We start from the raw sequence: 72,089 nt of genomic DNA on the forward strand, positions 1-72,089 counted from the left end.
TAGCAATTACAAGTTCATGCAGATTACTTGGTATATACATTTGAAGTTACCGAGTAGTTCAAAGATTAATTATCCTGTAACTGGCAGTATTTAAATCATTTTTTTCTCAAATGCGAATATGTCGAGGTCGACTTCAAGGCTGGCTAGGATGGGTATGCGATGAGTATGATCTGAAAAGAAGAAATGAAATTTGACAGGCATGGATTATTTAAAGCATGCCTATGTGAGCCCAGCAGCCACTGCACTTTGATGCAAATCGTAGGGGAAAGAGCAGGGGAGGGTGTGTAGAGAAAGGTGCTGAACAAAGTAAGGATTTCCTGCTGGCGACTTGAAATTTAAACAAATAATCATTTAAATGGCGGCCCGGCATTACGTTCCGAGTTGTGTGCATTAATGTCAACATCTGGTACCAACATTTTGACAATTCTATTAAAATGCCCCAGCATTCCCTATCTAACACCTGTTAGCTCTAATTTTCTTTCCTGAGAAGCACACCAGTAGACAGGGTAGATTCCAAATCATTTATCACTTTTAAAGTGCTTCCATATGCGTGTTGGACCCAGCCTGGCCCTAGGCAAACGCTTTCTGAATGCATTAAAATTCAGAACTATTTTTTTGTAAGTGTAGACACCAATGTTTCATTGAATTCGTGTCTGGTAATTATTAGCTTAAATTATGGCTCACACATGACTTGACAAAGTGGACCATGAATTAAAACGCGGGCGCGCGCACACACACGCACTCATACACCGAACTCTTCAATAGATACACCCAAGTCCTGCATTGCACCGTTATTGAGATGTCAGTCAGTAATCATTAGGCAAACACTCTTCATGGAGGGAGCTGCTAAGAGGCCCAGGCATCCCAAGAGACCATCTAAAAATGTCAAAAATGTTACAGTATAAATGAATGACACCAACAAGAACACATGTTAGAGTTGCAAGCAATTAGTTAATATATTACAAGTTTCAACCTCTGAGCAAAACAGGCAACAAAATTTCCTCTTGACAAAAGGCTGCAGATAAGATCAAGTTGATTCTCAGACAGTACAATTGCTGAATTGGAGCAATCTGCAGCAGGCCAGGAGGGAGGATCCTGGGAGGTTCAGGGAGTCGTAGGGTGGGCACCCAAGGCTTGGCTCTCCTTGTTTGAAAATGATGGGTGTGACTGCCTGGCTCTTGCCATGGAAAAGTGAAGTCTAAATGCAAGAAGTTGTCTTTGTGCCCCATGGATCGGGATGATGAAGCCGGCTGCTGTTCTTTGCTGGGCCTTCTGAATAAAATTTAGAAGGTAAAATGAAATCTTGTTGCTGTATTTCACAGGAAAGGAGGTGCCTTGCAAAAGGGGATATCTTACAGGTAAATGCTTGCTCATTGCTTTTGAGAGGGAATTTTTAAATGAAATATTGGATATTGTGTAGTTTCTCTTTCAATCCCCCTACTCTCTCTTAAGTCTCTCTCTTGTAAGCAGGATCCCTCTCTCCACATGCAAACACATGCATATGGAAAAGATGTTCGAAGCAACACCACCAAAAACTCATATAGAAAATAGGTATTGGACAAAAATCCACATTATATGCTTGGGATAAGGATTTGAATGACTTTCTTGGAAATGCAAGAAAACTTTGAGAATACAAGAAAGAAGGAATGCAAATCCGAGCTCACTGATTCTGAATGTAAAAAAAAATTGTAGACAGTTAAAAATGTCCACCCCTATACACATGCACACCTACACTTTCACACTTCCTCTGTTTACTAAATAACATTTCAGCACAGTTTTCATCTTATAAGGAAAGTGTTTGAAACTTGGAATAAGTGCACTTAATTAAAGGAAGGCTGTGAAAATGTGCACTAATCTGATATGACTAATAGCAAAGTGCATGAAATTGCTAATTAGAATTTCATTAAAGGTGCTGCTTTATCAGACTGTGAAAATCACAACCTTTAAAATTCTTTCAGGAGAGCTTAATTCCTTTTCAAACAGAAATATTCTTTAAAGACATTTGATTTGTTCTGAAGGAATTCGTGGCTTCCACTGAAACTGAAAATGTTGCTGATATTCCAGGAGGTGACATCAGAGTAAGAATATAGATCAGGGACTTTGTTTCCTTTGCCTGATGAGGCCCCTCCTCCCCCACCTCTACAGATTATTGTTCAAAAACCTAGTCATGAAAAATGGAGTTGAGTCCTTGGTTTGTTCCACATATAATATGTTTTCTGCTGAAACCAAATGTTCATTCTTTCCTAAAAGAGAAAAGAAAAAAAAAATTACTCTAAAAAATTAAAGTCACTAAAAATAAAAGTTAAATACTTTAATTTTCACATGGATTAAAAAATAAAGCAGTGCATACAACAAAGTATTTTTTTTCCTTAAAGGAAAAGACCATCCATTTAGATAGTTAAAAAAAAAAAAAATCAGCAAGTAGCCTTTAACCTTTCTTTAAGAAATAAACATCTTAAAATAGGAATAACATTTCAATCACAAAATTTCACTTTTTAAATTTGGGAGATTACAGCATTAACAATAGTAAATACACTTTTATCTCTTCCCAGATGTGCTCTCCTGAATTACGCAATTTTCTTATTTCATATCTTGATGATTCCCTGCCCAAAATCTGAACATCAGCTTGTTTTTTACCAGATTTTTTTAAATTCTACCTTTTCATCCCTTTAGCTTTATTCCTTCACTCTTATAATTCAGCCACTTCTCTTTATTTTCACATTTAAAAAAGTTGTGCAGTCACTCTCTCTGATGCCACCCATGGTATTTTGCTGTTAGTTTTCCTGTTGTTCAAAGGTTCATACAATTGATATCTGTGTTCTTTTTAAAGCTCAAGCTTGATTGAAGAGTTACACTTTGTTACTAAGAAAACATTAATGTGAATGGAAACTACAACTCACTCAACGCATCAGTTTACTTGCACCGAACTTGTTAAAAAGCGAGCCCTGCTCAACAGCTCAGTCCACAGTCCACACTGCTGGAAGTTTGTAGAATCGGGTGCCCTAAATACACTTTAAAATCTAGATTCAAAGACTAATCAGTCATATTTACATGAAGACCGTCTCTGAAAGGGGAGAAAATGAGAACAGAAGTAACTTTATTTGAGAAACAGTGTGATTTCTTTGGACATTTAAACAAAACTCAAGTGGGCTAATTACAGGGTTGCTCTCTCTGATTTTCACTCTGGCACAAGGAATTTTCGTGGCATTTAGATAATTTATCAAGGGGACTAGGGAACAGATAAAAGATTGCGTTTTCCTTTCCAACATTTGGGGGGTACATTTGGACAATAAGAGGAATGATTTTTTAAAAATCGGTCTAGACTTAAATGAATGAAAATTATGCTCGTTAACTGTAATGTCTGGACTCGGACCAGGGGTGTCCGGTGTCCTGCCTACCCCCGGGCCACCGTGGTCAAACAAAGCTGCTAATTCGAATGTTTTAAGTTTCAAATTGAGAAATATTGTTCTAATATGGCAACAATGGGGCTGTTGTCCTTTCAAGCGCTCTGCCATTACAGACTCCTTACGGCTCATTTTATGCAAAACAAATGGCAGGTAATCGTGATTTAATTCTTTTCAAGTAAATTACAGTGAGTGCGTGGCACAAAGCCGCGGCGGACCCTCCCTTCTCCGTCAATAGCTGAATTAATGGTGGCAGGAGTAAAAACAGCAATTGTGCACAACAGCCCTCCCCGGCTCCCACCCCTGCAACGCGGGACCTGCCAATCTGGGCCGCGCCCCCACCAGGCTGGAACGCTCGGGTCGCCGCCGTTCGGATGGAACGTTCTGGTGTCACCGCGCGGCGGCCGCAGAGCCCAGGGCTCGCTCCGAACCAGCGTCCCGGCAGGGGTCAGCGTCCGCGCGCTGCGGGCCGGGGCGCGCGGGGACCCGGGGCTTGTGGCCCTGGAAATGCGAGTTACAGAGCAAAGGGTTCCCCGGGCAGGTCAAGGATCGGGGCACTTTGAAGATCCGCTAACCACGCCACGTTCCCTCGGCGAGAGACCCTGGATGCCTCCGGAGGCAGCGGCCCGGCGAGAGGTGGGGCGGACCCCCGCCAGCGCCGGCGCGGGGGCGCGGGGGCTGAGCGCTGCTGCGCGTCCCTGGGCGTAGGAACCCGAGGGCCGAGACCCGAGCCACTCCGCGCTCACAGCGCCAGTTTTTGCCGAGAAGCNGGAAGAGATAAAAGTGTATTTACTATTGTTAATGCTGTAATCTCCCAAATTTAAAAAGTGAAATTTTGTGATTGAAATGTTATTCCTATTTTAAGATGTTTATTTCTTAAAGAAAGGTTAAAGGCTACTTGCTGATTTTTTTTTTTTTTAACTATCTAAATGGATGGTCTTTTCCTTTAAGGAAAAAAAATACTTTGTTGTATGCACTGCTTTATTTTTTAATCCATGTGAAAATTAAAGTATTTAACTTTTATTTTTAGTGACTTTAATTTTTTAGAGTAATTTTTTTTTTCTTTTCTCTTTTAGGAAAGAATGAACATTTGGTTTCAGCAGAAAACATATTATATGTGGAACAAACCAAGGACTCAACTCCATTTTTCATGACTAGGTTTTTGAACAATAATCTGTAGAGGTGGGGCGGACCCCCGCCAGCGCCGGCGCGGGGGCGCGGGGGCTGAGCGCTGCTGCGCGTCCCTGGGCGTAGGAACCCGAGGGCCGAGACCCGAGCCACTCCGCGCTCACAGCGCCAGTTTTTGCCGAGAAGCCCGCTTGGGGCGAGAGATGGGGTTGGGGAGCAAGGGATCAGCTAGGAAAGCAGGGGTCGCCTGTGGCTGAGAGGCCAGGTTTAGTGCTCAGACCCCAGGCTCACCGGGGGAAGCCTGAACCTCTGGAAGGGACTTTGAGATGAGGCTCTGTTCCTGTACACAGTAGGTGTGCAGTGACCATTGCATTGAACTGACGGCCAAAGTACTGCGTGACATTGTAAATCACTTTCCATTGTACTTGGAACAAAAATCAAACTCCTTCCTGAGGCCCAAGGTTCCGGCTATGGCCTGGCCATCTGCTCCAATAGGTTCTGGATGCGGAATGCCTGCCCCCGACCCAATGCTGCTTGCACTGTCCTGAAAGAGGGACTTTGAGCAAATGACTTAACCTCTTTGACCTCAGTTTCCACAGCTGTAAATGGGGTCAATAATGGAACCCTACACTCAAGGACCTTGATGAGCTTTCACACAGTACTTAAAATGGTGCTTGGCTCATAGAAAAGTGCCTGATAAATGTTAGGAGGATTCACTGCACCTGGGCCATGTCCGCATTTTCCATCTTCCTGGACCTCTCTGAACGCATTCCTGTCTCTGCCCCTGCAGGCAGGGATCTTGCCTTTCTCTGTCATGGCTTCTGCTTCAGGCCTTCACTCCACTGTCACCCCAAGACGTCTTCACTGTCATGGACCATCCTGCTCATCTTTAACTTAAAGCTCTGTGTTCTTCCTAGTATTGATCCTGATCTGAACAGTTTTCACCTTTTTGCTTGGCCATTATTTCCTGTCTTCTCCTCAAAGTGTAAGTTCTACAGGAATGGAACCTTTCTTCTCTGCAGGCTCTCAGCACTTTGCTCAGTACCTGGAATGTAGTAGGTGCTCAATGAAGCCCAGGAAATGGATGAATGGAGTCACTTCCTCTTTGACCTCAACACCAGAGTGATTGAACTTGTTATCTCTTATGTGCCCAAGTCTGTTGTTCAAGGATATAAGCAAAATCATCCACGTGGAAATTTTTATTTTCAAAACGAGAAAATAACAATTTGCTAAAGAAGTCTAGGTTCTCCAGCAGAACTACAGACTGTTCTCAATGATGCCAACTTTCTTCCCTACCTGGGTCTGACATGGGCTGGAACCAGTTTCTGAGAACTCCTCCCATCCTCCCTGAGCCAGGGGACGAGGCCTGACAGGTGGCTAAGGCCCTTCTAGATCTCTTCCCTAGTTTTGCCCCACCTTCACCCTCAGTTGAGGCCTTGCTGGTCTGGGCCAGTTTGGTCCTAGGACCCTATAGATGTCCCTGTCCTGAGCAAGCCCTGCCTGCTTTCCTCCTGTAGGTCCGGGAGTGCCCTTCCTCCTCCAGTGACGACATCTTGTGGCAGGGTCTTTGCCTTTGGCCTCCTGGCCAGAGCTCCTCTGCCCTTTCCATTGCTCTTCTTTGATGTTAGTTACAGATTCACACTTGCTCTTTCTCCTTCAGAGCAGCTGCTTTATACTGGTTCCTGCTGGGCTACCAGACCCCCTCTCCCCACAGCCTTCGAGGGCTGAGAAGCTGGGTGGGGCTGCCTCAGCAGCTCAATTCAAGGTGAGGAGATGAGTCAACAGGCTAGGGTCATTCCGTCTCAGTGTGCTGACTGGAGCCAGGGACAGAGTATTTCTGGAAGGCTTGGCTGGGCTCCTCATCTCCTGCTATTTATTTACTCAGTGAGATCACTATAAACAATGCTGGGGCATGGTGACCATCCTCAGTGGCCACTCCTCTCTGGCTATCCAGAGATCAAGAAATATAAATACTCCATCCATTTATGTATCTCAGAACAGTTGCTTAGCACCATCAGGTGCAGTGACGGTGCTGGGGACATGGATACAATAATAGCTGACACTTGTTTGTCCCTTTGCAGGTGCCAGGAACTGTTGAAAGTGCTTTGTGTGTGCGATGTTATTTAACATAACACACATCCGTCAAAATGGTTCTTTTATTGTCAAGAGGAAACTGAGGCTCAGAACAGAAATAGAACATGCCCGGGGGCTGGGGTTATAGCTCGGTGGTAGAGCACTTGCCTCGTACATGTGAGGCACTGGGTTCCATCCTTAGCAGCACATAAAAATAAATAAAGTAAATATGTACATATAAAAAGAACTTGCCAAGGCTACTCAGTCAGGAAGTGGTGGGATCTGGGCTTGGAACCAGAGCTTTGTCCTCGTAACCACCATGCTGCACGGTCCCCATCAGTTTTCATAAGGAATAAGCCGCAGACTTGGCATTCCAGAGGCACAGAACAGGGCAAGCAAACCTGAAGGGGAGGCCGGTGGGTGGAGTTCCCTGCATCAGGGGTCCTCAGAGCCTGAGTGGCTCCTGCCACATGCCAGGCCCTGTTCTGACTTCTTTACACATAGTATTGTCCCCTAAGTCTCCACAGTGGCCCTAGCTGATAAGAGTAGCAGGGCCCGCATTTCGCATTGGAGACACAGGGGTCCAGCAGCTCACCTGTGGTCTCAGGACCATCAAGTGGCCCCACTGAGATTTGAAGCCAGCCCCGCCCTCCAGGGTCCAGGCTCTTATCCTCGTCCAGCATAAGGCCTCTGTCTGGCAAATGTCATGCCCATGTGCTGGTGTGCAGGTGGCCCAGAAGCCCCTGACCCCTGGGTGGCTCAGGTGTTCCTCCCGCGCCCTGTGCTTGCAGGAGCAGAGCTGGCGCTGCTAACTGAAACCCGCGGGAGCTTCTGTTCCCTTGTCTATAAAATGGGGGAATGAGGTCAGCTCCACCTGCCTCTTGGAGCTGCTGTGGGGACCAAGATCAGGTATGGGCAGGGCTCTGTGGAGCGTGACTGCTGGCCTCGGAAACGCCAAGTTCCATGGCTCCATGGCTGTTGTGCTGGCAGCTTGGGAGGAGGCCAGGCTACCGACCTACCTCAAGGCTTCAGCCCTCAGGTTCAGGATGCCTGGCCCATGATGAACGGAGAGATCATTATTTTAATTGCAAAATGTCTATAAACGAAGAGTCTCATTTGATGATGTGGATGGATAGAGAATTAAACCTTTTACTTTTTAAAATTAATTAGCTAATTTATTAGTCTTTTTCCAAGACTAATCTCTAGGCTGGATTCAAGGGCACCTAGGCCAGCCCTCGGGGATGGCTCCATGCCAGGCTGGCCCTGGGTGCTCTCTGTGGCCAGCTGCACTGGGCGCTGCAGCTCAGGGAGGCTGTGTCTGCCGCCCACATGGTGCCTTGCTGGGTGCCTGGGACCCAGTTCTGCCACCTTTCCCCCACCTGCCAGCTCGCTGCTTCTCTGTTGAGGGTTTTGGTTGACACCTTGACCTTGTGCAGGGTGTGAGGCAAGGGCCATGCTGCTCCATCCCCCAGAGCTCCTGTGGGTCTGGCTGTCACCCCACATGAGCAAGGGCCAGGGTGACATGCATCATCCACAGCGTGGCCTGGGTCCCTTCCACCTTCACCCCAGACCTGTTTCTGCTCCCAGAGCTGGATTTGAGGTGGAAATGAGGTGGTCAGAGATGGCCGACAACCGCCTTCACAAAGCCCTGGTGGGTGGAGCAAGGCCATGTAGGTCATGCCAGCCGCGAGGTTACAGTGCCACCTCAACGGGCCAGTTGGTGGGCTCTGCATGGCGCTCCCAGGTGGCAAGTGGTGTGGTGAGGGATTTTGCTGCAACACACTGTGGGGAGAATCCTGCCCTCAGATCAGGAGCTCCAAGGGAGGGAACAGGTGGGCTGCATGGGGGGACAGCAGGTAAGGGAGACCCTTCACCACCTTTCTTGAACTTGTGGGGTGACCAAGAACATCACATGCTGCATGAGTGCATAACTGGGAATGGAAGGTCGTCTGTAGGACTGGTGTAGCCACTGAGGATGGAGGACCTGTGCCCAGCATTATAGCGGTGGGGCCTTGGGCAAGTGACATAACTTCTCTGTGCCCCAGTTTGCTCCTCCATAAAAGTGAGGTAGCACATAACTGGGTGTCTTTAGGGTTTGGGGAGGCGTTAATTATGTAATGTGTGGAAAAGCATTCTGAATGGTGTCTGCCAAGAATAAGGAGTTAATAAGGGTCAGCTGACTCCAAAATATAAGCTCAAAATTAGCTTCTTCATTCACTTTTCTTCCCACTCAAGATACAGGACACACCAAAGTCAAAATGGAGAGCCTTGAACACTCCCTGTGGACGAGAGGCGAGTCTGGTGTGTATTCCTGGCCTCACTGCTCACTACCCTGTGATCCTGGTAAGTGGCTTAGTCTTCTTTCTTCTCCATGAAATGGCTATAAAATAAAAAAATCTATTACTAACAACGAGGATTCAATGAATAATACACATAAAGCAAATGACTTATTATTAATTTTTACCCCTTTGCCCTTCAAAAAATTGTCCTTGTTCTCCAGTTTTCCTTCCCTTCTGGCTGCAGAGGCAGCCTATATTTCCCAACATCCTCTGGGATCCCGTGTGACTGCATTCTAGCCAATGGAATGTTGTGGGAATCATGTGTGACTTTCAGGCCTGGGCCCTAGAATTTCTTGCCAGATCCTTGTACTTGTTTCTCGATGTCTGCCAAGTGCCTGATAATAGTCAGGTGACCTTGAGAGCCACATGTTGAAGATGTGGAGTTCCTGCTACAGAATCCAGCTCTTCCTTGCCTACTCCCTGCAGGCCTGCTTGGACTGAATCGCATTGTATTCAACCACTGAGATGTATGGGATGTTTGTTACTGCAGCTAGCAGGGAGCCTATCCTGACCTATACTGGATTCTGTAGACCTTTAGGTAGTATATACACCTATATGTGTTTATTCAAGAATTTGTGTATGTCTTAGAGTCTACCAAGCCTCCAGCCTTCTTAAACTCCTTATGTGACTTAGGACTTACTGCCTTCAAGAACAAGCCCTGGCCACTGTCAGTGGTTGTGCTGACACAATTCCTCAGAGCAACTTCTTGGCCTCGGGGCCCCCTGCAGTGCAGAGGTCCTTGAGACAGCCTTACCTAGGGCATTTTGGAGGTAGCCTGTGTCTCAGGACAGAGGTCTCCTAAGAGGCATTGATAATCCCATAGACTCTCTTCTCCATTCTGAGGTTGCCAGAGTGCTTGCTTTTATCCTTGGCACATATGATAGATCTGGTACATGGCAGGCCACAGGATCAGGCAGCAGATCCTCCCAGTGGGGCCCTGAGGCTTGGCTCAGACCCCCCTCCCCAGCCCTGCCTGCCCTTGTTCTCCTATCTTGGGTGAGGTCGGCTCTTTACTTGCTCCTCCCCCATGAAACAGAATGCTCCCTAGAGGCCGGGACTCGGCTCATCACTCCCCTGTCCCCCTGGAGGCTGCTGTGGGTCAGGCAGACATGGCTTGCTTGGCATAGAGTTGACTTCAGGGGTCAGGGACCATCCTCATGATATTCTGGAAAAAGAAAAAAAGTCTTCAGCTTCAGTGAAGTTTATACTAATTGAAAGGAATGCTTTAATATATTGAATGTCTCTTTTGTCCCAGGGCCTTCTGCAATTTCCTGAGCTCCTCCCCACTGCCATAATTTGAGGTCCCCAATGCGCAGTGGAGGTGTGAAGATGGGGGCAGTACAGTGGCTAGAATGGCGTGCGTCCAGGGTCCCCAGCTGCGTGCTGGAGCCGTGCATGCCGAGTGCTTTAGATGAATTATTTCATTGAGTTTTGATAATTTCCTTATGAACCAGGGGCTACTATCGTCCCCATTTTATAGGGGGTGGGAACCAAGTCTCTGCAAGGATAACTCCTTTCCCCAAGTTTTCACCGTTTAAAGACATGGAGGCCGGGTGCCATTTCAATTTCATTTCCTGTGGAGCAGCCCTTGCCAGGCCACCTTCTGCCACTTCATCAAGGTCTGTGGTAAATTTTGGTGGGGGAGCCCTCCCTGTAATCAAGCAGAATTATATGTTTGAATGAACACCTACTATGTGCAAACTCTGGTCAAAAGCCCTGTCATCACACAGGGGGGCCCAGTCGGTCCCTGGGCACGGTATCCTGGTAGAGAAAGGAGCTTTGTACCTCTGCCTCTATCCCCGCCAAATCCGTGCCATGGAAGGGGTAACATAGACTGCGATGCATTATAGCACGCTGTCTACCTCAGAGGAAAGAGAGACACCACGGGCAGGGGCAGAGGTGGTTTCACCCGAGAAGTGGAATCAAGACGAACTGTGTCTGTTTGGACTTGAATACCTGCTGGCTGAGTGACCTTGGCAAGTTACCTGCCCTCTCTAAGTCTATTCTGCCTGCTCTAAGGTGGAGATAACAAAGGTACCGACCTTGTAGGATTGTTAGGAGGAGTAAGTAAATTAATTAAAGGTAATATAACAAAGTAATAATATATAAAATGTGTAAAGCACAGTAAAATCTTTTTATCATTAAGAACTGCTAGAATTTCAGTGAATACCACAAACAAAGCTTCAGAGTTGAGAAAACCAAGCTCTCCGCTGGTCTGAAAACAGGTTCCAGAAGATTCTCTCGGAAGGGCAAAGGGAGGCGGGTTCCTTGAGGGTTTTCATCTGTGTTTTGAGAACAATCAGTGGCTCAGCCTGGCTGGTTCTCACAGGGTGGACAGAAGATGAGGCTGGGAAGAGAGGCAGGGCCCGGCTGAGGAGTCTGGACCGTCCCATGCCACCAATGATGTTCCCGTCATTGACACTCTGTATGACGGTGGTCTCTTAAGATCACGTTGCTAAGCGATGTCACAGCTGTCTACCCTACGATGTTTTCATGATCACAGAATTACTTAGTGATGCCCTTCTCAGAAGGCATCCCTGAGAAAACACATGCACACTTGACAGGCAAGGGGGAGCCATTGAAAGTTTTTGAGCAGCGGTGTGTTGTGGCCAGGGCCATTTTAGAAAGACCCTGCTGGCTGAAATGGCATCTGTACCTTGAAATGTAGGGTAGACTGGAAAGGGAGAAGTCCTGTAGAAAACTGTTGTCTGTGACCCCAAGGGAGAGGTTGGTGGCAGCTGGGAGGCCAGGGAGACTGTGCATTGGCACTTGAAGAGAGGGAGGTCCTCTGGACTGTGGGTGTGTAAAGCTGGTGGTGCCAGTGGGCGTGTGCTGTGCACACCCTTGGCCGAGAGCTGCGTGGTCGTGTGGGCGGCTGGGAGTGACAGCAGGCCTTCCCTCTGCAGGCCCAGGCCTGGGAGGCGGTCCTGCTGGGCACCACATCACCGGTGACATCTTTGTGCCAAGAAAGAGACAAAAGAAAGAGAAATGGGGGACCAGCCTCTCTGGGTCCTGAGAAGCCAGGGCGCCTGTGTCCTCTGGGTGGACAAGCTCTCCGCTGGTCTGAAAACAGGTTCCAGAAGCTTCTCTTGGAAGGGCAGAGGGAGGCAGGTTCCTTGTGGGTTTTCATCCGGGTCTTCAAAAAGCAGAGCGGACTGGCGAGAGCTGTCTGTCTGAGGCGCATTTTATCTTAACCTTTCCGTGTAATCCTGAAAGCCCACCTAATCAATTGAAGATCATAAAATATTAGACTTAATGCTGCAAAGTGCTGCTTTTTAATTCACATAACAAGCTCCTAAATAATTCAAATAGCAAACAGACCCTGCGAGTCAATGGTGGGAGGCTGCTTGGATCAGCGGGAGAGTGTCAACACATGCCACATTTCCCAGATCCACTCCATTTCAAGAACCCTATTAAGTTAATTGCCGGTTTCTGACAGCAGAGAGCATGCTGGGAGCACAGCGAGCTTTATTAGCCTCATGGCATCTGCAGGCCTCAGCCACTTTGCCCCTACTTGCAGGCACTGGGAGCCGCACGGAAAAAAAAGTAAATCAAATTATGAGACAATAAATGCTTTTGGCAACACATGGGCATCAGACCCACTGGCGAATCCAAGAGCATTCACGCGTCATTGCTGTTCTGTTGACTTGCTTGCAGCAACGCCATCTGCATGTTGCAGAAGTCTTACAGGATGTCCTAGAGCACTCACATTGATTGGTGTCCTCATGGCCGACGCAGGATGAAGTTAACGCAAGGGAGGGCCCCCACCTCCTTAAGAAATTACTGGGCAGAGAGAGAGAGTCTCTAGAATGGAGTTGGGGGACCTTGGGAGAGACCTCACTTACCTCCAGCAGTTGGTGTTGCTGGTTCAGATTTGTGAGTGGATCTCCTGGGTTTGCAAACCCAGTGAAGATGGTTCTGGAGATAGAGAGGGCCGGCGAAGGGCAGTGCATGAACCAAGATCCTTAGCTTTCTGCCAGGGAGAAGGTGTGCCCGTTGTCATGTAGGGGAGGTACCAGGACATGGTTTCCATGGTGACCTGCTATCACGTGGGTGTCCCTGGTATATTGAGTGGAATGAGGCAGATTCAGTAGCAGGTGTGGGCTCCCATCTCTCCAGCACCCACTTTGACATGTGGGAAAACACGGACAAAGGGGGATTCTGTGGCTGCCCCCGGGGTCACATGTGAGGGTTCTGGCGTGATATCCTGCTCTAACACCTGGCCTCACATCATCCCATTGAGCTGTTTTTCTTTCAGGTCTCAAAATAACAGTGGTGACAACCTAGATTAGATATAGATTCTAATCCCACTTTACTCATTTACCAATTTTAGCAAAAGGTCTAACTTCTCGGTCCCTCTACCTCGTTGGCCAGACAAGGGTGGGACTGCCCACCTATTGGGACTCCTCTGGAGGTAAACATTGACCTGGAGGTTCAAGTAGCCAAGGTCTAGGCATAATATCCTTTCCACCATCAATGTAGCACTCTCAGGAGAGCTTGTTTATTTGTTTCTAGATGATTCTGTTATAAACCAACCATCTTCCAATGTATCCCATCTAATTATTTACATTGAATTTGCATAGAGTGAAACAAACTCTTAAATCTCTTCCTGCCCCAGTTCTTAGGCCCACCTCATTGATTGCAGAAATGATTTTTCTTTTGGAACCAGCTCCTCCATATGATAGGAAAGAAAATTTGAGGGTGACTGGCAGGAGTGAGGAAGTGGGGCACAAGATTGGCAGCAGGTAAAAGTGGCAGCAGGTGGACCGACCCCTTCAATCCCGATTCTCTTGGCTCCTGGGACTCATGGAATCCTGCACTTTTGATGCTGAAAGGGGCCCTAGAGATGGAGGCTGGCATCCTCTTTATAGGGGTGGTGGGTGGGTGGACCGAGGCTCAGAAAGAGGGAGTGACTTGCCTGAGGTCACACAGCCAATTAGTGGGGAAGCCAGTGAGAGCGCCTGGGTCTCCCCTTTCCCCACCCGCCCTCTTTCCAGCTCTCAGACAGTTGGGAATGGACTCGGGAGGTATTGGAGCTGATCTGCATTACCTGGAAGAAACAGACATTTGGACATTTGGCCAAAGTCTTGCTCCCTCCTGCATTTGCAGAAAGAAGAGCCACTTTGCCTCAAGACCTCTCTCCGGAAATAATAACAGGAGTCCACAACTGATCCCCAGCAATAACAGCTACCATTTTGGAGGACTGATTCCAGGGACCTCACTGATATCACCCAGCCCTAGAGCTGGTGAGAGTCAGGGTGAACTTGAACCCGGCTCCATTTTGACAGGTTACTTTTTCCTGTGGTGTCTCCCTCCACCCTGAGATTTTGGCTTTAGGCCCAAAGACGTGCAAGTTGCTACCAGGTGAGACGGGGAGAGATGGGTTACTCCCTGGGGCCTACACTAGCCAAGATTGGTGGGCACGATCTGGAAGCTGCTGTTCACCTCCCACCGCACCATGCCATTCTGCCGCCTTGGTTGCCAGGACAGGTGGCAGGGACCAGACCTCCTCTTTCACACAGCCACCAGCTTCTAGGAATGAAGTGTGGATTAACTTCAGTGGCACCTAATAGTGAACCAGAATAAAAGTGTCTTAAATGTGTAAAGGGTTCTCTGGTGTTGGAGAAGTCCTGGAGAGGCTGTGTGGTGGCCTCACAATTATCCAGGGCCCATGCTCTCTTATGCTCTGCCATTCCCTATAGGGCTTCTGCACTCCGCACTTCAAGATGCCTGCTGCAGCTCTAGCCATCATGTCCACATCCCAAGCCACAGGTAGGAAGAAGGCGTAAAGCCAAAGGGGCCTTCTCCAGTTATCATTTCCTCTCTTCCAAAGAACCTTCCTAGAAGTCTTTGGGACTAGGTTCTCTCACCTTATTGGCCAGAACTCGGTCATGTGCCCACACCCGGCTGTGAGAGGGGACAGGCAGTAGAATCTTTAACTGGGCACAGCTGCGTCTAAGACACAGGCTCGGGAGTGGGGAAGAGGGACAGCAGGCACTGGGGGGCAGTGGGCAGTCTGCCTTGGTGTGATTCTCACCACCTTCTCCACTTGCCCACGTGATGACGGCTGGGGATGGCAGCGCTCAGTTAGAGAAGACTCGGGTTAGACGTGGAGAGGGTTCCCAACACCCTTGGAGGTAATTGGCAGTGCCCTGGGGCGCCACTGGCTTAGGGTGGAACCTCTGTGCTTTCTGAGCTATTTGCTCTGGAGATGGCAACGGTGATGAAATCCAGGGTAATTCACCCGGCCAGCGACGGTCGCCCTGCGCTGTCCCCTCTCCAAACACGGGTTGAGTTTACTTCTCTGGATTTCTTCTGCTCATAACGCTCATGTCCTGCAGGTTGGCTGGGGCTGATCAAAGGGTGGGTTTCCTGTTCCAGAGGATTCTCTGATGATTATTGGGCTCTAGAAACAAACGTAGATCCCACCGACACGCGTCTCCTGAGCACCGGGCACTACATGTCCTGTCATTCTCACAGAAACCCTGCAAGAGAGGTGGATGACAATCCTGTTTTACAGATGAAAAGTGGAGGCTCAGAAAGGCTGAGCAACTTGCCCAAGATCACACAGCTGCTCAATGCCAGAACCCAGTTCCCACCATACCATCTGCTTTCTCTACCCTCTCTCCCCATTGGAGAGGGTGGTCCCTTGGAACAACAGGGCATCATGGAACCCTTCAAGCAGGCCTCTCTCTCAAGTCCTTTCTTAGTAACTGCACCTCCTTTTTCTTTCTCCTCCACTCAGGAGCCTCCTCTAAACTTTGGAGATTGCAGCCTGAATGTAGCCCCCTCCTCTGACCGCCTTGTGGGTCCCAGCCGCCAGTCATACACCCTGTCCGGCCTCACCATGCTCATTAGGAGGCCTGGCCTCTCCCCTGGGTCCCGCCTCCCTTCCCAGGCATCTCTGCTCACAGGATACTGGTGGAATCTGTGGAAATTGTGGTCCCATCAGGGTAGGACCCCCATGGCTGTGGACCTCGGTTTGTAACTAGGACCCCAGCAGGGGCTGCCCCCGTCCCCAGCCCCAGCCCCTGCATCTCCCTGTCCCAGTCAGTGAAGCCACAGACTCTGGGGACAAAACTGGAAAGCCCTCTCCCCACAGCCCCCGAGACAGCAGGAACCTGCGCGTGCAGAGGCCCGTGGCCTGCAGCGTCTCTGAGGTTCTGACACACACAATCTAAGTATATACTTTGAAAATTGAAAAGTGCTCACGTATAGAACGTGGCTGTGGGAAGGGCGATGCCGCCTTTGAACGTGTCTCTTTAAAGACAAAATTTGCAAAGTGTTTTCCTGCCCTTAAGGAGACACTTGAACATGGCAGCAGATGTAAAATGGAAATTGAAGTGTCTCTCCCAGGCCACCGTACACGTATAAAACAGGCACAGTCTATTCCAAGCGCTCATTAATAGCTGGTCTCTGAGGGCCATGGCAGCAGCAGAGGATTTGACTCATTAAAAAGGTGGCGAGGCAGCGTTTGTGTCCTCCCCGCCTGTCGCCGCGTGCTCCCAGTCCCCAGCGGTCCCCAGCAGGCCTCCGAGGGACCTGACACTGCTGGCACGGGGAGCTGTTTCCTGGGGGTTTGAAAGCGTCACCCACTCACTGGTCACATAGAATTGTCTAGGTGGCCTGGAATGGCATCACCTCCAGATAAATGCAGAGACCCAGAGCTTTGGTTGCCAGCTATTGAAGATCGTGGTGCTCCTCAGCGTGACCCCGTGGCCTCTGGGTGGCACAGTGAAGGGGCAGTGCCCCCAGGCTGGCCTTTCTGGGGGACCTGGGCCTGCAGATGGGTCTTGAAGGGCCTGGGCCCTTGGGGGTCTGCGAGGCCATGATGCCCCCCTGCAGGAGGGCAGGGAAGGGAGTCTCTGGCTTCACTTTAGCCCCCACCGTTTGTTCTTGGTTTTCAACTCCCCGCCGCTGGGATCTGTGTTCTGGGATGGGAGTGACTCTGTCTCATCCTTGCGCCCCATTTTCTGGGCTCTGAGCTCCCTGAGGACTCTCCACACCACAGTCCTCCTGGGGGAGGCCAGAGGGAGCCTCTCTGGCCTCTGCACACCTGTCTTCTGACCCCCAGCGTCTCCCTGCTCTTGGCCTTGCTGCTGTGCCTGTGGCCTGCGCTCCTTCTCATGCCAGCTTGGACGCCGTCTTCTCAGATGGGACTTCCCCGCCACCTCTGCCCCTGCTCTGTCATCTTAGGAAGGTTGGAGCAATCTCCTTTGCTCGGTGGCTCCCTTATGTGTTGTGGCCCCCAGGGTAAGGACAGGCCTGTGACGGCAACGACTTTCTTGTCATCGCTCACCTGCTGGCCCAGGGCTTAGCAGGGCCCGACCCCAAAGGTTGTCCACCGACTGAGTGGCCCCCACACAGGGGAACGAGCAAGGGGTTCTCCAGTCCCAAACCCTGGCTCTCACTGCCCCACCTGGAGTAGCCCTTGGAGCACTTTTTCATCTCTGATCCTCATCAGGTCTGGCCGTGTCCCCTGATCCCTCGTGTGCCTGGAGGAGCTGTGGGCTGACCCGGGAGCACCCTTAACTCAGAGCTGGGTGGAGGCAGCAAGGCATGGCTTCCTGCAGGAATCTTTTCATGGCACAGGTTATCCCTGGGTCAAGCAGTTCATTTGTCCATTTTACTCCTCTTTGGAAGACATATATGGGCCTTGTTTATGAAATGCTAATAAGCTGGGTGGTTGAAGTTAATTTTCAAAAGAATTAACTTGCTATTAATAAAATGTGGTCAGGGTTTGAGGGGGTGGGGAGACAGGGAGAACAGCCCACAGCTGTTTTATGTATTTATTTATTTTAAAATATACTCAGGACACCTGACTTCACCTTGAAAGGATTTCAAGATACAGCCATCTCGACAGCCTCCAAATCAGCCAAGAAGTCCAGGGGCAGAGGAAACAAGGCCGCAGAAGGGTTGAGGTGACACTTGCTGGCAGGCGGTGAGCTGTGGGTTGGCTTTGAGTTTCTGATAAACTAGAAAAACAAAAATAAATAAATAAATAAATAAATAAAGTGTCCCCCAGAGACACACTGAAACCATGGCAGCAAGAGCAGGTCCAGGTAGCTGGGAGCAGAAGGTGTGAGCCTTGTCAGTGGCTCCCAAGGAAGGCGGGATTCCCTTCTGGGGTGGGTTGGGATGTTTGGGTGGGGACAGGGAGCAGGGCTCACACAGCACTGTCCTGGGCCACTGGGGCGTGTCCTGGAGCGTGTGCACGCAGGTGAAAGGCCGATCCCTAATGATCTGAGTCTGGACTTAACTCTCTTAGTCACATAAACAGAAAGCCATTTAAGCCCGTCTCAGTTCTACCTGGAACTGTCTGGGAATGCGACAGCCGTGTCCGCGAAGCAAGATCCTCTGGCTTTGTTGGGAGCGTTCTGGAGCCGTGCTCACCGAGTTGGGAAAATCACGTCACCCTTGGCAACACCACTCTTGGTATTTGCGTCTCCAACACAACACACTGGTTGTTTGTCAGGACGGTGGCTGTGGCACTCACTGAGGCCTGACCCCCGGGAGCTCCTGGCTGTTGGCTCTGCTCACTGGTGGCTCCTGTAGGAGAATTCCCCTGCCCAGGGGCCTCCATCTTTCTCCATCCTGTAGGGGCACCATGCTGGCCCCCCTGCAGGCCTTCTGTAAGTGAAAGTGCCAATGCCACAACCACCTGGTGAGCCACCTGGGGAGGTCTATTCCTTCCCTTTCAAAGGAGGTGGCTAAGGCTGAGGGGGTCAAGTTCTTTGCTGGGCCCGGTGCTCCCTGGTAACTAAGGCTGTGCGGGGCTGAGCCTGCCTCTGTCAGCTGTCCCCACAGCAGCCCGTTCTATTGCTTTCTTTCTTTCTTACTGATCTACCCACTAAACTTCAGCCACTGGCCCTGGTGACAGATTTTCCACTTGGTCCTTTGAGACCCTCCCACAGCTACAGGTATCTCTGTCTCCCAGGAGGCAGCCTCTCGACCTTTAGACCCCGAGCCAGGAGCTAAGAATATCTCTGAGAGTATTCTCAACACCACGACAGATGTGCCCACAAATTACCTGGTCCCAGTGGCGGGGAGCAGAGGAGAAAATGGCACCGTTTTCCTAAAAGCATTACACACTTAATCTGCAAAGTTACATCACACGTTGGCGCACAGGTCCACCGAGGGGAGAGTATTTCCAAACCAGAGACAAGTCACCTGACAAGACAAGGACCCTGAGTGTGTCCTTCACAGAGAAGGCAGGGACGCTGCAGGGACAGTGCTGGCTGGACACATTCGCAAGTAGGAGGCCAACACATTCCTCCACAAATGGATGGATTTGTGGATGGATTTGTGATGGACCTTGGCCCCCTACCTGCACTGATCTTGTCCCATTTCGTTCCAAGACCAGCCCTGTGAAGTGCGCCCAGGGCTCCTATGCCCTCCTCTTACGCTGTGTGACCTGGGGCCCAGCCTGACCTTGAACTCAAATGTCCAGACTCCCAATCCCGTTTTCCCCATCACCCAGTGCAGTAAGAGATGTGAGTGGGGTTGACTGTGTAAAGCACACACGCACACGCTCACCCAGCGGGGCTTTCCACAAAATCGTCCCATGGTCTGACTTCATTTCTTCAGAGTGACAGGAAGAGCAGAGGAACACATTTAGGAGTTCAGGTAGGGATAGTCGCTGGCCCAGGGAGAAGGAACCCTGCCCAAAAATGTCCAGAGTAAATTGGCAAGTGGTAGACATGGATAAGGTTGATGTCACTCTACAGTATGACCACAGTGACCCAACTCATTAGTTGACAAAATAATTTTGTTGGATGACTGTTACCAATTAAAGCATCTTTAAAAATTAATTTGAGGGTGATTTTTTGCCCTGAAGTGAGGATTTAGCAGTTTACTTGGTTTCAACTGGGTGTCGTGGGGTACATCAGTAATCCCAGTGGCTTGGAAGGCTGAGACAGGAGGATCACAAGTTCAAAACCAGCCTCGGAAACTTAGCAAGGTCCTAAGCAATAACTTAGTGGGATCCTGTCTCAAAATACAAAATAAATAAATAAATAATAAAAAGGGGTAGGGATGTAGCTCAGTGGTAAAGCACCCCAGGTTAAATCCTCGGTATTAAAAAAAATAAGATAAATAAAAAGTGTATGTGGTTTCTAAAATTAATATTAGATACACTACAGTTATAAAGTCAAAACCCTATTTTATCCTTATGACTATTAAATCCTCCTTATAAATTGTACTATTCTACTTATTGTCCTTGTGATTTTTTTTTATGGTGGTGAAATAGACATAGCATAAACTTGTCATTTTAACCATTTTTAAGTGCAATCTGGTGTCATTTAGTAGTACATCCACACTGTCACACACATCTATACTTTTATTTTAAGTGTAAGAAATGGATTCTGAAAATTCTGGCAAAATGCAACTGGACCGGAGTCTTTGGGGAGAGAAATCGCCCCACGTGTGGCTGTGTGCACAGCCTGGGTGAGGAGGGCCCAGCCTCATGTCCCCTGGTGCAGTGAGACGCTATTTCCCCTGACTTGATGGATCTGGGGTCCTCTCTGGCTGCCGCTGTGAGGTGCGCTCAAATCCAGCAGCTCTTCCTCCCTGTGTTTTTCAAAGCCACGCTCCCCCAACCTGATTTACATTTTCAAAAACCCTTCAGATAATCACAAACCCAAGAAACTTCCGCTCCTCTGAGGTTTAATTAGGAGAAACTGTCTTTCTGGTACTTCCGAGAGCCTGCTCTAAATTTCTCAGAGGAAGGAGGAAGGGAAGGTTTCCCGCGAAGGAGAGGGAGCAGGGGGACCTGTGAAAGCCCCCTGTGTCCTCCCCTCTCCCCTGCCACCCAGAGATGGGTGCCTTGTAGGTCACTGACCTCATGATGCGAGTGTGCCCTGGATCATTATGACCCAGAGAACAGGACGATGGGAACGCGGGAGAACACATTAGCGATAGATAATAGAGTCTAAATAAACATAATCAGCTTTCCTCTAGGCCTCCAGACCAAAGCTTACCTATAAATACCCTAATGACACCCAGCCAGCCAATTACTCGCTTCTTGGAAGAGTCCCTTATTAATGGCGTTGCAGTGAGGGAAAAACATTAATTATTGGACACAGTGGGATCTTTTGCGTTCTGTCTGGTCCGGACAGCACCAATTAATGCAACAATTATCATCAACGACCGCGCAGCTCGCTGAGCGCAGCCACCCGGCTGGCTGATGGGGTGGGAAGAGCACACTCGCTGGGGGACATCACCCACACGCTTACTGAGCCTGGTTCATGGCTGCGGCAGCTGCTGGAACAGCAGAGGGTGGTCAGAGTGTGCTGGGTTTTCTTCAGGCCGATGCTGAATGGGGCAGAGGGGGAGTGTGGGCCACTGGTCTGTTGCTGTGAGTTGCTGAGTGAAGTCAGGCAGGAGATTGGAGACAAAAGGCCACTTTTAGAGCAGGGGCAACTGACATGGCCCTGCCCACCCCTCTAGTCCTTCCCTCTCATTCACCACAAGCCAGCTCCACTGCTCCTCTCAGTGTCTCTAATTCAGTTGTGCTTTGTCCTGCCCCAGGACATTTGTCCGAGCTATTTCTCATGCTGAAAAGGTGAAGCTCTTCCCCTGTCTTTCATGAGGCTGGTTTCTTCCTAAAAGCAGTATGGAGGTTTGAGAGGAGGTTCTTCTTGAGCTTGAACCCAAACTCTACCTTTCTTTCAATATTAGTCTCTTTCTTCCATTCTGTGCTTTGCACCGTGTTTATTATAAACCCTATTTAATGGATGTGTCATTATTTTATAATGTCTGTCTTCTCCACAGGAATGTAAGCTCCACAAGGGCAGGACTTTGTCTTTTTCTCCAGCGTCTCCTGAGTATCTTGCGTGTAGTAGGAGTTTAATAAATAACTGGTGAGTAAGTGAATAAATCTATGAGCCATGTAGAAACAAAATTTTGCTTAGGAGACTCTGTACTGGAGATGTACAGACTAAACCAGCTACTCTCTTGCAGAAATTCCTCAGAAAAAAAGCCAACTGTTTTATTAGTAGTAATAATGTTTCCAGCAAACTCTATATTGACTCCTCTGCGTTTTGAAAAGCATGAACGTGCTCAAGGGGGCTTTAACACACTGTCCTGTAAGACAGTGGCCTTGGTGGCTTGTATCAGGGCACTTCACTGGAGCTGGCTAACAATGAATTTGCTATGCTCAAGGTGTGAGATGGTCGCAGGATTGCTTCTGTTGTCTTCTTCCTGGCGACGAGAGGATTGCATCTGGGAGGCATTAATTACACACTGCTTTGGAAAATTGGTCCGGTGGAGCCTGGTTCCCCAGAGCACTGACCAGGGCTCTGAGAAGTGGGTGAGGCCGGGTGGCCCTTCTGGAGGAAGATCTCCAGGCTAATTTCACTAGGAGTCACCCTTTGGAGCATTAGTGGCTCAGGGGTGCTGTTGCGAGTCACGGCCATGTCCAGGACACTTGTTTAACCTCCCTGAGCCATCACAACCCTGTCCCTAACCAGGCTCCTGTTCTGTGCTTCCTTGACCAGGAGAGTCTCCTGAGGTTTTCTAACCAAAGCAGGACTGCGGGTGCTTGCAGGTGGCCACAGGATCCACAGGCCAGGGCTGCTGGACACATGGGTCACGGTGAGCATTCCCATTCTAGTCCTCCTAAATAACCGTCCCCAGGGAACAAACCAAGAATTAAATACTTAGGAATGTTAGGGACACTCAGGGTGCATCTGCCAGGGTTGTTTTGCCTTCATCTCTTGGAGGTAGCAATGGCCTTAACTTGAGATGATCTCACCCCCCGCCCCCCAACACATTTGGTCTCGACTATGCATTTGGACCCAAGTGTGGACTGTCCAGCTTCCAGATTGTTGATAGTAGACAGGGTCTTTGAGGTCTCCACACCAGGTTTGTTCTGCCCTGTCACCTGGGCAGGTTCAGTAAAGTCTGTTTCAACGCCATGTTGTGTTGACCTGGTCAGTCCATCCAGCAGCACCCTCCACCAGCCCTGGAAATCAGGAGCCACCAACTGCTCCCCTTGTATCTCCAATGCCTGGCCAGGGCCCATCCTCTCCCAAAGCTTTCCATCCACAGAGTATGTGAGCGTGTCAGGCCCTGGATGAAGCTTCAGTGGGGCGGTGGCCACCCGTGCTGCAGAATGACCTTCCTTTCCTGACTGTCTGAGAAGGGGCCATGTTGGGCTCCGTGGGCTCCTGGGTGCATGGGGTGAAAGACAAATGAGGCCTCACCCTGTGGTTGGAAACAAGGAGGCTGACAGACCTGGTCCAAGTCCTGGCTCTGCCACCTGCGGGTGGAGCGGTCAGACGTGTGGCTACACCTTTTTGCACCCCCCTTGTGTGTAGGATAGAAATAAAGGTCACTGTCACGATGCTGTTGGGGTGCAGTGGGGTAATGTTGGTGGAGCCTTTAGCGAGTGTCTGGGACAGTGAACCACCAATAAATGTCAGCCCTAGGAGGGCCCTGCTGGGGAATGAGGGCTCTGGAAGGTGGAGCCACGCCTCCAAGGACGGCTGTTCAGTTGGTCACTTGACAAATTTGTACTGTGAGTCAGGCATTGACTCCGGCCTTGGGGATACGAGGGTGACAAGGTTGGTTCTGCCCTGAAGGGTCTGCAGGGGACTAGCCAGATATGTCTTCCTGCAGGCTGCCATCTCACTCATGCTGGTGGTCACGGCCCCATGTGGACACAGAACTCTGATGAATGACAGAAGCCACAGTGGACATGGGGTTTGAGCTTCCTCAGAAAGTGCCAGGAACAGAGTTTGGGTTGTATTTCACAAGCAGCTCTGGTGCTGGAGTGGCCTGGAGAGTTGTTGACCATCTTACATCAACCAGCGCCTGCAGCATGCAGAGTTGCCCATGTCTGGAGTATCGGGATCCCCGGCAGCAATTCAGGTGAGTGGCTGTCGGACTTTCAATCTGGTTTCACACTGGAAACTATCGCTTGGTTTCTCTGTTTGTGGCCACTTCATCCACTTGGCATTTCTTTATCAAATGCTAGTGGGAAAGACGTTCTCACAAACAGCTAGCTGCTCAGAAGGACTGTCTAATTCTCTGGGATCTCCTGGGTCCCCCCAAGTGAATATCATGGTCTATATATATTTTAAGTGTGATCATCTGAATTTATTTTCTAACTTGGGAGAAAAATCAGCCCAAGCATTTCATGTAACTTAGAGTCAAATGGGCAGGAAGGCGTTTGATGTGGTTTGGGCAGGCAGGGCTTTGGGCTGGGACTACCCACTTTCCTTTCTTCTAACTTACTCTTTCCCATTTATTTCTTTCCTCCTTTTGCCCCCTTGCACGGTTCACCTCCCTAAGGTCATTCTTGATTTCTTGGGACGTAGGATAATAATATGGTGGTCATTTAAAAAAGAAACAACAAAATTATTTGCCACAAGTAGTGCTTTGTGCAGTGATTCCTATTACTACTGGAGACAAGAGAATTTCCTTTGAACTGAGAATAGTGTTCATTTCCAAAATGATAATTTAAATACCACATAGATCATGATGCTAATGTAACAGCAGATGAAAAGAAGTATCCATCTGGTTTCCTGGGGAAACTGTGGTTTAGATCTGCAATGGGAGCCTTGGGTGGTGGTAGAGACTTTAAGAGGTGGGGACTGGTGGGAGGTTTTAGGTGACTGGGCGCAGGCCCTCAAAGGGGACTGTGGGACCCCTAGCTCTTCCTCTTCCTCTCTTTCACTTCTCAGCCATGATGGAAGCAGCTCCACCATATGCTTAAAAGCAATAGGCTTGCCCAATCATGGACTGAGAACCTTCCAAACTGGAAGCCAAAGTAACCTTTCCTCTTCATAAGTTTATCCTCTCAGGTGTTTGTTATAGTCATGCAAAGCTGACCAACACAGGGGGTTTACTAACTCTGAACAGTGATAGAGTAAAATCCTTTCAAGCTCACTAGCTTCTCTTTACTTTGACTTCCACCTGGCTGTTCTGTTGCTTTCCATGGCTTTGCTATCTTGTGACATTGTCCTGCCTATTCGGTGTCTTCCTCCATGTCACTCCCTGTGGATGAATCTCATATAATAGGGTTCCTCACTTTACATGTGTTCCTTACCTGAGTTTTCTACCCACACCCTGTTTTTAATTGGAAATCGGGAATCTTTGAGCTGCATAATGACATTATAGGCTTTCCTTCATTTCTGCCTATTTGCTTAGTTGCCAATTTCTAGACTTGTTCCAAACCTTGAGGAGGAAGTGGGTGCTGAGCACGCAGGCACTCACAGAGGGTGTTCAGCCATCAATGGAATATGGAAAGCAAGTCAAGGAGAGAAGTGAAGTCAGTCATGAGTGAGATCCACTCAATGTAGGGCCACGGCTCTGAGGACCCTCTCCACAGAGCACCAGCAACACCATGCTGCAGAGCTGAACGTGACCTGGCTCTGGATGACCTCCAGCCTGGGGTGGAAGCAGCCAGCAGGTCTGGCAGGCCCAGGAAGAGGGAGGAAACTGGTGAAAGGCGGCCTGCTGCTTGATCGGGGCAAGTGTTCTAGGTTGGTGGGACCTCGGTTTCCACATCTGTAAAAGCTGCCCAGTGAGCTCTGTGCCCCAGGCTGTGCAGGGCTTGGATGAGGTCACTGCCAGACTGTCTTTGCACCTGCTAGGCTCATGGCCAGTGAGGGGGAAGTGTTTTTATACTAGTAAGAACCAATTCAGGAAGACGGGAGCTTCCCTGGGGATGGGATGCTGGGTGCTCTAGCACTTGAAGGACTTAAGAGGAGGCCACAGGGACCTCTGAGTTTCAGAGGCAGGTGATTCACCTGGGGATGGTGTTGAAATTCAGATTCTGGTTGAAATAAGTCCTGAGTGTGTGTGTGTGTGTGTGTGTGTGTGTGTAGGGTGGGAGGGATCTTCATTTCTAACAAGCTCCAGGGATGGCTGGTGAATTGGCCACACAGGAGTGGCAGGGACCTGGTGACTCCCCGGGCTTGCTAGAGAAGGTCTGTGATCATCCATCAGGAGGAACCAGGTATTTGGTCTTTGTTGTCTTACAAGGTGGCCACTCCACTCAGGTGACCTTGAACAAAGCAGCTGAATGAGTCCAAATTGAGATGGTCACTGAATGTAAAATAGACAACATGTCGTATAACAAAAAGAAGGGAGACTATCTCAATTTTTATAATGACTGCGTGCTGAAATGGTAATATTTTAGATATGTTGAGCTAAATAAAATGTGTGAATAAATTTAGCTCCTTCCTTCCTTCCTTCCTTCCTTCCTTCCTTCCTCTTCCTCTTCCTCTTCCTCTTCTTGTTCTTCCTCCTCTCAGTCCCCTGGGTATTAGAAAATGGAAAATGACACTGTATCTTAAGTAGAATGTGTGGCTCATGTTTTCTATCTACTGGACAGCACCAAGCTAGGTCATCCCAAGGTCCCTTTTGAACGTAAGCACCCAGGAGTCTCTGTGTGCACAGGTGATGTAGCTCAGTGCTAAAGTGCACTTGAGAATAAAATAAAAAATAAATAAATAAAAAATAAAGTGCAGTTGAGTTTGATTCCCAGTACTGAAAAAAAAAAAGGAAAAATTGCCTAATCTCTGCTCCCACGTCCAGCCCCCAACTAATCTTTGCACTGTATGATTTTTACAAAAGTGAAACTAGAAACTGAAAATAACCTGCTAATGTCATCTCCACCATTTCCAGTTTTCCTTGTTGACCCATAGTGACAGCTGGATTTAAGGTTCTGATTTTTGCACGAGGAACAGGCTGAGGACCTTCTCATATGACTGTGAATGAGTCCCAGCAGGGTGAGCCGCTGGGACCTTGAATCCAGTCCCTCCTCCTTTTGAGCTGGATGACCTCAGTAAGTGTGCGTTGGTTTCCTCATTCTAAAAGATGATGACAATAAAACATCCTCCTCTGTCGAGTTGTGAGAATTGATGAGTTAATGTGGACAAGGGCCGAGAACAGTTCCTGGCACAGGCTTTGGCAGAACACGCACTGGCTGTTATTCTAAACTAATGAGGGCTCCCCGAATGGCGGCCTCATTTTTCAGCTGACAAATTACTCAGAAAAGCCCCCATTGCACACCTGCTTGAGTAAGCGGTCCGGGCAGTGATGTCACATACCTATTTTTGGCAGACTCTGCAATTCGGGGAGTGACCCGTTTTCCTGCACTTCATCAAGGTCATTGCAATGGGTGTCATCAACCAGCCACTTGGAACCGAGCCACAGGCTTAGAAGAACCTTTGCACCACTCCAGCTGCTTTCCCCTCAGGGCTGCGAGCTGGTGGAGGGGGCTTCATGATGACACCCAGGCTCAGAATGATGGCAGTAGAGACCAGAGGAGCTTGCCTGACTCCCGGGGGATGTTTCTGGCACCTTGCCAGAGGAGGTGGGAGGGTTTTGTTTGTTTGCTGCATTTGCAGCTTGGAGAAGGGAAGGTGAGGTTTCCAGGAACACATAGGACCACTGGAAGACTAGTGGCAGCTCCTGCCCTGAGGAGCCCCCAGCAGAGGACCAGGGGGTTCCCAAGCCCCTCTAGGGTAAGGACTAGGGCGGTGAGGTTGGGCTCCCTTGTTTGTGCAAATCCCTTCAAGAATCTGAACTTGCACCCTGGGAAGACATCCCCCTAAGATCACCTCCCTTGGTTTGGTCTTTCCCAGCATGAGACATGGTCTGTGATTTTCTTCTTTGCTTTCCTTTGCTGTTTGTTCTTTCTGGTTTATTGACTACTGGCCTCTCTAGTCATGAGACTGAGGTACCCAAGTCAGGGGCTTGATGGGTAAGATTTAGGGAGCTGGGGAGCCTTGGACATGCTGGAATCACCGAAGGGGATTTGCCATTTGCATGAATTTCCATCTGTAACTATGGTCACCTCCTGTACCTGGGGAATCTTGGCTTTTCCTCCTCTGTGACCAGGGAAAAGGTTATAGTAAGGATTAACTGAGATGGGGTGTTAGCATAGGAAGAAGATGACATGGAGCAGGCATGGAATCAATAGTGGAGCTGTGTCATGAGCTGGTGCCAATCAAACTTCAAGTCTTTTTCATTCTTATCCTTCCTGTTGTTCTTTCTGTGGAATGGTTCCTTCTCTCCTTCTCCTCTTCTTCTAGTTCTCCTCTTCCTCCCCATCCTCCTGCTCCTCCTCTTTTTCTTCTTCTCTCCCCCACCCCTCCTCTTCCTCTTTCTCTTGCTCCTCCACCTCCTTTTTTTTGGGGGGGGGGCAAATACCTGTTATACAGATGACAAAGTTTAGTATGACAGAAGTAATCCTGAAAAATAAGAAAAGGAAAACAACCGAGACTTTTCAGTTTCTCAACTTACGAAACCCACAGTTTCATGTCTGATGTCAGTGGAAGCAGCTGGTGGGTGAATTCACACTTGAATGTGCAAATGGAGGGAATGAGCCAATCTGTGCAGGGAAGTTGGTGTAGTAGACCCGCTGGCTGAGTCTTGCTGATTTTTGCAGTGGCGCTCGCTGGGAACAGCTCCGTGACACTGAGCATGGTTCTTCCTTGGTCTGGTGTAGAATTTCCTCAGCTGTTAAAGCAGGATTTTAGACAAGGAGGATGGTTCTGGACTCTTTTAGTTTGAAAATGCATCCACTCTTTTAGTATTCTGATGAGAATGAAGCTGTCTCTGAGTGCTCTCTGTCTCAGTTGTATTAAAACAGGCTTTTTTTTTTCCCCAAACTTTTTTTGGAGCCACCTTGACTTTTATCCTAAATAAAACTGGCAGGGAATCCAAGAATATGAAACAGACCAATGTAGATCTACTGAGGTTAGAGGTGTGCAGGTTGTGGGTGGAGCATCTGCAACCCTTCTCCTGCCCTCCCCAGGCCACCACAGAACATCCCTACACTTCAGCCACAGCATGGTAGGGTTGCTGGGCTCAGCAGAATGAAATTCACTTTCTGAACCTACCTCTCTGCAACCAAATCTGGACTGCAAACTTCTCCAGGGCAGGCAGTAATGGAAGCCATTGAAATTCCCGTTCTCTGCCATTCCCTGGGACTGTTCATCATCTCGCAAGGTGACACAGACTGCCTGGGGTCTGCAGCATTTGGGCTTTGGTTGCCTTTGTATCAGGATGATTTGTGACTTCTCAGGAGGGTCACATAATCACTGTCTCACAACTTCGCAACCGCAAATTTAATTTCTTTTGAACATTAGGGGCCATTTAAACAGTAGCTTGAGTATTAAATTTGCACTTTATGGGAGTTGGGGAGGAGGGATGGATGGGGGAGTAGTAGGGAAGAATTTCCCAAAAACAAATGAAAGAAGGATGGAAAACATTGTTGAGTTTTTGCTAGGAAAACTGGTTTTTGTTCCCCCTCCAATTGAAATATTCCTTTAAAGCATTGGCAGGCTTACAGAAGTGAAATGAAAAACAAATCCCACAAAAATCCTGGAGTACCATAAAAATAATGAATAAAGTAGTGCAAAATGCTTTGATTTCTATAATATTTTTCAATAAAGTTGGTGCATTCCAAGTAGATTGTATTTATCTTGAAGGAGGCCTGCTGCACTGAGGCTTAAGAGTTTATAGCAACATTTTGGTGGTCTTGGTTGTGATATGATAATAAAAGTACTCACGTACATGGGCTTGGGGCGTGGGCCTAGGAAGGAGGCTGACCTGGGTTCAAATTCCTTCTTCCCTTTGTCTCCCTGGGCCTCCTTAAGTATGGGGCTGTCTTCTCTGGGCAGAGTTTCTTTTCCTGTAAAGTATGAAAAGAATAATGCCACCCCAATTGGTGCTGTCAAGTCACATGAGGAACTTGAAAGGTGCTGGAGGATGGGTATAGGTACCTGGACTGAGCTTGTTTGGGTCAAGAAAGTGAGAGCATCAGAGGAGGAAAACTGCTAATTTGACCAAAAAAGTTCTAACTTGTTGTTAAATTTTTCATTTTTATTAATGCGTTTCTACTATTTGAATTATCCGTCCATGTCTTTGACATATTTTTCTTTTTAATACTGGTTAGTTGTGGTAAAATATACATAAAGTGAACAAGGTACACTAAGAGTAGAGGTCAATTAGTTCTGACAATTGCATACATCTGTGTAAGCAACCCCCAGATTAAGATCTAAATTATTTCTAACAGCCTAGAATAGCCTAGGACTTCCCTCCATTGGTCTACTTGTCTATTCTTATACTACTTTTACATTAAAAATATACCATACCCCAGGAATGAAGTTAACAAATGCTACGCTGGATCTGTACTTTGAAAACTACAACACGTTATTGAAAGAAATCAAAGAAAATAGAATTACATGGAAGAATATACTATGTTCATGGAAGATTCTATATGGTAAAGATGTCAACTCTTCCAAAGTCATCCATAGCAAGTTTTCTTTTTCTTTTTTGGTACTAGGGATTGAACCCAGGGCCATTTTACCACTGAGCTACATCTTCAGCCCTTTCATTTTGAGACAGAGTTCACTAAGTTGTTTAGGGCCTTGCTAAATTGCTGATGCTGGCCTTGAATTTGTGATCCTCCTGTCTCAGCCTCCTGAGTCACGGGATTACAGGTATGCATCACAGTGCCCATTTAGCAAGCTATTTTTTGTGGTCAACAAGCTGATTCTAAAATTTATATGGAAGTTCAAGGGCCAACTTGAAGGTGAAATATACAAATGAAGGACTTATATATTATCAGAAATCAAGATTCATGAAACTATAGTAATTTATACAAAGGAGTATTAAGGGTAAAAGAGTTGAACAGATACTGAAACAGAGGACATTCAAATGGCCAATAAGCACATAATAAGTTCTAAACCTCATTAGTCATCAGGGAAATACATAGTAAAACCACAATGTGATATAACCACACACTTTCCCGAATGACTGAAATTAAAGACAGATATACTCAATGTTGGAAGGAACTGAAGCAACTAGAACACTAATATACTGCTGACAGAAATGTAAATTAGTAGGATCACTTGAGAAAACTGTCAATATTATTAAATTTAAGCACATGTCCATCAATGACAAAGCGATTCCACATTTAGCTATAGACACAGCAGAAATGTATACAACACACACTAAAGAAATATATAATGATTATCGTATAATGTGAAGTACGGGTCTATTAATGAAGCTCGTCAGCAGTGGAATGGATAGACTGTAGTACAGTCATACCATGGAATACCATGTAACAAGGAGAATGAGTGTATCACACTATATGCAAAGCATAATGATCAAAAAAAAAAAAAAAGAAGAAGCAAAGCACAAAAAACCATACACTGTATGAGTCCATGTAAGCAGAATTCAAAAACAGGCTAAACTAGCTGATGGTATTAAGGTCAGCATAGAGTTACCCTGTGGCATGTAGTGGCTGTAGGGGGATGAGGGCGGCCTAGGCTGATGGTCATGTTAAGTAGATACTGAGTATATGGGGGATGTCTTTTTGAAAAAGCATTGAACTATATACTTATCATTTGTATATTGTAAGTTTAGTGTATTTTCTTACGTTTTTTTTCCCAAGGGAAAAAAATTATATAAAAACTTCAATTGTCAGTATCATCTTATGTTTTTGCTGTGTATTTCTTGGGGCGGGGAGGGAATCCTAAGGCAAAACAAGTTTTCCTTTCTTGGATAGGATTATAGGATTTTTCAGTCACCAAAAACTAAAAAATAATTACCAGAATTGCATATTAGCTATTTTAATTAATAGTGCTTGATCTTAAGGGGACCATTTCAATCTAAAGACTTTTTAGTTTTTTTTTTAGTTTCATAGTTTTCTTCTATTGCTCCTTGGATTGTTGTGTCTCCCATCATTTTGGCTATGTCCACTGACATTCCTAATAAATGAAAATTGAATTTTTGAATAATTAAAAATAATTCTTCCCTTTTAAAATATTCATCTCTTTGTTCTGGGAAAAGGTCTTGCCTTTATTTTGAATTGCACTGATTTTTTAAATTGAAAAGTAGGGGCTGGGGTTGTAGCTCAGTGGTACAGCACTTGCCTCGCACATGTGAGGCACTGGGTTCGATCCTCAGCACCAGATAAAAATAATAAATATATTTAAAAATTCAAAAGTATTCTAGCTGCTAATTTTTCCTTTCAAGTCAGCAACTGTGCTTCTCATCATTTTATAGAATTTCCTGGTCTCAGATGTCCTTTTCAAATTATCATCTGTTCTTGACACAGTGCTGAGGACACAAATCAGACTGTTTCGCAAAGTCTGTTTGGCTTCTTGCAGCGCGGGTTTCTCTGGAAGCTCTTCCCTGTTGGTCAGAGTGGTCCTCTCTTGTCAGCTTTTCTTTCTCTGGCTTCTTTCCTCCATCTGCACATCTGTATTGAGATGCACAGAAATGGGAACTAAGGTGAGTTTTGTTTATTTGGTGCATCTTTATTGAGTCCATACTCTTTGCTAGTCATGCTTCCAGGTGCTGAGGATAGAATGGCGAGCCCTCTAGAAACCATCCCCAGTGCTAGGGTTCTTAGACTCTAACAGAGGAGGCTGAACAGGTGACCACAGGGGTGGCAAATACTGAGAAGGAGAAGAAGGTCCGACAACAGAGGACTTCAGCACAGTCTTGGTGGGTGCTACAGGGAGTGTCCTGTGAAGGCTCCCCAAGGAAGGTGGCTTTAAGCTGAAATCCAAAAGCAAACAGCAAAGAGGATGAAGCAAGGGGAGTCCCCTTGTGAAGAGGCTCTCACCAGCTGGTATAGTTGTTGAACAATGCTGTAGTGTTTGTCCTTCTTACATTTTGATGTATATGTAATTAATGTATATGTACATCACATGTACACACGCTATGGCAGGCAATTCATGGTATGGGATGCTGTCTTGACATTGAAAATACCGGCTAAGATCTGGAGTATGATTTGAAATCCTCTCCCATCATTAGTGGTCAAAGACTCTGAAGGTGACAAATGCACACTGTTTAACAGTGGCCAAGCTCGAGGTCCTCTCCAGTCACAAGGAGTCCTGGGACCCTGACATCTTGACAGGCATCTTTCTCCCCTAGTGTCCAGTGTGCTGAGAGGGTATGGACTCCTGTTCCAGAAGTTGTGCTTAGCAGGAGGAGATGTTGGTGTGTGTGTGGCATGTGTGAAATGCAGAGTGAGCATGTGGGATAGACTGGTGACTGAGTTAGTCACATGGCTTGGCCATGTTATGGGTTAAATAGGAGGCCGTGGACTGGCCCGACAGCCTCAACACCCATAATACCTCTGTTTTGGAAAACAGATTGTGTGATCCTGACAAATCTTGGGAAGGCAGCATACTTGATTCTTGGGCATTTCCTGTAAAGCAGGGATATTTTTCACACTGAAAATCTTGTTTTCACATATTACATGAAAGATCATATTGGAAATATTGTATGAGCATGATGGGACTGAGGATGACTTTCGTCCACTGTTTTCTAGACAGATGGTTCTAAATTATGGTTAGAATTCATATATAAGAAAAATTAGCTTTCAGCAATGAGGTATTATCACTTTTTTTGTGTTTCTTTAAGCCCCATCTAGGCCAGAGAAACATGTCTAGCTTCTTGAACCGGAACTTCCTGTCTCTGCAGGAAGTGCCAGAATCCAGGCCTGTGATGGGGTTGGGGGTCTTGCATGTGTTCGGGAGGGGGGGTGAAGACACATTCCACAACATGGAGGGAAGATCTGTACCAGCTGCTTCTCCATTAATGCAGCCCAGGGAGAATTGATGGAATTGTGGAAGGGAGGAAATGTGGATTTTGACCTTTGCAAATACCAGTTTTGAAGAAGAATGTTAACTTCCAGTCATAGGTGGAAAAATTACTACTCAACTTCATGAACCCAAATTTTAGTAATAAATGAGCTGTGGCATCCTGGAGAAGATGTCATAATCCCACAATTCAGTCAGCCCTGAAGACTAGCCTGTTGATGTGGTTAAGACTAGTGGGAAAAGCAGTGTTTCCCACTCTTTAGGCAAATAGGAAAGGGGAGGGATTAAAAATGACCATAGGTGATGCCTATATCCTGTCTGTGTATTGGTTCATTTGTGATTGGTTTGTCCCAAAGAGCTCTCCAGGAAGTCTTGTGGCACAAAAGTAGGCAGAACCTAGGCACCACCACCAAGATATCATTACAACTAAGGCGGGCCTTGGTTTCCAGTGTTTTAAGAGACTTCTCAGCCAAAAGCAGTAGTCATGTCTGATGGTGAGTGTATGGAGTCTCTATTGCCTGTCAGATGGGTTGTCAGCCCAGAGCTAAAGTTGCATCCTAAGGAGACCCTGGCCCTGCTGCCAGCTCTCCTTTGCTCAAGGAAAAATGAAATGATTCCCCTTTTAGGCAAGTGTTCTAAGTGTGTCCCCACCAAGTTGTCACAAGAGGATCTTTCTGCTCATCTGATGGTCAAAACACAGACCCAACTGGAAAACTGGAAGAACAGGTACCAGACCGAATATAGAAACTCAAGCTATTTCTGCTCATTACCCAAAGTTACACTAAGGGCCAACCCTGACAGCAGAGTGTCTGATGGATGTGTGACTCATCCTTGAAACCCTAGAGCAATGCTATCAAATAAAACATTCTGATGAACATTTTCTATATCAGCATTGTCTAATACAGTGGCCACTGGCCACATGTGGGTAGTAAGAGTAAGAAATACATTTTTAATTTAATTACAATAGACACAGTAGCTAGTTGTTAATGTGTTCACGAGCACAACTCTGAACACCTACTCCTAAATCAAGGCAGATCCCTACATATCCTGCAGGAATATCAATACAAAACCATGTGAAATTTTTTTACTGCACCTAGTTAAAGATGGTGCTTATTATTTATATCACATCTAGAATTTTCCAGGAAGGTTCATGGGGGAGTTCTTTCTGGTTTAAATATCAGGACTGACTGAGCTTTATGTAGACCAATTTTATTCAAAGATGTTGGAATTTGTGTACCATTATATTTCTCTGTCTGCGTCAGTTGTTGAAAAGGTCAGATCTGAATCCAAGAGCCACCTTTACAAACGTAGAAGTCTCTGCTACATTTATATTACATTCTGGCTTCCCTCTGGGCTCTGCTTTAACTTCCTCTGTACATGGAAGGACAGCAAGTTTTTTCTGAAAGATCCCTCCAGATGCTCATCTCAGATTGTCTGGCAAGGAGCTGACATAGTTGGGGGACCCTCCCCATGAATTTCCCACCTCTAGTAGAAGGGGTTTCATTAACTTAACTGACCACATGGTTTCCATTTCTGGTTGGTGGCATTCCCCAGGAAATGCTGTAAGCAGTTGAAGTCTAGGCTCAGATGTGACTAGTCTTTGTCTTCAAGTTCCATCGGACATTCCCACGTTACCCAGCAAAAAGCAGAACAGAGGAGTCCCTCTGGTGGCACACAGACCCACTCTGTGCCGAGCAGCCGTGCCCAGGCTCTGGGACCCTCTGAATGAAAGAGCAAGAGCATAAGAGATGGATCCTCTTCTTGTTGATCTGCATTTTGCAGATACCCCACCCCCTTTCTCTATCCCATAGGCATGCCATCGATATTGCCTTTATCCCTGCTCTTACCCATCTCACTGTCTTAATGAAATCATTTTATCTTGCTATCATGTATCCAGTTGGGAAGTTGCATTAAATTCTAGGAAAGAAGGCAACAAAACACCATTTAAATTAATAAAAATAAATAGAGCAGGGACTTCCTATTTCCTGCACACCAAGTCTCACTCCTGGTAGCCTGGTGGTCTGAGTGCTAAAGAGGTGACTGCGTGCACACAGCTCAGAACTTGAAGCTCAGCACAAAAAGGACCAAGAACTAATATTTCCAGATTTTACCTTCCCAAAACCCAGAGGCCAAATGTCAGGGGGCTTCTTCACTTCTTCCTCTTCCTTTTGTAGCATTGCAGGGTTAGGAAGGAAGGAAGTTAAAGGATCCAAAAAGGATGATGGGAGAAGACAGAGAGGAATAAGGGGGAGGGGGGGACTCTGTTCACTGAGAACAAGTGGCTCATCTTTTTAGTTCAGGAGCTGGGCCCGAATCCCCACCAACCCACGAAACCTCTATAGGGAGAACTAATAGGAGATTCTTTGGGACTCCATTTGGTTTTGCTTGGCCATGACCTGAGGGCTCTCCTACTTCTTCCAACTACTTGAGATCATTGTAGCCATCAGGAGCCTGGAATTTAGGAACGATTCCATCAGTGCTGGCTCTTGTGATGACTGCCGATCCATTTTGTCCATTCCCCTGTCTCTCCTAGGAAAGGTCATTCCAAGACATGGAAACCTCCCACTCTACCCAAGATGTGGGTACCACAACAACATGTGAGACATACTGTGACTATGCAGCCCCAAATGAAAACTACAGGACTTTCCATCTCTCGCCATCCCCTCTAATACTTCCTGCCTCCCAGTCAAAGGAGAAACTGTTTAGAAAAATCAGGCCAAGATTACCCCAGAGGGAAAATATGTTTTGAGTCTAGTGAAGGCCTTTGCTGAGTGACATTAATTATACGCATTTAGATTTGACATTATTAATTAACCTTCTCAGCTGTTTATATTGTAGCCTCTTATTAAAACAATATGATTAAAACAAATAATTAAAGAATATCACTACCTCCTTAAATGTGTACATCATTTCAAGCTTACAAAAGACTTCTATCTACACTCTCATTTGATGTGAACACTGATTCTATGAAGTTAATATGGCAAGATTTAGTCTTTTTTCTTCATTGTTTCATTATGATAAAATTATGTATAACAAAATTTACTTTTTCCCCCCATTTTTTAGCGTATGATTTAGTGGTATTAAGTACATTTCCAATACAATGTAACCACTATTCACTTCCAGAACTTTTTAATCATCCCAAACAGCAACTTCATGTTTCTTAAAGAACTACATTTCCTCTCCCCAGGCCCCTCTAGCTTCCAGTGTACTTTCTGTCTCTGTGAATTTGGCAATTCTAGGTACTTTTCTTATGAATCATGCAATAAGTGTACTTTTGTATGTATCTTCTCTCAAATGGTGTCATGTCTTCAAGCTTCTTCCATGTTGTGGCATGTATTGGAATTTCAATCTTTTTTTAAGCCAAATGACATTTCACTGTATTTTATTTCTCTATAGATAGTTGGGTTTTAATAAATCTTTTTTTTTTCTTTTTTTTGGCTATCATATATTGGGCTGCTATCAGCATCAGCAAGCCATAGTCTTACTGGACAAAAGTAATGAAGAGATTCATGTGGTCATGTGAGGTAGGGCAGGGGCTCCAGACCCTCACTGCATGTAAGAATGGCCTCTAGGCACCGCTCTGGACCTTCAGAATATCTGATTCTCTGAAAGTGCAGCCTGGATGGGGCATTTTAAAGAAATTCCCCCCAATAATCTGTGCAGGACAAATTGAGGGTCATGGAGCCTGAAATAGCAGGATTTCCCAGTGGGCTCTTGCCGGCTTTCTTCTTTGGGTTGCCCCTTTTTCTTAGTAAATCTGCCTTTCATAATCAGTGGATCAAAGTGGATCCTCGTTATATCATTTTAACTCATAATTTGTAGCAGGAAAAAGAAGATAGATTTTTAAATCAAAATTCAAGCTTTAAAAAGAAAAGCCAAATGTTGGTTTGTTGGCTAAATATATGAATCCGTTTGCTTCTTGCATTTTAATCATCTCATTTTAATAACACACCACAATACAAACAATTGTGTGGGTTAATTCAGCTCCATTTAAGAAGTCTTGTTCTGTACGCCAGAGCTTGTTGTTCTGTCTAGTTAAATGCTCATGCATTAAAATGCTAATAATTAAACTGTTACGATTGACTAATGAACTCTGCCAGCGATAAATGATGGTCTTGTTAGATTCGCTGTGCAGCAAGCACCCTTTGTACTGAGAAAGTTAAAGGTTAAAGTGCTCTTGAAACCAGTGAGTGGATCTAGAAGCAATTACAATTTTTCCTTGAAACTAATAGTTACTACAATAATGTTTCAATTCCAACCCAGTAAGAGTAAAAGGAATAAAGAGGGAGGGGATGACTCTGAGCTCTATTCATGGAGAAGGACGTGGAGCTTTATTTAGTCCACAAGGCAGATGGCGTGGTCATTCAGACTAAAGCCCACTTAGTTACAAACATCCTTCTTGGAACCCAGTCTCCCAAGGATGCGAAGGGAGATGATGACTTTTCAGGACACAGCAGCAGGTGACCCAAGCTTTGTGGTGTTATTTGGAACACAATGGTTAAGTAGTGCAGGAAATTGCTCCCCAGCTCTCTGTGTGATTTGGGGAAAGTTGCTTAATCTCTCTGGACCTCAATTGTCTCATTTTCAAAAGCGAGATAATAACAACAGCTCTCCACGCCGAACAATCACTTTGTCTTGGAGCAGCCGGTTGCCATTCTGGGGTCGTGGCCTCTGGTTGCCCTCACAGGGCATCACTTCCTGGCTCTTACACAGGATTTGGTGAGAATTGATGTCAACCACGCATGTTCCAGGGGTGAGCATGTGACGCAGGTCTGACCAATCAGAGCATCACACTTGTCTGTTCAAAAGTGAGCCTCATAAGAACAGGTTAGTAAAATGCCAGAGCTCTAGCCAAAGCAATCTAGAAAGAAGCACCCCGTTTTCCTAAACTGGATCCTGGAAGGGCGTGAGCCTGGGCGCATGGAGATGGCCTTCCTCTCACAGGTAGAGCAGAGCTGAGGCTCAGGAGCTGGGTCCAGCTCACTCTGGTTTTCAATGACAAGAGCCATTTCTTCTCCCCGTAAGCCAGGTTGAGTTGAATTTCTGTTGCTGGCCACCGACAGAGTATGCCAGGGTTATGACAGCGTTAAGTGAATGCACACATGGTGCTTTAGAAGATTCCCAATACACTGTGACAAGGATGACAAAAGGGAAATCAGGAAATGGACCAGCAGGACAGTGTGGCTTCGGCCCCTTCCTGTGTGTTGTTATGTGGATCCTCAAAGCCACAGGACTTAAGTCACTTGGGGGCTTCCCTTCCTGAAGACTCTCCGTACCCTTTTCCAACTATACCTTTTTTTTCCCCCATAAAAGAAGCAGTCTGTGAAAAAAGATCATGAACTCCATTCCTCGGCAATATTCCTTGTGTTCTGAATTATCTCTTGATGCCAACTCAATGGTGGCCACATTTAATCAGCCAGCCAGGTTCTGAGCATATGCTGAGAGCCTGTGTTTGGAAGGGTTATGTGGAGGGAAAAGCTTAGGCTCTTAATCATAGTACTGTCTAGGTGACCTTAAGAAGGTCACTGCCCCTCTCTGAGACTCCTCATCTCTAGAAGAAGGAGGAGGATAAAAACCCCTGTCTTCAATGGATGTTGAGGGTGATTTAGGAGGAATGGGAAAGCACAATGGTTAACCACTTACATGGAAGATCTTTAGTTTTTATATATACCTTTGTATAGTGTGAAGCAAAAGCCCAATATAAATATATGGGGATGACTATATAATCTTATATATGCTTATTCTAGTATTCCTTATCTCCCTGATAAGTTAATTCTTTAGATGAATGTTTGTTAAGCATCTACTATGTGTGCGAGCCTGTGAGAGGTGGGACGGATATAGCTATGAGGAATTAGACACAGCCTCAGCTTTTATGAAGTTTGTAGCCTAGTGGGGGCCAATGGAACCAATGGAACCTGGCACAATAAATGTCTAATTACAAATGAGGTTAGTCCTGTGATGGAAAAAAATGGAGAGTGTAGAAGAATAAGAAAGGAGAGCTGTGTTTGAACAGTCAGGACGGGAGGCCACTGCAGCTGTCTGAGGATGCAAGTTTTGACAGAGATGAGCAGGGTGAGAGAGAATCAGGACCATGAGGGGGAAGAAGAGCGGTCTAGGCCAGTGCAGCAGCAACAGCCAGAATAAAGCCTCAAGGCCCAGAGGAACCAGGCTCTGGGAGCCCCTGAGACCAGATCTTAGCTTCTCCAATGCCAGGGGCTTCTAGCATAGCGTGACACAGAGCCAGCTACCAGGGAGAAGAGCATGCGGGTCTGTAGGACTGTTCGCCTGCAGTCCCATCTCTTTCTTCCAAGCACAAGGTTGGGAAGCTTTCCCCTTCTGTTGTCATTGGGCATGGAAATGTGACTTGCATTGGTCAACAGGATGTGGCCAGAAGTGATGTGGGTCACTTTCTGTTCAAAGCTTTAAGACCCCAAACTCGGTTCACCTTGTTTCTCTCCCCCTGCCCCAGCCTGGCTCTGCTGCCCAGCTGACGCTCTGTAGGTCTGCACCTTCGAGGGAGACGATGTGGAATAGACATCCCTTGACCCACATGGACGTGGAATAAGAGTTAGAAAGAAATGCTTGCTGTGCTCAACCCCAGAGATTATGGTGTGCTTTGATTATGACAGTATTATATACATTGAAATATCCTATACAAATTCTAATGACATGATAATGATGTAGGGAAATGGGAGCCCTACTGCCTGAACCCTGGGGAAGCCTACAGACTGTTCCAGAATTTCCTCGCTCAAGAACAGCACACTGGAGCCCTAACCCACAGGCTCTGTCCTCTCCTGCAGCAGGGACCCTCTTCTGCAATTCCATATTGTACATGTAGGTGGGATCCCCTGACTATGAAGAAAGTTCTAAGAAGAAAAGATGGAGACACTCAGCATGCCCTTGAAGTAAGGCTCTGCCAGCACCCACAGAACTGCCCACTGCCTGTGGCGATGTCAGACATAGCCTGAGAAGTGACACAGTTCACAGACAGCAGCTGCCACAATCTGGTAATGAAGGCTCCACCAGCAGCATCTCTGAGAAGCCTGCAGACTGTCTCCCCAAATTTTCTTCCAGAGAAGAATAAATATGGAAGTCTTTTTTCTTTCTTGGGAAAGAAAAAAGCAAAGATAGAAATGGGGACCGAACTTCTTAGTACCTAGGAAAGTAGCTGGCATGTAGTGGGCACTCAGTAAATATTAGATGTGTGAATGCACAAATGGATGGATGGATAAATAGATGGAAGGAAGGAAGGATGGATAGATGAATGGAAAGATGGATGGATAGAAGACAGGGTAAATGGATGAATGGATGGAAAAAAGGAAGGATAGATGGAAGGATGGATGAGTGGATGGGTGGGTAGATGGGTAAAAGGTGTCATTGGGAGATTTAAGGATGGGATGGAGGCTGAGGATAACCCTGCTCCCAACTAGCAGAGGTGGATACTGAGAGTGTGGGTACCTCCCCTGACATCTTCCTAGTGCCCATGAGGGAATCTTTGGGAGAGATGAGACAGGCTCAGGTGGCACCGAAGCACTCCCTGAGTCTTTTAAACTCCCATATCCCAACTCCACCTTCTCACAGACATGAAGCAACTAAGTCTGATTCCAGGCTCATATTCTGGCCCAAAGCCTTGGAGCAAGAGGCAGGTCCCAGAGTGGGGGGTGGGGGGCTCAAACTTGGACAGCTGTAAGAATTCTCCTTCATGGATCTACTCCAGGGCAGCAAAAGCCCAACTGGAAGCCCAAGTGGAAGTTAATGGGAAAACCATTCCATGCACTTAATGAATTTCTAAAAATCATTTGTTAACACTGTAAGACCTTAAAACTTAATTGTTTAAAAGACTCTCAGTCTATTGACTCCATAAATGTGTTTTAGATTTATGTTTTAATGCAACAATAAGCAGTGTGCGTGTAAATGTGCCAACACACTTCATTCAGCACCACCACTCTGCAGCCGGCTGCTCTGTATCAGGGTGGTGCCCACCTGCCCATTCACAGAAACGCTGTCTGGTTTTCATGTCACTGTCTGTCATCCCATGCAGGTGAGCGGCAGTGCAGGTGAATCAGTATGTCTGCCCTCCTGAGCCAGTAGGGTGCATCTCTACATGTACAGCCTGCTCAGTGGCCACCGATCTGGCGAGCAGAATCTGTGGCTGATGGCTGCAGCAAGCAGCATTCATGGGAAGGGACATCCTGAGCCCCAGAAGGCAAAGAGTGCCAGGAATATGAGCTGTGAGGTCTCGTTAATGAGGGGCACTGAGGCAGCTCCCGAATGCCAGGCTACCTGGAGAATCTGGCAGAGGTCTTATCAAGAGCAACGTGCTCTTTTCTTTTCAGCTGGCAATGTGGGACCAAATTCATAGGAAGGGGGTTTACAAGACGCACAAAGTCAACTGCTCAGCCATTTCCATACTGGCTGAGTCCATCCTTGACTCCTGTTTTCAACACCCTGTTTGGAGAATGATGCAGAAATCCTGCAAAGGGGCCAGAGGGAGGTGACAATCACGTGGCAGTATTGCCAAGCAGTATTGTGTTTTGCACTATGTGGGGGGAATCAAGGGAGCACTGAGATGGGGAGATGGATAAAGACCTGACTAACCACTTGCAGGTCTGCAGGGGACTTTCAGGGGTGTGCCTGACCTGGCTTATTTCTAGATGGCGATGGTGGGTTTGTTGTTGTTGTTTTAATAAAGCAGGAGGGACCGGTGTTAGATCTGAGGAAGGCCATCTTGAGGTAAAGGTTATTTATGGCTGCAATGATTTCTTTTACCAGGCTTGGGAACTGGATCCAGAGCCTCGCACATGCTAGTCAAGTGCTCTACCACTGAGATAGCCCCAGTCCCAGCCCGGGTCTTCTGATTAAGGTAGTAGAACCTGCCCCATCCTGAAAACCCTTAGGAATCTGTCTTCTGAATTCTAGGCAAATATTTGCTGGAGATGTAATTTGATTTGACAACTCTTAACACCCCCAGCCCTCATCCCACAAAACAAAACAAAAAATAGTGAAAAACCTCTCCTCTCATTTCCCATCTTAAATTTCTACCTAAGTGCATTTCTCAGAGGCAAACATAGCAACACCAAATTTGTATATTTCAAGGAAGTTCTTTTTCTGACTGTGTGTTTATTGTAGGCAATTGGGGAAACACTGTGGAGGGTCAGTCCTGTTAATCCCTGGGCCTGAGCAGAGATCCCGGTCATGAGCCTAGTCTAGGGCCAGGGTGACCATCACATAGCCCTGTGAGGGCCTGGCACTTCCTCTCTGGACAAGAGTTTACCAGCATCTGAGTCCTGACCTTGACATTTCTCATTTCTGTCAGAGTCGAGTCTGAAGATTTCTTTTCTTTTTTTTTAAAAAATAATAATCTCTTTATTTTAATTTTTTTAATTTTTTATTGTTGGTTGTTCAAAACATTACAAATTTCTTGATATATCATATTTCACACTTTGATTCAAGTGGGTTATGAACTCCCATTTTTACCCCATATACAGATTGCAGAATTACATCAGTTACACATCCATTGATTTACATATTGCCATACTAGTGTCTGTTGTGTTCTGCTGCCTTTCCTATCCTATACTATCCCCCCTCCCCTCCCTGAAGATTTCTACTGCATGTTTTTTTTTTCCCCCATGTAAAACTTCCTGGGGACAAAAATCAACGTCACCCTTCACGTTGCCAGTTTTCTTGCCCGCTTTGTTGGCATGGGTCACAATTAGGACAAGCCAGGCTGACTGGTGGGAACTCAGTCTCTGCGAGGTGAACCAAGTCACTCACTCCAGACCCCGATTCTACCTCTTCAGAAAACAGTGCCTTGGTCTGGTCCTTGCATAGTTCCAAGGCTTGGTGGCCCACAGTGTGGTCCCAGGTGGCCACCATGGCCACCATGGCCTTGTCTGGCTGTCAGAGGACCCCACTGGGCATATTGCCTTCCTGGGGTCTTAGCAAGGAATGCATTTCCACCGGAACCACATCCGGGCCTCACCTAGCCTCTGACAGGAGACACCTGCAGCCCTTCACCCAGGTCACCGGAGGCGGGTCCCAGCTGCTGGTCTGGAATCCTGAGAAAGTGCCCAGCTCCAGTCTTCCCCACATCCAAGGACAGCCGGCGGCTCAGAAGACCACCTGTTTGAGTAACAGAGAATCACTTGATGCTTCATTTAAAGTCACCAGAGAATAAGCACATTGGAGCATTAAAACACTGTCAATTTGATACTTTTTGGAATACGAAAAAAGCATTAAGCGAGACAAGGCAGAGACACATGAAGTCAACTGCTCCACTATTGCCACCCTTTCCTGGGTATCCAGTGCCCGCCGGGCCTTTGGTCCCACAGGCCTCATAGCACTCCCTTGGGAATGCTGTGCATTTTCAAGTAACACAGAAGGAGATGGAATCCCACTTTATAAACTTTTCTCAAATGATCTTGCTTTGTTATACTCGGCTACAGATCGGTGATTCTGAACCTACCTTGATCTCTTTTCTTTTTTTGACACTTACACACACCCACACACATATAATTTACACATTTAAGGTTTCTCACGTATGCTGTTTTTAAACACAGGCTTTTTAAATACTTGCTTCCCCTACTGTTCCTGCACCACCTACTTTCAACTCATAACCTGCTATGCATCCTTCTGTACCTTATTCTGTGCTTGTATTGTAATATATATATATATATATATATATATATATATATATATATATATATAAAATCATAATATATATGATATAAGCACAGAATATTATATAATATATAATATAATTATATATTATGTTTATGTATTATGATATATATTATGATACATAATATTATAATATATAAACCACATCCGAGGTATATACATATTTTATACGCACCACTGTGCTGGTTTTTTTTTTTTTTTCATGCCCCAACATGTCTGGGAAAGGGAGGCAATCAAATAATGACATTCTCACTCACTCGCAGTGGGAGTGAACCCGCATTTATTTGAACATTCTCCCACTAAGGGTGTTCATTTTATCTCTTTATTTTGGCTGCTACAAACAGTGGTGTGCCACACATCCTTGTGTGCTTAGCTGGGAGTCCGTGTCTTCAAGTCATTATTCGTCCACTGCAGAGGAATGTAGACTCTAGGAGTGAAAATCTTGAGACTCTGGATAATGGAAGAGAGAAAACAGAAAACCAGCGATGTATACGGTGCAAGCAGGCAGCTTCTGAGGTTGGAACATTTTCTGCCCTTGTCCCTAAGTAGTTCCTAGAGTCTCTTTGGCCTTTCTATAGTCAGAGTCAGAGCAATGGTCCTACACTACCCAAATTCTGCCTAAGGCTGGTATGGGACAGCGTTGTGCCGTCGAGGCAGACTCCTTGCTCAGAAGTGTCCCTGGTCCCTCTGTGTACTCCTGCCTCCCCATCTCCAGTGGAGCCCGGCAGGTCTGCTGCAGGGGGACTGACTGCTCTGGGGTTCTTGTGAGGTTATAGGAGAAGGTTGGGGCGGCTGCAAAGAAGCACTTCCTGGAAAGGGGTGCACAACGTCAGCACCAAAGTGCACCTGATCTTAAGGCAGCCTTGGGCCAGCTTAGCTCCTAGCAGGCCTTCTCTCCTTTCCACCCAGACTGTGTGGCCTCACAGAGGGATTTGGCGTCACTTAAAGTGACTACTTGGAACATAGGTTCTCTCTCTTCTTTGATGAAAAAATTACTACGATTGAACACAACATCCACCTGCTGTTTCAGCATCAACAAATGAATGAGTCATGATGGATGAGGAGGAAAACCCACAAATACTTGGGTGATTTAGGAAAAAAAAAAACAAAAAACTTTGTTTAGAACAGGTGGATACAATCTCAATCTATTCATTGGGCAATGTTGTCCGTGAACCATATCCCTGGACCAGAATGAGCCTAGGGGTGTGGCAGGGTAAGGACAGCCTGGTGTCCAAAGCTTGTCCTGTGTGCACAATTGTCTTAGTTCAAATGGGGCTGCTATAACAAATATCAGCAATCAAGTACCTGCAAATAGCACACATTTATTTCTCATTGCTCTAGGAACTAGGAAGTCCAAGATCTGGGTGTTAGCAGGTTTGGGTCAGGCAAGGGCCCACTTTCTGGTTTGTAGATGGCACCTTTTTGTTGTGTCCTCACATGGAGGAAGGGGCAAGGGAGCTCTCAGGGTTCTCTGACAAATGGGCACTTGTCCCATTCATGAAGTCTTCAGCCTCAGGAGATGTAATTGTTTCCAAAGACCTCAGCTTCAAATACCATCCCCTTGAGGGTGACATTTCAGCATATGAATGAGGGGGACACACACATTAGGACCAGTGTGCTGAGATATGGCTTCCCTTCCTGACCCGGCACCTGGTGCTCCTACATAGTGGGAAGGAGGAGAGAGGCGCAGTCTGAGGCACACAGGCTTTTGAAACAAGTGAAGAATGCTTAGTTTCACCAAGAGAAAAGGTGCTCCATGGAAAAGATCCCTGACATATTTATAAAAATATCAGCGACATTGCAGATGCCATGGGAAAAATAGGGATGAGTTAGGGGCTGAGCTCTGGTTGTGTGTCTGCTGCCTCAAAGCTGGAACCTACAAGTTGACATCTCACTTATCTGGGTCTCAGTTTACCCACCTGGAAACTAAAACCATTATACTGGATGCCTTCCAAAGCCACTCTCAGCTATGAAACTCCTTGTTTGTTTTGATTAAAAATAATTATATTGCTATATTATGTGCATGCACAAATATGTAACAATGAATCCCACTATTAGATACAATTATAATGTACCTATATAAAAAAGAACATTTTTAATATAATAAATGCAACCAAGCTTCTTATAGAGAAATCAGAAAACACAGGTGGGTCAAAGAAAGAAAATTTTAAAAGTATAAAATCTAAAATTCTATTGCTGAGCAGTAGACATCACTTAAAAATGCATGTCTAGCCTCACAGGACTTTTAAAATTCAGCAGACATTTCCTTTAGTATTTATATTAAATTAAATACTTCAGGTATGGGACCCTATGAGATACATAGCATTACAATAAACTTATTTGTCACTTAACACACCATTGGCATTTTAACTGAAAGGACTCCATATGCAGATGCTCCACATTTGATTAGGGCCGAACATTGAAGGGGTTTCATCTTTTCCACTCTTGTGCATAAGGCTGCGAAGACGTGCTGCTGGCCACCCCTTCGTGCACATCTTTATTGAGTGCATCACTGTCTGTATCCTCCATTGTGGTGGTTGGAAAGGTACAAACGGGAGACGTGTACACATTGTGGACAGCAGAGGCCAGCATGTTCTGTTGTGTGTGGAGAGGAAGGATGTTGGGGTCAAAGCCCTGCCAAAGTCGAAGCCCAGGTGGGGGGCATCTCTGTGTCAGTCTGGCTCTGCCTGGCTGTGCCCACTGAGTGGAGAGTTGGGGGCTGAGAGTTTGGTGATGGGAGGTTCACAGTGACCGTTGGAGGACCTGCCCCATGGGAAAGGGCCCATGGGAGGCAATCCTGTGTGGAATACTCTAGAGCCCAGGATTATCCCCATCTTATGGATGAAACTGGTGCAGAAAAAGGTTTAATAGTTTGCCCCAAATCGTGCCACCTATGTGTGCCAATTTTTCTGGAGGTGTGCAGAGTCTCAGGTACAGCAGTGAGTCATCCTGTTGCCTGGAAGTCAGGAGAATGTTCTCTGATAACAATCATTGCTCTACTGTTCCCTGAGGAAAGAACGAAGGGGTTCTCCTTCAGTGACTCTTGGAATGCTCTTTCATTACCCTCCTCATTAGGAAAGGGGAGGAATTAAAAAAAAAAAAACAACTGAGATCTCATAAACAAATCCTTGCAAGATCACCAAGTTAATAGGCCAAGAGCCCCCGAGTTCCTTCATAAGGAAAAAACCTTGGGCTGGGAACGGGCTGGTGAGCTCTGAGAGCTCAGCACCGGTTGGTGCGAGACCTGAAGTGTGGCTTGTGCTATGAAGCAGAGGGAGGCCATCTGTACCCATTTCACAGATGAGTGCCCTCAGGGCCCCAGGGTGCAAGGGACGGGTCTGCCAGTGCAAGGCGCCAGCTTCTGGGTCTATGGATGACCATCCCTGCCTTACCAGCTCCACTCTTGAAAGGGTGGAATGAGGTAATGTCTCAGAACGTCCCTTGTAAACTATAAAATATTATATGTCTATGTGAGAGATTACTATACTTATAAAGCTAAATTATAGCAGATTTTAAATGAAAAGCTCAAATAGCCAAGCTGCCGAATGCTAGCTCTTCATACTCATTTCCTGATGGGACAAAAGGAAGAATCGCGAACATGTACTGAGTTCTGCGGGGGGATCGAAATGCTTCTACGCTGTTAACCCATTGAATCCTCACAGGTACTACAATTATCCCCATCTTATGGATGAAACGGTTGCAGAAAGAGGTTTAATAATTTGCCCCAAATCGTGCCACCTATGTGTGCCAAGTTTTCTGGCTCTCAAGTCTATGAGGTGTTCCTTGGTCACATAAAAATGTACCAAGGCCCCTCAAAAGAGGACTTGGGTATGGTTTGAACATTCATGGGTCTTCAGTAAGTCTAGGCAGCCCAAAGGCTTAACCCCTGTTTACCAGCAAGATTGGCTATTCCAGTTGGGGGTCCTTCAGCATTCCATGCTGGGGACTGTCCCAGGACAGAGAGATTTAGCTGACCCATGACCCAGAGGACCCCTTTCTTTCTGAGCCACATATGCAGATATCTCTGAAGATGGCCATCTCTCCTCACTGGCAATCATGAATTTTTATGAAGCCGGTCCAGAATTCCCAGAATCCAGTCGGGTGCACTTTGCAGACCCTAAAATGCTGTCACCATGGAAGGTTTCATTGCTTGCACCTGCTAAAACATTTGAGGCATTTGAGAGGCAGTGAAACACATTTGCTTTTCATTTTATCTGACTTTGGAAACCTTTGAAGTGTTTAATGGTGGAGCCCAGGAAAGATCTCCGCCTCTTAATCATTTACTCGTAAGGCACATTCTCGGCTGTAGCCTGTCAAGCAGAAACTGAACTGAGCCCACTTTTATTAAGTGTCACATGCCCAGTCACTGTTCATTAAAGGTGTTTTAAGGTTTGAATTATGTAATTTATGAGAAAAAGAAATAAAAATTCCATTGTTTTATTAATATGCAGCCCAAGATCTCTTGCTCATAACAAACTTGAAGGTAAGTTGGGCTAAAGGACATGAGGGGGCAGTTGGGGGTGGCCTTCCATCCTCCCACCATCTGTGCTGCCCTGGCCTCCCACATCCACACTGTCCTACCCCAGGCAAGAGCATGGCCAGTGGCCATCCCAGCCTGTCCTCCCAAGCTCCCGTCCCCGAGGCCTGATGCCATAAGGAGAAGTTCTTTTCTCTTTGCATGTCCTCCACCTCTTTCCCAGAAATACCTGGAACAAACAAAAAGCAGGAAAAAGAATTCCTCAAGAGATTCCCAGTAACCGTCATTGGGAACTAACAGGCCTCTGACTCAGGAGGGCAGCCAGAGGCTGGGCCTCGTGCATTTCCTGGTGTGCTAGGCACCTGCCCCAGGAGGATGATCTCAGTGCATCCTCACCATCCCTTAAGGGAATAAGCAACTGCCCCCATTTTAGAGAAGAAAAAACAGAGTTAGCAAGATGTGGCCCAGGGCTGCCCTTGTCTTTTCCTCTCAGACTTAGAGAGCATCCTAAGCCCAGGTCAGCCTCCTCGGGATGGCGACACTGGGACCGCCGGGAGTGTGGACAGTTGGGGCAGCGTGGCCTTTCCTGGATTGGCAGTGCTGTGTAGAGGCCCCACAGACCTGTGCAGGGCCAGCTGCTTTTATGAAGGGCACTTTCCTCCTGGGGATCCTTGGCATGCGATTGGAACCTTATAGAATTCCACATCCTTAGAGGATTCGCACAAGAGGTGCTCATGGAGTCTCCCTCAGCCCTTCCCCTTGAGGCCCCCACTCCTCTCCCCAGCTCCCGAACAAAGGTTGGGGAGCCAGCCACACGTGCCCTGGAGGTGGCTGTGAACTGGCCCAACACTTCTTCCTCGCTCTGTCTTCCCTGACCAGCAAATGAAGCCCTGATGGGAGAAAAGTCATTTTCCAAAGTGTGGGCAGCCCCAGAAATTTAGCCCTTGGTAAGGATTTGCAGACCAGCACAGCTGAAGGGATTTCTCACCTCCACATGGCCCCACTTTCCTGCCCACACAGAGAGAATCAAGAACTTGATTTTTGAGCATTTTTTTTAATCAAGTGACTCATGTGTTACAGGTGCAAAGTTGCACCAGGCCTTCCCTTTGGCTCGGATTTGAGAGTTTTTAGTTCTGAAAGAGATGTCAGGTGCTAAGGTTTTCCTAAGACACCTAACAGGAACGGTGCAGAGTTTTGAGAACAGAGGACCTGTTAAAGTCTGGGCTGGGGCCTGGGCGGGGCAGGGCGAGGGCTGAATGAACTCCCATTTGGGAAATTCCCTTCTCCCAGCTGAAGCTGAACAGGAAAGGCCCTGTTTGCAGCAGGTGAAGGGGTGGGCCAACCTGTACAAATCTACGTCAATCATTGACCCACTTAATTTCCAATGACCAGCTCAACTGATACTGCGATAGTGCTGGTTGCTGGCAATCTGGACCGTAGGAGCCGTTGACTTTGATCTGCCAGCTCAATTTCCATTAGCAGTGAAACCACAGACCTCTGCGGGGCCATAGGCCGGAGGGTTGTGACGTCTCCCGGAGCCTCATGGGAGCCCTCAGCTGCTTGTCCTGATGCCCAGAGAGCTCTGCATAGCGGCCCAAGAGTCCCTTTAGCTCACTGATGCTGCCTGTGTTCTTTGCATGAAGCCAGGCACTGTGACCCAATGAGGAACGAGCTATTCCAGCTGGCGGGAGGGACCGAGGAGACAGGTGATTTCAGCACACAGGGCCCAGAGGGGGTCTGGATGGGGGCTGGATGGGGGCACGCAGGCGACCATGGGGGCTGCAAGGGCATCAGGGAAGGCTTCCAAGAGTTGGCGAGGACAAAGCGGAAGCTGGGAGGAAAGGTGGCTCGGCAATGGCAGAAAAGAAGGTGCAGAAGGAGCCTCTGCACCCTGAGGAGTCTGGAATTTGTCCAAGGGAGTAGGGAGCCATGGCTGGGCCTCAGGAGGGTAGACGACGCAAAAGATGAATTGGCTAGAGGGCAGAGAGGGCTGGGGAAGGGCCCACTTAGAGCAGTGAGACCAAGTTGGAATTTGACGGCCGCGGGGCATTCGGGTCAAGCAAGGCCTAGCCCGGGCACATGTGCTGTTCAGGAGAGATTCTGCCGGGAGTCCAGGCCTGGGATAGGACCAACCCCCGAGGGCCACTAATGGCAGGGCTCCATTGCCGGAGTACGGCTGCAGCAGAATAATCAGGGGGGGTGACGAATAACTTGTATACGTTGATACAGCAGGAGTAGGAGCCGTTTATTGCAGGACAGGAGCAGTATTTATACATTCCACAGAGCTTATCTAATTAGCATAAACTAGATACATCAGTCAACCAATCAGGAATCTCTACACCTAATGGCTCGGTTTTGTTACTTCTCAAACCACTCCCTCTGACATTTTGCCAGGCACCATCCAGACTTGTTTACGAACTTTAACATTCCCCTGGCAAAATGCCAGGTGTTATTCTGACTTGTTTACAGACTCTAACATTTCCCCCTTTTGTTTAATTTAAATAATGACCATAGTGGTTTTTACAGAAACACCATAAATAACCTGCTACAAACAGAAAGGGAGGATACAAAATGCCACAATACCAAGCCAATTGATGGCTCCATGCAAGAAGCCCTTGGAAAAATTATACCAGCAATGACACTGTTAGCAAAGATACCGAGTTACAATTTGTTATAGATTACAGTTTGTTGTCTCAGTCCAGGTAAAGCAGTGTCTCAATAGATTAACTCACAGTCCAGGTAAATCACAGTCCAGGTAAGTTCTGCAGGCAGCTAGCTTAAATCACAGTCCAGGTAAGTTCTGCAGGCAGCTAGCTTGATCCGAAGTCTCGTCTGTTTCTCAGCCGAAGTCTCGTCCGGTTTTCAGCAACACTGGAAATTCTTCCACCTTGGTCTTTACCGGCACTGGGACGAAGGCAGGAACTCCGGATGGCTAAAGAAAATCCTGTAGCATTCTACTAAGAAAACAACCTTCTGAACAATTTAGTACATTATCTCAAGGTTTTTTTGCATTTGAAATAAGCATTAATAGTGCTCATTACTCATCAGCTTCCAGGTGTGGGAGAACCATTGTAGCTTAGTTATTGGCATTGAAAATGACCAAACATCAGGGACACCAGTAGCATCTTCTGCTGGCTGTAGTGCCTGGGCAGCCCCAGATGGCCCTGGGGAGTGTCCCGGACTCAAACTGCTACTGGGCACAGGGAGCAAGAGCCTGCGAGACTGTGCCTCCAGGTCAGGTCTAGATTTGGGTTCGCGGCAGTGGAAGAGCCAGCTCCCCGGCCAGGAGGCGGGGAAGAGCCAGTTGCCGCCGCCTCTTGGAAAATCCTTGCTGCGCTGTGACCGGCTTGCACACTTGGCAGCCGCCTCTCCGCTTCACGCACCCTCCGGTAAGGAAAAGTATTTAGTAATAGCCTTTTGTTGCAACTTTTTTCCTGATAATCCTTCCTCCTCTGATAATCTTTCTTCTTCTGAACTTTCTTTTTCTTTCTGACTAGAGTTCCTGGGCTCTTATCAACACATGCCCTAACTATTCTTGGTTCCACTGGGGTGCCTTCTTTCCCTTATCAATTTACTTCTCACCCCTTCCATATTTTCATCACAAAAACAATACAATACACTGAGACAAAACAAGACACAAACATACTGTATCAATCTTCTCCATTTTCTCGAAATGGTCATTTTTCCTCTCGCCCTATCTGCCTAGGGACGAGCAGATTTGCTCCCATCCTATCTGTGGACGGGCAGCTTTTTTTCGTCACTTACCCCCGAGTGTCCCGGGGCTCCCCGTAACGGGCCACCATCTGCCGGAGTACGGCTGCAGCAGAATAATCAGGGGGGGTGACGAATAACTTGTATACGTTGATACAGCAGGAGTAGGAGCCGTTTATTGCAGGACAGGAGCAGTATTTATACATTCCACAGAGCTTATCTAATTAGCATAAACTAGATACATCAGTCAACCAATCAGGAATCTCTACACCTAATGGCTCGGTTTTGTTACTTCTCAAACCACTCCCTCTGACATTTTGCCAGGCACCATCCAGACTTGTTTACGAACTTTAACATTCCCCTGGCAAAATGCCAGGTGTTATTTTGACTTGTTTACAGACTCTAACACTCCATGGCATTGTCTGGGCTCCTCCTCCAACGTGAAAACTCAGTGGAATGGTGGGGGAGGACACACGAGGAAGAGAGCTCAGGAGACAGATGTAAGTGCACCCCTTCCTCATCGCCTAAGATTTAACTAACTCGTTGGAGTTGGGCTATTTTGGGGTCTGAAATCTGAGGTAAGAATATTCCTTGGACTCCAGACATGCCTCGGGTTAAGAGTTGGACCAGGCAGCCATGGGCTGTGGGCAGGGCTCAAAAGCAGGTGGCCATGACAGATGAACCTGGGTGGCATAAAACCTCTGTCAAGCAGCAGGATGTCTTGGCCTGAGTGTTGAAGACTGTTTTATTTTGTTGTTGTTTTTGTTTTTTGTTTTTCCTCATGAGGATTCTGTGGTAAAGAGAGGAAATCACTACATTCTAGAAAATTCTCAGGCCTTTCTTGCAAAAAAATGTTTACTGTGAATCTCATGTAAGCAATTATTTTTAAATTAAATGAATACTTACTGTGTCCTGGCACTTTTGCATATTTTCGCAAGTGAGTTCATTTAAATTCCCCATCCCTGAGAAGTGGGGACCGTTATGTCCATTTTCACTGATGGGGAAATTGAGGCCTAGAGAGAATAAACCAAAGGTGCAAGGCTGCATGACTGAGAAGTGGAAGACTTGGGCATTGTCAAGCATGACAGGGAAGTTCAGCCATGGCTGAGTCAGTCTCTAGGGATTCCTGTCATGGAGGTGCCGGTGGAGAAACATCCGGCTCTGCAGGGGTGCCGAGTTGCGTGAGCAGGCACAAGGGTGTCTGGGAGAAGCGAGGCACCCTCTGTGTGCAGAATTCTGCTTTCTGGACCTAATGGTGGCCCCTCCCTTCACTGGGCAGTTTAACAGGAAGGCTCCAGCTGCCGGCTTGGGTTACATGCTCTGAATTTCTGTACATCTTCCTATTGACTGAACAATGCTGCTCACTTAGATGAATCCAATTATCAAGGCTTTTCAATGGAGGGATGCAGTGCCGCCTGTCTGTGCAGCCTGAAGAGGAGAGAGGGCGTGACCTGGCCCACCCTCTGCCTGTCTCCATGGAGGGCCCGTGACAGGGGAAAGGAGGACCATGGAGGCTGGAGGGGCATTGCCTCCTGCTGTCCAGGTCTGCTCTGAAGGGTTCCCGTGGCCATGGGGCTAGGCAGCAGCCACAGCAGGACTCAAGGTGAGGGCTGACCTGGGGGAAGTCAGATGCAGTGGGCAGGGTGGTGTTTACCCCTCAGCTAGCAGAAACCAAAGTGCTCGCACACAGCTCCAGAAAGCTGACCCAGGGCACCCCCCTGGGATGCCACAGTTGCTTTGTCCTGGGGTGGAAAGAAAGAGACAGAACCCCTTCTGACTGTATAGCAAGCCCTGGGGGAGAAGCAAGGGCACTCTGCCTCTTTTCTGGGCTGGCCACTCTGCTGGGCACCCTGTAGGCCACTCTCCAGGATGAACGAGGTGACCTACATTTCACAGAGAACACTGAGGCTCGCAAGCAGAACTTACTGTGCACGGTCTCAGGATGGAGGTGGGGGACCACTTACTGATGACTCAATCCAAGGAGTGTTGGGACCTCACAGAAGGGAGAGGGTTTGGGTGGGTGGGGTCTGTTTTAGAAGATGTACAAAAATGTGACTGGAAGCAAATTTTCATCATATCAGAGGGATTCTGTTCTTCATAAAAGCAGTGCCCCTGCTTTCTAACTTTGAGTACATGGAGCATTTCCAAAATATCCCAGTTTGAAGTGTAATCTACCACCATCAAGATTTTGAGTCAAAGTGACATTTATTCTGGAGGGAAAGGAAACAAGCAGATGCCCCAATGAGAAAGAAGACAGGTCCTGGCTTGCCACCCAAGGGATGCAAATTCAGTGTTGTGAGAATTAGCCCCCAGTTGCCACCCAAATGCTGGGGGTGGGTACAGGGGACCAAGCCAGGTGTCCCTTCCCTGAGGGCAAGAGGTGACAAGATAAATGAACGAGAGAGGGCTAGCCTGCGCTACCCCTCTAGGCTGCCCAGGCCTTTCCTGAGTGACCTGTTCACTCCAGGTCTTGTATTTCAGTCTCTCAAGGTGTGATTCAAAGACATAATCTTAGGAAGACAGAAATTCCACTTAAACTTAAAAATTCATAATTTCATTTCAGTAATATAAAAATGATTCTTTAAGGAGAAATTTGGATGCATCTCAATTGCAATGATCATAACATAAGACTCATTTTACCAGGTCTCAAATTGGGGTCCAAGATAAGTTCTCCAGAACATATGAATCATTTTCTCTTTAAATGGAGTCCTTGCATGATTGGAGTTTGAGAAACATGGCCCTCGGGTCAAATGATACTCCAAAGCCCCAGAGATCAGAAACAGTGAACCAATGTCAAGGGAAACCCCTGATCACCCTACTCAGGGCCCAGAGATGATAGAAATGGAGGAAAATCCATTAGCCTGCCTGGCCCTTCTTCCCAGATCTCTGCAAAGCCTGGCTTCAAAATTGATGAAACATGGCTGAAGTAGCAGGGCTGCAAGCAGGGGGACCCAGAAGGGTCCCCAGAAACCCAGTCATACACCAAATAGGAGTTCTTTCCTAACCAATTCCCTGATTATTTCTAGGGGCAGCTCCTGGAATGTGACTGAGTTTCCAAAGGTCACACACTGTGCTTTAAAAGTGACTAAGTAAGATTGGGGTCCCAGTGCACGCTGGGGATCTTCAGCCTTCTCCGTCACAGCAGAGCTCTGGCTGGCCTAATTGCTGGGTGTGCCATCATTGGTAATAGAAATACAGTTCTTGATACAGCCACGGTTCGCTATGGTCTTGCTGTATGGTGTCACCTATCTGATCTGCACTGCAGTTGTGTAAGGTTGTCACCACCCTTTTATCCATATGCATGGCCTGGAAAGGTCAAGAGACTTGCCTGAGATCCCATAGGCAAGAGCTGTCTGCCCAGCTACTTCTCCTGGTTTGTAGTGCCACAGAGGGGACTTGCTGAATGCAGTGGGGGAGGACAGTTCCTGCTCAGCACAGGGAGGTCATTCACGGAGAGCATCCAGCACAGTACACAGCATCCTGGGCTGGCAGGTTAGGGCATGGCCTGCCTGTCTGCCTTTCCCCTGTCTTCCTTCCAAGTGATTTCAACAAACCGCTAGGTACAAACAAAACACAGCTAACAGCCTCTCAGAGAACATTAACTTCAGGAAGTCCAGGCACAGGATTCCTAGAGGAAGCCTGTCCTAGGGCAGGGCTGGGGGCGGAGGCTGCAGCCACCACCCTCTGCACTGAGGAATTCGGCTCTCTGGGGAGCTTCCGATGCAAACATCTGGGCCGACCTGGGGCAGACCTGCTGGGCTTGGAGAACCGGTGGGGGTGGCGTCAGGGGGTCATTTGTCTTTCCTCTCAGGAGGCGATGAACTCAGGGGCCTCCTGAGCAATGGGACTGGGGACAGGGAGGGATGTCCCACTCCCCTTCTGCTTTCTCTCATGGAGCTTCTAAGGAAATTCCATTGCATTGTATTTACAAGGCATCCCTGAATGTCAGTTTCCTTGAACACAATGTATTTAATAAAAAGCCATTAAGCCTTGTAAAGCTGTCAGAAATCTAAATGACACTTGTAATAAAATCTTGTCGGGTGACCTGTTCCGGTTAATCAGGCCCAGTGACATCATCACCCGCGGATCTGTCTGATACCCAGGGCGCGAGGTATATTTAGACAGCTTTATGATCCACGCGGATTTGAGTTATTAAAATTGTACAGTTTTGCAAGGAATTTGGGATTTAATAAAGCAGCAGAGAAACTACAAAAGGAGCAATAACCTTCGAGAAAAGCCAATCCCCCCCGCATGCTGGGGGCGTGTGCTCAGGCTGGTGGCCTGGCCAGGGCTGATGCCAGGTGCTCACATGGGCAATTTTATGTATCTATAATGTGTATATCTGGCATCTGCGTGGCCAGCAAATAAATTACATCTTTCCTAATGACTTCAAGGTGGTGAATTGTGCTTAAAAGTAGATTTATGGATTTATTCAGATTACAAGAAGATATTACCACCAATGCCAATTCACTCTAATAAGCCATTTTGAGCAAATACAACTGCTGATTGTAAATATCTTTGGCTCTGCCTACCACCTGGATGGTTTCCGGGCCTCCAGGCCCTTTAAGGCATAATTCCATTTATCTTGAACTACACAAAGCCTGGCTGCATGTAAGAATCAGGATGAGACAGATGGACAGACACAGACAGGGGATACCCCTTTGCTTGATACTCTATAAATTTAGACGAAAGGGGCAGATATCAAGAAAGTGTGTTGGGCACGAGGTAAATAAATTACACCTGGACTCCTGGCATAGACTGGCACAGTGCTCCTGATATCTCCGTCAAATTATTCCATTTGTTTCTAAAGATATTTTAATCCCACATGACCTCAAACTTCCCGTGAACCAGGGCCTGGACCCAAGGCCGCCCACGGCCTTTGCAATAAATCCGTTGTCTCCCTTCTCAGCCCTCAACCCAGGCCCATAGATCACCCCTCCCTGCATCTTGCTTCAATTACTCAATTAAGTCCAGTAAAGTTCTTGTAGGTTTTGCAGATGTTGCTTTATTATCAAGGCCTCCGACGAACAGGAGAGTTCAGGAGCCGAGGTTAGAGGGAGGTTGCTGGGGGAGGGGCCGGGATGGGGCACGGGGATATTCCCAGCCACTGCGGAGGCTGAAGCCAGGAGAGGGGCAGGGGCACTGTTCCCAGCACAGCTCAACCCCTTCCCTTCTCGGTGTGGGGAATTCGTGATGTTATCTCACTGAGAAACTGCTCGGCAGAAGTAGGTATTCCACCTTCCGATGAGATAATGCTGTGATTAACAGACGCTTAATTGGGCCATTTATCAAGAGCAAGACCTGCCCTCAAGTCAGTGGGCTAAGTAAATTATTACCCACCCTGCAGGTGTTGGACTGGCAGACCTATTACTCTTCTCGAAATGGTCTTCAGAAGAGTTTATATGGAAAGATGATTTATTTCCACGAGGAATTCTATTGTGCTCATATTTATCCGAGCATGGCAGGGCTCTGCCCAGCCTCTCTTCCTTCACGCACCAAGAGGATTGTTGGAAATTAGAATCATGAATTCTGAGAAGGTCATAATCAGACAATGTTGAGACACCAACCAGCACAACCTGGCCATCGTACAGGTGACAAAACTGAGGCGTCACAGGCAAGTCCAATTACACGGTGGGTCAGCAAATGGGCAAAGGTATGTCCCCCCTCCCCACTCCATTTTTCTTCACTTAGGTATTGTTTCTCCCGCTGATGTAATTCCTAAACGTGGATGACATAGAATTCCTAAAAAGCAAGAATTAAATTCTGAATTAGATCTATTTTTATAGACTTTAAAGCAGGGTTTCCCAACTCTGGCATTACTGACAATTGGAACTTGATCACTGGTTGTCGTGGGGTCTGTCTTGTGCATTTTAGGGTGTTGAGCCGCATGTCTGGCCAGAAGCACTCTCCCCACACTTAGGACAAACAAAACGGTCTCCTGGAAGGCAAAATGGTCCTCAGCTGAAAACCACTGCTTTAGGGCACTCATGTCATCAGCATGAGATTAATGACATGAAGAATAGCAGCAAGCAGTTACCAAGTGCTAGGAAGGAATTTGTGCTTTAGATACATTCTCTCAGGGTCCTCACCATAGCTCTGTTCTGGGGGTATCATCCATTTAGAAGATGAGGAAATCTGGACTTAGAGAAGTAAAGGTTTGCCCCATTTCATACAGATGCAGTAGAAAACCGGGACCCTCACTGTTGAACAAGGCTGTTGAATTAAAATTTTTAATGAAGTGATGAAACCGGACCATTTCATTTCCCCAGTAATGAACTCATCTTTATGAATCTTAAGATAAGAATTCATGTTGTTCCCACATTAAAAGGAAAATGCACCATAGCTAGTTTATGGGATGTGCTGGTTTTTCTGAAGCTGAGACTGGTCTCTTCCTCAAGGAAGCACAAAACCCCACCAGATTTAGGCATTCATTTGGGCTTGTAAGCACACAACAGAATTAAGAACATCTAGACGATGAGATTTTGAAAAACCAGCCTCTACCTCAGAGCAAAGCCTGTCCAAGGAAGGGACATGACCTTTGTCCTTGGAAAAACCCACAGAGCACTCCTAGGCACATTCCCACCCTGCTAAGTTGTTTATCTACAAATAACAGGAGAGATCTGCTGCGCCAGGTGTCCCTGACTCAGTCAGGCTAGGTGGGGACCCATAGCAGCCCCCTAGCAGCCACCAATCAGCATGAGACAGGGAAATACCTGGGATGCCAGATGACCTGTCCCAGTGGTTTATGGTGGTTGATAACAAGTTGGGAAACCATGTAGTTCAGCATGTACACCCCTCTTGGCTTAAACCAATCAGTTCAAATGAATACCCCTTTTGTACTGACCAATCACCCCTACCCAACTTGTTCCCGCCAGTGAATGTGCTAATCATGTTTTAGAGTTGTTATTTGATTTTCCCGCGGTGTGTGATGATTTGCTATGATGTATGTGAAGTCCCTGCCCTCTCCAAAGAATGTATAAAACTGCTGCAAACTCTGGGCTCGGGGCCTCTCAGCGTCACCAGTTGCTGTGTGTGTGCGCGGAGGACCGAGCTAGCTCGCAATAAACACCTCTTTGCTGCTTACATGGATCTTGGGTCTCTGGTGGTCTTTGAGGGTCCCGAATTCGAGCATAACAATTTCAGTGGGCCAATACCTCTTCCACTATGTCTCAAATTTCCAGTGATCCCTGATCATCCATGGTCTTCCATAGTCTGAAGCAGATTGCTTCCCTATACCTGGAAGCCTATCCCTAGGAAATTCCCAGGTGAGAAATGACTGAAGCCAGGGCTCTATAGGTAAAGTGTTTGGGTTTCAGCCCAGGAAATAAACTCAACATAAAATGGTCCTGTGAGGTGTGATTCAACTATACGGGGATTTGTGGCTAGTGTCCTCGGTATGTGCAGGCCACTGGGGCCATGAGGTTTGGGGGTGAAATAAAAGAATGTCTTATCTCATGAGCATAAATAAATCCCAATTCCCCATCCCTGCACAGTTGAGTATCATAATTGCCTCGTATATCCTTAATCTGATTGTACTATCTCTATTTGCCCTTAGTCCTGATTTCTTCTCTTAGCTATTTTATTCTGCTGTGAACTCATGTGTATGTGCATGCACGTGTGTACAGTCATGTGTGGGGGACATGCTGTAAGAAACATGTTGCTAGGCCATTCTGTCATTGTGTGAACACCATAGAATGCGCTTACACAAATCTAGAGGGGACCAGTGGCCTCTTGATTTAATCAGGAGACTCGGTAAATCCAAGATGGATGAGGCCTCCAGGGTAGCATGCACACTGATTCACTGTGGATTTTTAATAAGTCGGGGCTACTCTAAAATAACCATAAACAGCAGTGTCAGAGCCGTTGCAAGCCATGTCTATGACCTGGGAAGAAGAAGAGAGGGAGGAAGAGGAAAGAGAGTCAGCAAGGCCTGTCCAGCTGTGCACTCTTCTCTTCCCACGTTTTCTTCATCAAATGGAGAAGGAGGGCCACACGTGAGTGCACTGTGGTCACATGTGGAGGGTACCCAACAACCTCCCAAAGAAGTCATTTAACCACAGGGAAGATGAGGGCTTGTTCAAGGTCATTTGGTCAGCAAGTGGCCATGTTTGGATTTGAACCTGGAGCCGTCCCCTACAGGCAGCAGCATTTGTTCAGTGTGTTCTGCGCTCCATGAAGCTCACCGTGGGTATGGAGGGAAAGACAGTTGATGGGGTTACATGGGAGGCCACTGCCTTCTCCCCCCAGCACCGGGGGCTCCTGTGGGGACCCTTCTTGTGGGGACCCTCCTTGTGGCAGTCCACACAGGGAGCAGAAGCTCGCTCTTTCCTTTTCTGTCATTGAAGCCCTATCACTCACTGATGTGTGCAGAGCAGGCCCGCTCCTGGGCCTCTGGATGGACAATCTCAGACTGCCCCCTTGCAGGCTGTGGGGCTGTGAATTGATCCTGCCTCCAATGTGAGGGGCATGGAAGGACTTGCTAAGCTGCTCTGATACTGGTGCTACTCATTCTGTCCCCAGGCCTGGTCTGAGGTCACCAGCTCATTACACACCTCCCCACCCACAGGGAGAAGAGAGAAACACAACCACCGCAGAACCCCTTCTGCCCTCTCCTCTGGTCTCCCTGTATATGACATTGGCTTTAGTGGGAAGGAAGACCACGCTGGTCACTCAACTGTCTGGGAGTTGGGGGCTCAGGGGGTAGGATGGTTCCCAAGGAAGGTGAATGTCCAAAACAGTCCCCCTGGAGAGAAGAAAGGGCACTTTATTTTAAGGGAACATTTGCTGGCTTTGCCTATTGCTTAAACCCCACTTGAATACCGACCTGAGTTTATTGAGTATGGAGGTGGAACTGAGGCCACTTGAGTTTGGGGGCTCTCATCTATCTGTGTGGGCAGAAAGCAGCCCCAGTCTGTCCTCGTGGGTTATGTGCCATGTGCCCTGGGCTTCAGGCAGTGCCAGTGACCAGACCCACAACAGGGCTGGCAATCCCTACCCACCCATCCGCCAACCTCTGTGGAGCACCTACTGTGTGCCAAGCAGAGAGAGGTGGGACCAGTGGCCAGCTGCTGCCTTCCTGACCTGGAAGGACGAGTAGGTGTCCGAGGTAAGTGCAAATCAGATGTTCCCACAAACCAATAGTGGAGGAGGGACGGGGGAGGCCCTGAAGGAGAAGTGAAGGGTGCAGTGGGAGGGGTGGGAGCAGCTGTGTGCACTGGGCCACACGGCGGCTTCTCTGCGGAAGGATCTTTCTGAACAACTTGAGTTGGAAATTGATAAAGTAAAGGAAGAAGAGCATGTTGAAGGAAGAGGGGAAACATTTGCTTGATCTGAGGGTCCAGAAGGAGGGCTGTGGTGGAGGCTGAGGCCCCGAGGGCGAAGCACTCAGAACATTCCAGAATTTGCCAAGATGGCAAAGGCTAGTGTTACACAAAACTGGGGGGGCAACCTCTCTTCCGCTCTTTCCTCTGCGGCTGTCTCCCGCCACCCCTTCTCTACCTACCCCAGTTTCAAGAAATAATATTGGGATGTTGGCTTAAATAATAATAATAATAAATCCAGCAGGACTGTTGACCTGTGCCTCAGTAGCCTTGTCTTATGATGAGCCATAGTCCCTGTGTGTGTGGAGGGGAAGGGACTCCCTGGCTCTGAAGCTGTGGGAGTGTCACACTGCCAGCAAGCATTTAATGAGAACAGTCTCCATACACCAGGGCTCTGCACAGCACCCTGCAGGTGAGTGCTCTTAGTTTATTGCCTTTCAAGGTGTGAGGAGACTGAGGCTGGAGAGGAGTCCCTTGCCCAGGCCACTCAACCAATGTTGATGACCTTGACTGCAGCCCACCTTCTTAGGCCTGGGCTGTTCCAGGCTGTCTCTCAAGGTGTTCATCTAGCACTGCTTAATGCACAGTGTGGCTACAGAACTGATTTCTCCAGCTTCCAGAGGCATTCTGAGAGGGGTCCTCGAAGCCCCCATGCCTCCTTGGTTCCATTTTACAGATGGGAAGGGCATGGGAAGGGCAGGGTGCGGAGGGAAGTGGGTAAGTGAATTACTCCCGCCCCAGAGGGAGTCGGTGGAGGCTCCTAATAGGCGCAGGCCTGGTTTCCACTCAGCTGCCTCAGCCACCCTCCTAGGGCCCAGCTGATAATTGCTCATTATGTGCTTAATCTGGGCACAGCCGGGCCTGGCAGCAGAATTGCATCACATCAAAGCGAGCGCTTCAAAGGAGCAGAAAGCTGGCCTCTGGGGTAATTAGCAGAGGCCCATTCTCTCCTGCTTGGGACAGTTGGGAGGGTTTCGGGCAAGGTCCAAATGGCGCAAAGGGAAGCCCTAAGTTGTTGACTCTTTGGTGAACTCGGACAGGCAAGGCTGACGGCTCAAATCACTCAGTCGTTTGCATTCTTTTATAAATGTTAAGACATCTTTTCTTCCTGCCTGGCCCCAGATGCCCCAATCAGTTGGTTGTCCTATGCTTCCTGGAACACCGCATACCCTCTCTCAGCTGCCACGTCCTTCTGAGAGGAACTGGAAACACACACACACACGCCATGAATCAAAAATAAAACCTGAAAGAAGGTCACAGAAACTTGCTTGGGCATAGATGTGCTCTGAATCAAGGCACCATGACTCAGTTTCCCCAATTGTCCAAGCCCCAGGCGGCAGCCCTAGGTAGGAGGTTGTTGTTCATCCATCAGAGTGGAATTTCAGGGTGGCAGGCTGGGCCTGAGACCTCTGAAAAAATCAGAGGATGCGCGCAGTCCCTTGGCGTGAGTGCCATCCCCCTCGCGCAGCTGGAGGGAGAGGCAGGTGATGTTATGTCTCTAATCCCATTTGCAGTCCCCTGTCGCACAGCCAGGTATCCCACCAGCGCGGTGCGGAAGTGCAGAAAGTGCTAAGAGACGTTATAATGGAGTCTGGTACCTCTTTTTGATGGCCTGCAGGGCAGTCAGGCTAACAGGCCTGGGCGAGTGTGACATAGGAGCTGAACGGTGCTGAACAGGCCAGCGGGGCACACGTCACCTCAGGGGCTGGCTCCAGGGCTGTGTGTGCAGGCAGAAGCAAGCTCATCCCTGCTTTAACAAATGACAACTTTTGCTTGCTCAAAGTCTGGACAAGAGCGAGTCTTCCTCACGTCTCGACCATGTTTAGCAACGAGCATCTTAAATAACGGAGTTATTGGAATGGCCAAACTTATCCTGAGCGAAATGAGAAGGATGTTTTCAAATGCTGATCAAAACCCATCCAACTGGGGAGGGGAGGGGCGTCAGAGTAAGCAAGGTCTCATATTAACAAAAATAAAGCCCTGTGCTTCACATTTGCTGATAATGCAGACTTTAATGGAAGATGGACCTCCTTTATAATTTCTGAGCCTGGAATTTCTTTGTGCCAGTTAATTTGCCAACAGTGAAAAACAAATGAATACACATACACTTCCAGAGGTGGAGAGAGTGGGTATCTGCCATTCTCTGTAAAGGGGTCCCGGGGACCCTGGGAACAGAGATATTGTTGCTTCTCAAATGATTTCAAGTATCTGGGAGCAGTGTGAATTCCCTTTTAGGAATCTCTGGGCCCACCTGCAGGCTTTCTGTCCTGCTGTTGGCTCTGCGCTCACAGACCTGATTCAGGAACCCCACGCTGAAAACATAAGCCTTTAAAATTGCTTCACAAAGCACCTGCAGCCTTCGCTAATCCTCAGGTGTGAATATACCATGCACCTGCTCAATATTCCCTTGGTATTTGTGTTAACTATATGGGAAATCACATTGAGCACTTCTGGGAGTGGCATGGCACCTTGGAAACAGGGTATATGAGCCCAGGGCCAAGTCTGTCACTGGCTGACCCACAGGTCAGCCCCAGTCTCCTTGTCTTTCTAATGGGTAAAAGGTTGAACATGTGACTGAGGCTGTTTGAGATTGTCTGAATTAAGGATGTTCCTTTCCTATTGATACCAAGATCTTTGCCTCTTCTACTTATGGGCATGGAACAGTATGTCTTCAAATCTTCTTCCCCCGCTTTAGCTTGAAACACAATAAGGCAAGATTGGAGCTTGATTTCTGATCTCAGAGCAAAGTACCTGGCACACAGCAGGTACTCAATACATGCTTAGTAAGTGTCTTTATTCATTTTGTGTTGATATAAGAAAATGCTAGAGGCTGGATTATGTATAAAGAGGTTTACTTGGCTCATGAATTTGGTGGTTAGAAAGTCCAAATCATATGGCTCTAGCACCCAGAAAGGGGCCGTGGCTTCATCACAGAATGGCAAAGATTTAGAAAAGGAACTGCTGTGTATAGAGGGCATGTGTTCAAAACAGGAGGCAAGAGACTGAGGAGGGGTCAGGCTTGCCCTTTTTATGGGCATCTGCTCTGGGGGACCTAATCCACCCCTCCCTGACAGCCTGCTCGCTCCATGAGACCAGCATTTATCCATCCTGAAGATGAGATCCTAACCACCTGCCATGAGGCCTACCTCTTAAAGGATCCACTATTTCAACAACACTACGCTGACCAAACTTCAGCACGTGAACCTTAGGGAACAAATAACCATAAGCGAGTGCCTTTCTGGCTTACCTTGGACATGGAGATGTACCTGGGTTCCCAGGTACAATCAGGACAGACTAAACATGAGCCCAGTGCAAAATGAAAATGTGGACCGCTTCTTACAAACCAAGGAAGAATTTTAACACAGCAACAGCAGAAGCTTGAGAAGAGGGCAGGATCCTGCTGAGCACAGGGCTCTGTGCCTCCCCATGGCCATAGTCTTACAAGCCCTGAGCCCAGTGGCCTCTGACCGCATGCTGCGGTATGTGGCATGACAGGGGCTGCCCCAGCAAAGTGCCACAAACGGAATAGACACCGTCCTGCTTTTCTGGAGGCTGCGAGTCTGAGATCAAATGTCAGCAGGGCTGGTTCCTTCTGAGGGCCGTGAAGGGAGTTGCTGTACCGGGTCCCTCTCCTCTGCTCCTGGACAGCCAGGCTCTGCTTGTGTCTCCACGCACTCTTCCTTTCTGTGTCCATCTGTGCCTGGATCACTTCTGCTTATAAGTCACCAGTCACACTGAATTAGTGCCCAGTCTAACAACTTCATTCTAACTTAATTACCTCTTTAAAGACTCTTTCCCAGAATAAAATTACATTTTTAAGGCACTGGGGGCTAGGACTTTAACATGTGGGTTTGAGGGAGGACACGAGACCACCCCAAACAGGTGCCATCAAACACAGGCACCTTTATTATTGTCATTCTGAATTTGTTTTCAACCACATTGCTATTTTGGTTCTTGCTTGCAGAGCTGTGGAAGGAACATCTAGTTTGTTTTTTGTTTTTGTTTTTTTTTTTTTTCTGTTATAAGGATGAAGTGAAGCTCATCACCCAGGGCTCAGCCTTGACTCCTCAATCCAGCCTCCTCCAGAAATAACCGTTGAGTCCACCAATTATTTCACCTTTTAGGGGTACTTTTTATTTAATTGCTGAAGAATCTAAAAATATAATTGGTGTACTTGATGTGTATGATATCTTGTTTAGAAAGTTAGGCTGGGGGAAAGAACGCAATTAAACTGTCAGAATGCAATTGCTTCTCATATTTAACTGAAAGTGGCTCACTCCCATGATTCTAGAGTTGAAAGCAAGAAAGTTACCAGGATGGCTGGTAGCTACAAAATGAAGACACGGGGACCCTATTGCTGACTACAGTTTAGGGGCTACTGCGCATAAATTATGTTGCTTTGGTAACACAATATGATGCTTAATTGCTTGAAGCACAGAATTAGCCATTTTGGGGCATAAGGGGCAATTCTGATTAAAAAAAAAATACATGCTGACCTTGACAGCAACTCCCCCCACACCAAAGAACATATGTGGCGCGTGTGTGCGGGTGCATATGTGCGCGAGGGTGGGCATGTGTGCATGCGTGCAGTTCCCTTGGGTCTTTGCTGTTTGGGTGGCTTTTGGCCTCTTGCTAACTGTATTTGAAGCTCACTAATGAAACAGAATGAGTGCGTTCAAGGTGGGAAAGTTCCCATCCATAGTGGGGGGCTTCATAAATACCATCTATTCTGAAAATGTGGACTCACACAGTGCTGCAGGCTTTGGTGCTTTGGGCTGGGCTCCTGGGACCGGGAGAAAGACAAAATGTGGTTTTGCAAGCAGCTCATGCACAAATTGGGGAGAAACAGACAATTTTGATTACATGTAATAGACACTGGGAGTGAGGAAGGAATGGCTGTGAGGCCACTAGAGAGGGAGAGACCCCCTGGGAGGCTACACAAAGGTGCCAGGACAAAGCAAGAAATGGGAATTCAATGCAGCAAGCATTTGATTGTCTCCTCTGCTCAGGGCCTAGTCCTGAGGCCCAGGCTCTGCACAGAACTTGGGCTCTAGAAAGATCCAGCAAATGAAGGATATGAAATAAAAAAAAAGATTAATAACCAACATACAAAAAAGTTCCAGAACAGTAAGACAGAGCCCGGGCTCCTGTCCAGGGAGGAGGCAGGGAGGGGGCTCTAAACATTTTCACAGTATTTTGCTCTTTATTTAAAAGACAGCGAATACTTAGAAGGACACAAGATCACTAATCCTGGTATTTCTGCTAAAATAAAATGTATGATCTGAATCTAGTCATGAGGAAGCATCAGAAAAAAAAAAAATTGAGGGACATTCTACAAAATAACTGGTCTATAACCTTCAAGGATGTCAAGGTCAAGAAACACAAAAAAGGCCAAAGAACTGCTCTTGATTAAAGGGAACCATGAATGTTGAATTTCTTGATTCAGATAAGTGTATCATTCACATATTTATGGTCAAGAGTTGAAATGTCTCCAATTCACTCTCAAATGGAGAGGTGGGGAGATATCAAAGATGCAGTGTCATGCACTCAGCTGTCGAATCTGAGTGGAGGGTTTATTGGTGACTTTTCTGCAAGTTTGAAATCACAACAAAATAAAGAGCTAAACGCATATAAACCCTTTTTAGCAATTTTTGGAAAATCAGCAAAGCATCTGGCACTCAAAATAAAATGAAACCGCTCAAAATCTTGTCTCTGGTCCTTTGGAAATAAGTCAGCTCAACCAATTGCCATTTCCTCCCTATCTTCTCTCTGGCCTTTTCCCAGGCGGAAAGTACTCATTTTTCCTCTACGCACTGCTCGGCCTGTTGGAAGGGCTCCTGTGACTACGAGCACACGCCCTCTGAGATCCAACTTGCTCACACACACGCCTGGCTTGGCAATATCAGGACTGGAATCTCAAGATGCGGGTGCCTGGCAGCGTTGGCAGCAGTGGCTGGCAGCTTTTGCCACAGCAGCGCAGTGCTGGTCGTGCCCTAGATATTCCAGGTTCTGGACGCGGTTCCCCCACTGTCCTTCTGGTTGCAGAGGTCTCCTGGTCTTTGGCTTTCTTTAAAAATTGGCTGCAACAGGGAACATTTTCAAGTCCCTGGTACTTTCTCCTTGTCTCTCTCTCAGCCATTTTAATGCAGGTTTTTCAGCACCGTTGGTACCTTGGGGGAGTCATTCTTTGGTATGGGCTGTCCTGTGAGTTGTCCTGTGTCTAACGGCATCTCTTGTTCTTCCACCAGATGCCAGGAGCGGCCCCACCTATTTGTGACAAGTAAGAATATCCCCAGACTTTGCCAAACATTCCCTAGGGGGCAAAACTATCGCCTTTGAGATCTATTACTCTAAAGGTAAACCCCAGAACTAGGACAGAACCCGTCCACCCCCTCTCCACACTGGCATGGTCAGGATTGCATCACGTGGGGTAAACTGAGTCTTAAGACCAGGGCTCAACTTCAGGCCCAGCTTCCTCAGTGGGTGAGTGGAGTTTTTGTTAACACCTATTCCTCTCCCTCTCCAGAGATCAAATGACAGATGCTGCGCAGTGAGTCTCCATAGGGCTTGTATCTGATGGGAACATAATATATTCCCGGGCTCTCTTTCAGCATGAGAATGAGACATATAGCAAAGTCATGTTGCAAACTCCAAAAAATACTTAAACCAACTCAATTTATCATTGTCATCGTCACATTGCATGCTGGTTCCAAAACATCTACAGATCAAAAACATTGTGGTGGGGGAGAGACTACCATGTGCTAACCATGTCCAGTTTACTTTCCTTCTGGGTGCACAGGAAGACTTGTCTTCCCTTGCAGCAAGGTGAAATCATGTGATAGTTACAGTCAAGGGAATATTGATGGAAGTGAGAACCACTTCCAGTCCTGGCCCTGGGGGCCCATGAAGCCACTAAAGAGAAGGAGCTTTGGCCCTTGATAAACATTACAGAACACGGCCTTCCCTACAGACCTTGACAGGAACAAAAAAGCTATGGAGGATTGTGGAGGTGTTTGTTACACAGTGATTCACCCATCCTGACTAATACAGGTGGAGCAGAAACCAGAACTGAGAAAAACCTTGTGGAGCAGGCAGAGCAAATCAGATTCCCTAAGAAGTCAGGAACCAATCCTCAGACGTCCCTGAGAACCAGGGGTTTCTTGCCACTGGCCTTTGTTCATTTCATTCGCACCCTGGAATTCTTCCCCTGATCATGACAGTGCTGTTTACTCTTTCTGGTCAACTCAAGGACTACATCTTCCAGCAAGCCCTCCCTGGGGCCTGGTGCTGATGGGCTCTTCCCTCCCATGGACTTCTGCTCTGGAATGACCTCATGGTTTCATTCCACAGTGTTTTTCTAGCTCTCCCCTTTATCAGAATGGGCCTTCATCGACACCTCAGCTCACGACCCCTTAAACATAACAGCACAATGAAATCAACTCCAGCGTACTCTGAGTCAGACATAGGTTTCAAGATCCAACCTTGGCCCACCCCCCACCAAAACCACCATCAGGAAGCAAATGGCAATGGCAACACTGACACCCATGTCATTTGTTGACCACGCACCCAGTGCAGGGCTCTGTCTCATACAAAGCCTTCGGTGGCCCTGGGAGCTTGGCATCTTTGTTACCTAACCCCATTTTCAGTTTGCCCAAGCCACACGGTGAAGTTCAGGCTCAACACACCACAGAAACTCTGTCCCTCAACCTGCCAAATGCCAGCTATTCCCTCCACCCTGGATAGCTCCCAGGAGTCTCATAGGACCTAGAGGAGAAGATGCAAGTGTGAGACACAACACTGCACCTGGCAAATGGTGAAGAGCAGGGGACCAAGCCATGGTGGAGCACTCAGGGCAGACCTGAGGTTGGCGCTTAATAAATGCTGGTGATCATTATGATTTGGGGATAAGACCCACCCACCCAAGAGATGTGTGTGTAGACATGGCGCAGCTTCCCCGCCACTGGCCAAAATGCCAGGCGTTTTGATGGAGATGGAGGGCGGAGACTGTGAAATGAAGAACCACTATCAGCAGGTGTGATCAGATTTGACTCAGGATGGAAAGATGTGATTTTCCAAGGTTGCTTCAGAAAATTCCCTGCTATCTTCCACTATGCTTGAATAGCTCTTCACACAGTCCTTAAAGGGAGATGAAGCCTGTGAGAACAGAAAGAGCAGCATTATGTCATGGAAACAGGTGGTTTTCCTCTTGTGCCTAACAGGTACGCTACCTGCATTAAAATGTATGTTGCCAATAGCTGCCAAGACAGGGAGATGGCAGCCTGCCTATTGATTGGTGGTTTCACTTTTCAGTGAGCGGCCTTGGACATGACCTTTGCCTTTATCCAGGAATGGTCTGTGGATGTCTGTGTGAAACATGGACTTGATCCACTTTTAGAACTTGGGGCTCCATAGGGATGAGCAGAATGTCGTCCTGACTTGCTGCCTGGTTGCCTCTTATGTTCACCAGCTGTTTACTTTCCAACTAAGAATTTATGTTTTAACATTTCATATTATTTTACTTGTGGTCAACGTGCATTAATTAAAATATTATTGGGGCTCATGTGATATTTCAAAACATGTGTACAGCATGCACTGATCAAATCCAGCCTCCCGCCACCTCCTTTCCCAGACTCTGATGATCACCATTCCACATTCAGCTTGACTTTGCTAAGAAATTCTTTTGAGGCAATGCCATCCAGGGAGTTTGAACTCCTGGCTAAAGTCATATCACTTGGGATGCTTCTGACAATGGTCCCAGCTAGTAAGTAGGAGGTCCTATTGAATTCTGGCACTGCCTCTTACAGCTCTGTGATCTTGAACTTGAGCAAGTAACTTAGCCTTCCTGAGCTTCTATTTCTATCTTTAAAATGGAAAAATAATGTTGCCAATTCCACCTGGTTGTGGTGGATCCGAAAATGGTGTATTCCAGGCTTCCGGCAGAGGGGCAGAAGTGGTTATTAATGACAATTATTATTGCTGCTGATGCTGTTATCATTACTGATACTTGTTATGTGTAAAAGCACGTTGTTCTTACAGATCTGGGATTGTATGCATGGGATCCTCGAGGTGAGAAGCACGGGGAGGTGCATGCGCACTGAGATGTGTGCGCGATAGGTGCCAGCACGCATGCGCACATAATCTTTGCGGGACTTTATTCTCTGGCCCCCATTGGCTACACTGGCCAGTACAGCTCGAATTTCTCTCTCTTGCCACGCACCCCACCTGTGCACCTGCTCCCCCTTGGCCTGCAATTACCTTGGATCCACCTGGTTATCTCAGCCAAGTTTTTACCTCTCCTGAACGGCCCCTCCTCACCTCCCAAGCTAGCTCTCAGCAGCCCATGATCTTTTCATCAGACGTCACTGTCCACCTCTCCACACACCAGCATCCCCCACTCACTCCAGCTCTCTTCCTGGAACACCCTCTTTCCCCTTCCTGTCTTCGCCCACTCTGAGCACAGCCTGGAAGGTGCAGGGTGCTCCTTCCAGCCCCTCCAGCTGTCCTGGCCCTCCCTGCGCTCGATGGCCTGATGGGCCACATAGATTTGCTGGCTGTTTGCTCCTCTGTTTGGTTCCCACTCAATCTGTCTAAGGCCTTAAAGAGCCAACTTACTACTCCTAATAAAAATTGCTTACATTTATGGAGCCGCTGTTAGATGCCCACTACCTGCATTATGTCATGTAGTGGTGTGAAAGGTGTTACTGTCGTCCTAATTTTATAAGTGATAGTCTCAGAGAGGTCAAGACCCTTGGCCAAGGTCACAGAACTAGTAAGTGGTAGAGCAGGGATTTTAACAGGGTATGTCTGACTCCAACCCCCTCACTCTTAACCCCAGGAAAACCCCTGGGGTCAGGCAGGTGGGCTTTATTTCTCCTTATTTCCTGTGCACAAACCAGCCATGTGGGGAAGGAGGGCAAGAGAGCAATTGATGCAACCTCAGAGGTGCCTCCTCCTGGAAGCCCTCCCTGAACTCTGCCTCCTCCTGTTACTTAAGTCATTCCCTCCTTCCTACACAATTGTACTTATTTGTTTACTTGACTGTCTCCACTCCTGCAGGGGATTACAGGACATGTGACCTGAGTAGGAGCTTGAGGAAGACTCATGAATGAATTTACTGGGAACAGTGTCAAAAGTAACCCAGGAACAAGGTGTAGCTCCTCCCCCATCCCCTCAGGCTGGTTTGAGCTGCCATTTAGCTGCAGTTTCCAAACCTTCAGCACAAAAAATGTCAGCGTGGAATTTGCTCTTGGGAATTCCCCCAGGGTTGGTCCCAGAGGCATGTCACTCAGCAGCCTGCCTCCCCTTCCAACTCTGCTGCCCAGAGCTGGCGGCAGCTCTCCCCACTGGGCAAGGGTGGCTGTGCGTGGGCAGGTGGCCCT

The 72,089-nt window shown here is 47.3% G+C and overlaps 1 long non-coding RNA gene across 2 annotated transcripts; it reads left to right on the forward strand.

Annotated features, from left to right (window-relative positions):
- The first annotated feature begins 1,019 nt into the window (after window positions 1-1,019).
- LOC125612712 lies at window positions 1,020-48,646 on the forward strand. Of its 2 annotated transcripts, XR_007343182.1 has the most exons (8): window positions 1,020-1,290; window positions 8,841-8,948; window positions 17,758-17,885; window positions 21,716-21,804; window positions 22,441-22,537; window positions 23,564-23,815; window positions 42,295-42,385; window positions 44,547-48,646. It is a non-coding gene; the product is annotated as an uncharacterized LOC125612712 (long non-coding RNA). The 2 variants fall into 2 exon arrangements; XR_007343183.1 differs by lacking the exon at window positions 17,758-17,885.
- Window positions 48,647-72,089: the final 23,443 nt, after the last annotated feature.

Source organism: Marmota marmota, unplaced genomic scaffold, assembly GCF_001458135.2.
Source record: "Marmota marmota marmota unplaced genomic scaffold, marMar, whole genome shotgun sequence".
NCBI lineage: Eukaryota > Metazoa > Chordata > Mammalia > Rodentia > Sciuridae > Marmota > Marmota marmota.